Source organism: Gopherus evgoodei, chromosome 21, assembly GCF_007399415.2.
Source record: "Gopherus evgoodei ecotype Sinaloan lineage chromosome 21, rGopEvg1_v1.p, whole genome shotgun sequence".
NCBI lineage: Eukaryota > Metazoa > Chordata > Testudines > Testudinidae > Gopherus > Gopherus evgoodei.
In genome coordinates this window covers 18,163,778-18,235,866 of record NC_044342.1, presented here as the reverse complement: position 1 = coordinate 18,235,866, position 72,089 = coordinate 18,163,778, and the positions used below count along the sequence as shown (strand labels likewise).

Sequence of the window (72,089 nt, the reverse complement as noted above, 5' to 3'; positions counted from 1 at the left end):
GGTTAGATGGACCCTTGGGGCTGACCAGTAGAGCCAGTCCTATGTTCTCATGAAAAGAGATGATGAATAGGAATGTGATAGAGGCCTATACAATCATGAAATGTGTGGAGAAAGTGAATAAGGAAGTGTTATCTATCCCTTCACATAACATACAAACAACGGGTCACCTGTTGAAATTAATAGGCATCAACTTTTCATAGAATCATAGAACATTAGGGTTGGAAGAGACCTCAGGAGGTCATCGAGTCCAATCCCCTGCTCAAAGCAGGACCAATACCCACTAAATCATTCCAGCCAAGACTTTGTCAAGCTGGACCTTAAAAACCTCTAAGGATGGAGATTCCACCACCATTCCAGTGCTTCACCACCCTCCCACTGAAATAGTGTTTACTAATATCCAACCTAGACCCCCCCCACTGCAACTTGAGACCATTTCTCTTTGTTCTGTCATCAGCCATCACTGAGAACATCCAAGTTCCATCCTCTTTGGAAGCCCTCTTCAGGTAAGGCTGCTATCAAATCCCTCCTCATTCTTCTCTTCTGCAGACTAAATAATCCCAGTTCCCTCAGCCACTCTTCATAAGTCATGTGCCCCAGACACCTAATATTTTCATTGCCCTCTGCTGGACTCTCTCCAATTTGTTCACATCTCTTCTGAAGTGGGGGGACCAAAACTGGAAGCAATACTCCAGGTGTGCCCTCACCGATGCCGAATATAGGGGAATAATCACTTCCCTCGATCAGCTGGCAATGTTCCTACTAATGCAGCCCAATATGCCATTAGCCTTCTTGGCAACAAAGGCACACTGCTGACTCATATCCAGCTTCTTGTCCACTGTAACCCCCAGGTCCTTTTCTGCAGAATTGCTGCTTAGCCAGTCGGTCCCCAGCTTGTTCATGGGATTCTTCCATCCTAAGTGCAGAACTCTGCACTTGTCCTTGTTGAACCTCATCAGATTTCTTTTGGCCCAATCCTCCAATTTTTCAAGGTCACTCTGGACCCTATCTCTACCCTCCAGCGTATCTACCTCTCCACCAAGCTTAGTGTTATCTGCAAACTTGCTGAGGATGCAATTAAATCCATCATCCAGATCATTGAGAAAGATGTTGAAGAAATATAAGGAAGTACTTCACACACAACACACAGTCAAGCTGTGGAACTCATTGCCAGAGGATATTGTAAAGGCCAAAATTATAACCAGATTCAGAACAGAATTGAGTTCATAGAGGATAAATCTATCAATGACTACTGGACGCTGGAACTGGACAGCAGGGGATGGATCACTTGATAAATTGCTCTGTTCTGTTCACTCCTTCTGAAACATTTGACACTGGCCAACATTGGAAGGCAGGATAGTGGGTTAGATGGACCATTTATTGGACCTGGTATGACCATTCTTAATATAGTTAAGAGGCTTCTCCAGAGAATGCCATACCCCTAATCTCTGCATGCCCATAAAACACACACTCACAGAAAAAAGAAACACTAGGTAACACTAACCAAATTATATCAATTTGTCATAGACTTTAGACTTTAAGGTTAGAAGGGACAATTATGATAATCTAGTCTGACCTCCTGCACAACGCATGCCACAGAATCTCACCCACCCACTCCTGTAATAAACCCCTAACCTATGTCTGAGCTATTTAAGTCCTCAAATCATAATTTGAAGACTTCAAGGTGCAGATAATCCTCCAGCAAGTGACCCATGCCCCACGCTGCAGAGGAAGGCGAAAACCCCCTAGGGCCTCTGCCAATCTGCCCTGGAGGAAAATTCCTTCCCAACCCCAAATATGGCGATCAGTTAAACCCTGAGCATGTGGGCAAGACTCACCAGCCAGACATCTAGGAAAGAATTCTCTGTAGTAACTCAGATCCCACCCCATCTAACATGCTATTGGGCATATTTACCGCTAATTGTCAAAGATCAATTAATTGCCAAAATTAGGCTCTCCCATTATACCATCCCCTCCATAAGCTTATCAAGCTTAGTCTTGAAGCCAGATATGTCTTTTGTCCCCACTACTCCCCTTGGAAGGCTGTTCCAGAACTTCACTTCTCTGATGGTTAGAAACCTTTGTCTAATTTCAAGTCTAAACTTCCTGATGACCAGTTTATATCTATTAGTTCTTGTGTCCATATTAGTACCGAGCTTAAATAATTCCTCTCCCTTCCTGGTATTTATCCCTCTGATATATTTATAGAGAGCTAAATAAGCCAAGCTCTTGGAGTCTCCTTTCATAAGACTGGTTTTCCATTTTTCAGATCATCCTAGTAGCCCTTCTCTGTACCTGTTCCAGTTTGAATTCATCCTTCTTAAACATGAGAGACCAGAACTGTCTCAGTGGTATCTCGGAAAGAGAGAGAGACAGAGTGAGAGTGATGCGTGATTGAAGTAATAGCCGAGTTCTCAACCACAGCCCTGGGTGGCAACTTACTCTGTGTGAACATGCAGTGTTGTTGTAGCTGTCTCGGCCCTAGGAGATTCAATACTCCAAATGAGTGAGACCAACTTTTCTGGGTGAGAGGTAATAACTCTGTGTGGCTCAAAAACTTATTCTCTCATCAACGGAAGCTGGTCCAATAAAGAATATTACCTCACCCAGCTTGTCTCTGTGTGAGCAGACTGCTACATGTGGGCAGAACTTAATGGGACTCAGTAGAGAGACCCACCCCTGGATACGGGGGAACAGAATCTGGTCCTTTGGCATGGAAAGGATAAAAAAGGATAAAAAGGAATAAAAATATGAATCAACTCACCTGTTTTTTAAATGTGGATCATAAAAATGATGAGATCACTCTGACCTGTGCTTTCATCTTTCTGTTGTCTTAGTCTATTTATCTCTCTACTTCCTGATGTGTCTGTCTGCCTCTGCAAGACAGCATCTTAGGATATCAACTTTTCTTTATTCCAAACACTTAAATCTGACAAGGGAGGTAGGGTTATCCCTGTGAGTGAAGTAAAGAGCTTTTCCTCATCTAACTCCTAGACTAAGAGCTGATTCTTGAGAGCTGTTTAAATGCTGTCCAATTCCCTCAGGACAAGATCACTGAAGTTCACTCTCTGTAACAAGCTACAAGTAACACGGTGCTGGGTCAGTCCTTTAGCAGCAGTTTACCATGTGTAAGAATGAGAGGACAGAAGCTTGGATTGCCAAAGGAGCCTAATGGATTTAGGTATCCAATCTCAGTGACAGTCAATAAAAAAGACACATATTTAGACTTGAATTTTTAAAGCATCCTAGTAGCTAGGCACCCACCAGAAAATCATTTCATCTCCCAAATACTTCTTTAAAGATGCTAACCATAATGTGAAGGGAACAACTAGACTGCAGGAGGTGGCAGGAAAAAAGTAGGTGGTGAGACAAAGGTGGAGTTATATTGTGCAGAACTTGGCAAAACTTTTCAGATAAATACTTTTTTTGAAAAAAAAAAGCAGTTTTGGTTGATCCCATATTATTTGCAAATTTGATGCCCATTCACCAAATATCTGCAAGCAGGGGGTGGGAGGGAGTCTAAATTGACAACCCTAGCACCCACACCCAATACATTTAACCTATCGGCTGGGCTACTTGGATGTTGGAGAAACTCATTAACTTCCCACCTCTGCTTTCTGTGGAGCAGAGATATGTAGATAGGTCTCCCATCTCTCAGGAAATTGCTTTAATCTTTGGGCTATAAGGTAATTTAGGGCATCACTTTCTAAGGCTTTCCTGTTGAAGATGTTGATATCGTATAAATCAGCAGCACATCAGCAGCAGGAGAGACATATCACTATAATGAAAGTGGTGGTCAATGGGGAGACATTCTTGGGATGGCAAGATCCTGGGACAGAGAGAACTGTTGTCAGACCCCGAGTGGTGCAGCCTCACCAGATGATGAGGGGCTATGTGACCTTGGTATCGGTGCCAGGGATGAAGCCCCTCGCCCTGCCTATGGCCCGGATCCCTGTGCAGACACAGGAGGGGTCAGGCTGGCTGGTAGTTGGGGTTCTCCAAGATATCGACTGTGAGGTCCTTTTGGGACAGGATCCAGGCCCTGCTCCAGTACCAGCCAGGATTGTGAATTTGAATCCAGGGAATCAACTGGCTGAGACTGAAGTGGTCAGTGAAATGCTAAGCTCAGGATACCTGCATCTCTGTAACCAGAGCCCTGGAGCTGAGTGGGACAGATAGATGCTCCCCGTCTTCCTGAAAATGGGGGAGGTGGCTCACGCTGGCTCTGATGCTGTGAACCAAGCAAAGGGCTCTTTGCCTGCCTTCACTGGGACAGCAGGGGCAAAGCTGAGCCCAGGAGGATTGGAGACCCCAGCTGAGTGTGGGGAAGCACAGCCAGGGTGGGACAACTGCCAACCAGGGCTGCTTTGTCCAGAGGTGCAAATGGCCCAGGACAAGGGTAAAGCAGCCTTGACACCTGCCTGTCCTAGATGAGCCTTTTCAGAAGGTGGCCCTGGACGGGGTGAGGGACAGATGTAAGGGGAAGTCCTCTCCTGGTGGAGAATCAGTGGTGGAGTATGTACTGACTTTCCAGGAAAGCTCGCTGAGCTCATGGGTCTGGTCAGAGAGAACCTAGCCAGGGCCCAAGGGAGACAGAAGATCTGGTACGACCGCTCAGCCTATGACACCGGGGACCAGGTGAGAGGTCTCATCCTGGTGAGGAAGCATAATCTACAAGCTGCCTGGGACGGGCCCTTCAAGGTCATCAAACAGCTGAATGAGGAGAATGATGTGATGGAACAGTTCAACCAGGCTCACAGCCTCCGAGGGGACCAGGTCAACATGATGAAGCCATACTGTGACAGGGAGAGACTGGTACTGGCTGTGTGTGGCCAGTGGGATAAGGGGGAAGATCTCCTGGTGGGTCTCTACCCTGAGACCAGAGCCAGCCCCTCGCTGGAATCAGCTCCCCTCTCTGACCAGTTAACCCCTTCCCAGCAGGCAGAGATCAGAGAGATGCTGCATTCATACCAACAGATGTTTTCCAACCAGCCTGGGCTCACTAACTGAGCTGTCCATTGGGTGGAGACAGGAACCGGCCCTCCCATCAAGTGTTCCCCATTCAGAGTAACAGGGAACACAGCACAGGCCCTGGAGGGAGAGGTCAGAGACATACTTGCTTTAGGGGTGATCCAGCCATCCACCAGCCCCGGGGTCCTCTCCCATGGTGCTGGTTCCCAGGAAAGATGCGTCGATCCAGTTCTGTGTGCTGTATCAGAAGCTCAATGCCAGCACCATGTTTGGTGCCTGCCCATACCAAGGACCGATGAGATCCTGGGATTTCACCAAAGGCCACTGGCAGGTGCCTTTGCATCCAGATGCCAGGTTGAAACCTGCTTTTGTCACCTCTGTGGGGCTGTACACATTCCTAGTCCTACCTTTCAGCCTCAAGGAGACGCTGGTCACCTGCCAGCGCCAGGGGGATCAGTTACTGAGGGGGAAGGAGAATTTACCCTAACATACATTGATGATATTTGTGTCATTAGCTAGACCTGGGAGGACCGTGTGTCCCAGGTGAAGAGGGGCTGAGTCACCTTCAAGATGCAGGGCTGACTGTAAAAGCTGGGAGGTGCCAGGTGGGGATGGCAGAGGTTGTACCTGGGCCACAAGGTGGGAAGCAGCTGCCTAAAGCCAGAGCCAGCCAAGGTGGGGGCGATGAGAGACCGGCCTGCCCTCAGACTAAGAAACAGGCCCAGGCCTTTATTGGGATGGCGGGGCACTACTGGAGGTTTGTGCCCCACTTTAGCTCTGTGTCAGCTCCCATCGCTGAGCTATGCAGGAAGGGGAAGCCAGACAAGCTCGTGTGGACTGGGCAGTGCCAGAGGGCTCTCTGCACGCTGAAGGAGGATCTGGTCAAGGGCTTGATGCAGGGAAACCCAGACTTTGACAAGACCTTTGTGGTGTTCACTGATGCCCCACACACAGGGCTTGGCACGGTGCCGAGGTAGGCCAATGCAAAGGGGGAGAAACACCACATCATGTATCTAAGCAGGAAGCTGCTGCCCTGGGAGCAGGGCTATGCAGCCATAGAGAAGGAACGTCTGGCCATGGAGTCGGCTCTTAAAAAGCTGTGGCCAGATCTATTTGGGCGGCGCTTCACTGTGTATCTGGACCACTCGCCCTACTCTTGCTGCACCAGATGAGAGGGGCTAATGCTGAGCTCCTGAGGTGGAGTCTGTCCTTCTAGGATTATGAGATGGAAGTGGTCCACGTTAAGTGAAGTGCAAATGTTATAGCTGATACTTTGTCCTGGAGAGGGGGGCTTGAACTTGCCCAGGTCACTGGCTAAAATGACCCCACTCAGTTCGGTCTCAAAGAGGGGAGAGATATGACAAAGTAGGGATTTTACCTTGTTATGTTGTATGTAAGCCTATGCGAGTCTCTCTGTTTTGCATGAATGCTGTGTGTGCCTCAGCTTCCCTGTGTATTGCACCAATGTCTAGGTGGTGGGAATAAGGGGGTGTGGCTTTTGTGGAGGCTGCTCCAGCTGCCTGCATGGATGCTATGACCCTTTGTAACCTGAAACCCAGGAGGAGGATGCAACCAGGTGACTCTTGGCCTGGGAAGTGAGACAAAGGCTGGAGGAGAAGCAATGGGCAGGCAGGGGCCAGGCATCTGGAAGCGAGTCAGTCTCAGCTGGCTTGGGGCTCAGGGGAGGACCAGAGCCCTGGCTCTGGGCTCTCTTTCCCCCAAGATGGACTTGGCTTAAAGTCACTGATTTCTGTCCTAACAAGTTGTGTTCTGCGCTGTGTTTCTTTCGACTAATAAGTCTCCTGTTTTACTGGCTGGCTGAGAGTCATGTCTGACTATGGAGTTGGGGTGATGGGTAATACACCAGTAGCTGATGTAGCTCCAGTTGTTTCTTTCAGGTGCTGTCTTCCAGATAACCTACTGAATGAACAGTAAACGATTTCTGAAATATTGCTGTGTCAGGATTTAGTATAGGTCCCCAGAGCCTGAAGATTATTTTGAATAACATGTGCCTCAGTTAGGATGCAATGTCAAACGATCCAAACTGTGACCGGTACTAACAAGGAATTTGTTACCTCTTTTGTAGTTACTGTATAACTTAATGATTTCTTTACCAATTTGTTTTTTCCTTGCCTGCATTTTGTTTGCTGTCATTAATTTGTTGATTTTTACCTGAGTGTTGGTTAAAAAGTTGAGCAAGTTCATGCACATTGTAAATGTTGTACAGCAAGACAGGCAGGGCTGGCACAACACATTAGGCGACCTAAGAAGTCGTCTAGGGTGCTGACATTTTGGGGGACGGTGACCGAACATCCAGCCACCGCGGTCATCGACAGTATTTTGGGGGCGGGACCTTCTGCTGCCTCTTTTGGGGGCGCCTTTTTGGGGGCAGGACCTTCCGCCGCCTAGGGCATCAAAAAGGCTGCCGCCGCCCCTGAACACAGGACTTACATGATGTCACGGGTTGGGCCCCATGGGATGTCACTTGCGGTGCTGCGACACCACTGAGCCAGACTCTTCTGCCAGCCTGGGCCCCCTTTTTCCTGGACTTGCTGGTTGGTCTAGGCTCTCCAGCCTTTTCCAGCCAAGCACATGGGCAGGGCCATGCCCAGCTGCACAAAGAGACTGAGATCCACTCTGGGAATGCTCATCTTAAGGGGCTTGCCACAGCACCCAGATGTTTACCCCTCCTTGGAGTACAAACCCCAACTTATATGACATTTGCCTCTTCCCTCAATGCAGAAGAGAGTATGCAGTTTTTTGTCCCCCCCCAGTTAGAAATCACATAAACTGGGTTATATTATAAACCATAAATTTATTAATTATAACAGGTATATTTTAAGTAGTTAAAGAGGTAGCAGACATAACAAGGCAGATGACTAAGAAAATAAAACAGAACACGCAAACTAAGCTTCATACACTAAAGAAACTGGTTACATGTGAGTTCTCACCCTAAATGTGATTCTAATAATCTTCTTCATAGGCCAGACACCTTTCCAGCCTGGGCCAAGTTCTTTCCCCCAGTTCAGTCTCAGTTGTTTCTAGCAGTCATCTTTGATGGGGTAGCAGGGAAGAACTGAGGGCCTGGATTACGTCACTCCCCACCCTTTACTAGGATTTGCGTAAGGCAGAAGTCCTTTGTTTCCTAGTTGACCCTCCCACTCTAGCTTCTCCTGGAAAAGTACAGAATTCAAGATGGATTCCAGTATAAGGTGACATAGTCACATGCCTCTGCAAGGCCCCTTTTGCCATTCTTCACAGGTTGACTTACACATCCACAGGAAGACTAAGCTCTTTTAGAATTCACTGTCAGTGCTGATGGTCCATCAGCACTGTCCTGCTTTTCCATTGTTGTACCTGAAGCGTTAGCAGGGGCATCACCCAAAGTAACATAGTTGAAATATAGATACATAGTCAATATTCCTAATTTCAGCTATAGAAATGATACATGCATACAAATAGGATAATCACATTCAGTAAATCATAACTTTTCCAATGATACCTCACAAGCGTTATATTGCATAAAGCACATCTTAGTTATGTCATATTCCTAACACGAGCATATTTTTATAAAGAATATGGAGTATAGTGTCACACATGACATACAGGACAAACTTATAATTAAAAACAAATGGCTCCAGAATTCAATTTATAACTATACAAAATAAAAAGAACCAGGAGTACTTGTGGCATCTTAGAGGCAACAAATTTATTTCAGCATGAGCTTTCGTGAGCTACAGCTCACTTCTTCGGATGCATAGAATGGAGCACACAGACAGGAGATATTTATACATACAGAGAACATGGAAAGGTGGAAGTATGCATACCAACAGGAAGAGTCTAATCAATTGAGATGAGCTATCATCAGCAGGAGAAAAAAAACTTTTGAAGTGATAATTAAGATGACCCATCGAAGGTGTGAGGAGAACTTAACATAGGGAAATAGATTCAATTAGTGTAATTACCCAACCATTAGACTAATGTAATGACCCAATCATTGATTAGACTCTTCCTGTTGGTATGCATACTTCCACCTTTTCATGTTCTCTGTATGTATAAATATCTCCTGTCTGTGTGTTCCATTCTATGCATCCGAAGAAGTGAGCTGTAGCTCACGAAAGCTCATGCTGAAATAAATTTGTTAGTCTCTAAGGTGCCACAAGTACTCCTGTTCTTTTTGCGTATACAGACTAACACGGCTGCTACTCTGAAACCTATACAAAATAAGGAAAACAAAAATAATAATTAAAAAAGGGTTAAGCATTTAAATAAGCAAGTTATTACCTTGTTATTTAAAACTTTTAATAAAAATGGATAACATTTATATTATTATTTCCCAAAATTGTTGTATTAATGCAGTAACTTAAGGCATTTTCCATTACTTTAATTAACTATATTTTAAAACTCTATGTGGTAATAAGGAAGGCCATGTTTCAAATATTAGTCAGTGGTTAGGATTAGAAGCAGAGTCTGCATTTCTGTTACTCAGCAACGATATCTTTAAGAAAGTTAGGAGTAATTTCAGCTGCTGCATTCCTGAAGGGTTAAAATTATTAATTTACTGGATTTATTTAAAGTAAACTTTTTCCTTGTTTTTTCTGTGTTTGATTGTTGTTTTGTTCTATTTTCAATTGCTATATCTTTTGGAGGTTTCTATAAAAACTATAACTTTTAACTTTTAAAACGGAGTGAGTGGAAGTGAGGAGAGGTGGGGCGGGATGGGGGGGGGGAGGTGAAGAGCAACCTAGGAAGGTAGCAAGACCTGAGCCAAAAGAGATTAACTCTAGCAAACTGTGAAAGGATATACAGGAAAACTTTATTGGTATGTAAAAGTATTTGAGAAAGAAAGTTATATTTTTAGCCATGAACAAGGAGTGTTGCTCTGTATGTTAGAGAAGTTGGGACGATCATCTGAGCCTTGATTTCCTTAAGTGTCTTCACTAGCCTGGCATAGTCTCCCTTGATACGTTCCAGCAAGAATCTAGCCGTATCATTTGTTCCCACATGAAGGACAATTACTGGATTCTTTCCCACTTCCGTTAGGATCCTCTTCAGCCTCAGGTCCACATCCCATATCTTAGCACCCAGCAGACAGCACACCCATCTGTCCTCTGGATCAGCTCTGGTTACAGGCCTGTCTATTCTTCTCAGTAAGGAGTCTCCAATCACGTAGACCTGCCTTTTTCTGGTGATGGTGCGATTCTCCAGTCTATCCCCTGTTCCCTCTGGCTGCAAGTTGTCTCAATTCCTATTCACCCTTGCAATCCTCTGCAACACATCCCGTATCCTCCTGGTGGCTCATATTTCGTGTTGCTATCTCCATTGACTCTTCCCCTCTTCTTATAGGACTAGCTGCTCTTCTCTTCTTCCTTGCCCTCACACCTTCCGTGACCAACTGCTGTGCCCCTTCTTCATTTTCCAACTCAGCAAACCTGTTCCTCTCCTCAGAATTCTTTGGTCCTGCTTCCATCTGCAAGTCTGAGCTTTTTTCATTCAGACTCCTCATATCTTTGTTCCATCATCCGCTCGAACCCCCTTCTAAACTCAATCAGAGTTTACACTTGCATCTCCAATCCTCGGATCTTTTCTTCCATCAGCTCTATCAGGTGGCACTTCATGCAGATGAAACTCTTATCAGATACCCCTTCCAGGATCATGTACATACAGCAGCTTCCACATCCAGTGATCTTCATTGTGTCTTCCACTGCTTGGGTCCCTACCACTTCTGCCTCTGTATCTGTCATAGCTGTCTCACTTAAATCCTGTAAATCTGGGAAAACCAAACCAAAACACTACCACCCACCGCAAAACAAACCCCCAACAAGCACCAAAACACTGCTAGAACACTTCACACTCCCTTCACTAACCTGTCTATTCCTCTGCCTGCCTCTTTTCGTCTTCCCCCAAACTCCTCCAACAGAACTCCCACTCAAACTCCCCTGTTTACAGCTCTGTTTGCTGGCTTCTGTGCCACTGCTGTTGTCTATGCTGCTGCCTGCCTGCCTGGCTACTTTTGTAGGACCCACTTCAAGTGCCTGACAAGGAGAAAGGATTTAAACAGGGATCTTTCTCTACCCAGATGGGTGCCCTAACCAACTGGCATATGGGATATCCTAATCCGGGTCTCGCTCATATTCTCCTGTTCAAGGCTCAGTCCCATTGAGTATATAGCACTATGTGGGGAGTAAACCCTTTGACTTCACAGATTATTATTGAATCCCCCCATAGATTTTAATAGGGTAGAATCCAATAAGATACTACAGATATTAAATAAGTTTTCTACAAATTAGGCCCAAAACAAAGAGAACAGAAATTAATAGTTGAAGAGATTCTTTTTATAGAATTGGCTAGATGCCTGGCAGGTATAAATTGTCCATAGCTCCCCTGAAGACAGTGAGCCATGTTAAAGAAAGATACAGAGAGATGAAAGAGTAACATGTGCAAATGACTCCACATCTTGGTGGTCTGAGCACTCAATCCAAGTGCAAGTGACCCAGGCTCCAGTCCCCCAGTTTCTAGTGACTGTTGTATAATTAGGGCCCTGGCCTGCTGGCTTCCAAGGAGCCACACCAATTTAGCCCAGCTGAGGTTTTGTCCCATCATGTCGCTCAGTTACCTGAGCTGAGAATGTTTCAAACACAACTCATCCTTAATTCTGTGCTCTCTGATTTAAAAATAAATAAATAAAATAAGATCATCAACACTACCTGAGAAAGTCAATGTCCCCAACATTCTCCCCAGTGCCCTTTTCACATCCTTTTTTCAGGCTGTAGAGATGGGGTTTAACAGGGGGGTCAAGATGGTGTACTGGACAGAGAACATTTCATCCAGGGCCCCAGAAGAACTGAGCTGGGTTTGTGTGACTGGAAAAAACCTTCAGATACCATAACAACCACAATAAGGTGAGAGCTACAGTGAGAAGACTTTATGCCTGCCCTCTGCAGAGTGTATCCTCATGATTGTGGAGATGATGTGAATGTAGGAGACCAGGGTGAGGAGGAAGGAGCTTGATCCAAATATCACAATAGAAGGAGAAGCACCACTTGATTGTGAAGGTTTCAGCACAGGACACAATTTAATAATGAGGGAGCTCGCAGCTGAAGTGGCTGATTTGATTGGGGTCCACAAAAAATACAAATTGATGAGAAGACTGTGTTAAGAAGGGCATGAGAGAAGCCTATTGCCCATGCACCACTCACCAGCTGAAAACAAATCCTTTTGTTCATTTTCTTCACATAATGCAATGGGTCACAGATGGCAGTGTAGCGGTCATATGCCATGGCTGAGAGAACGAAAACTTCAGCACAGGCTGTGAAGAGGATGAAGAACATTTGGGCAATGCAGCCACTGACCGAAATAGTTTTGTGCTCTGCTAGGAAGTTCATCAGCATTTTAGGCACCGTGACTGAGGAATAGCAGGTATCAACAAAGGATAAATGGAAGAGGAAGAAATACATGGGGGTGTGAAGGTGAAAATCAGCTCTTATCAGCACCATGATCACTACATTCCCAACCAGGGTGATTAGGTAAATAACTAAAAACACCAGGAAGAGGAAAATCTGTATCTGTGGTTCACTGGAAAGTCCGAGGAGAATAAATTCGGTCACTGTGGTTTGATTTTCCATTGATATTAATTCAGGAAAACTGTGACCTGTAAGACAAGAAAATGAAATTAACTGATATTTTAAAGTGAATGAAATTGATTGTGGAGACCATGTGTTCAGAGGTATGAATTAAAAGAGAACGGTATTCTAGCCTGTAATTTTTTTTAATAGACAAAATTTATAGAAAGAGATAGCAATGAGATGTTTGAATTTTGTATGTTTTATGGTGACAAAATGGGCCAGATACAGACAATGATTTAGACCACTAACTACCACTTTAAGTACCTAAATCCCAGAATCTGGCCCCACAATTATTCACACAATCCCCACCCAGATGGGATTATGGGACAGTTTGATGCTAGTCTTGCTTAGTCTCTCCTGTTGACTCTGTTCCACTGTGGTGCAAAAATTAAAGAGGCATTGGAGAAAGGGGACTGGACACTGCATCTGGGGTGAGGTCCCCAACCACCAGGCTATAACGTCATCCACTCTCTTGCTGTTTCTTTCTGGTCTAATAATGTTTTAATCTGTCCCCCTAACATATATAGAGATACAGTTGTTTTCCCTCCAGCTGGGGATCTGGCCTCTTTACTCTAATGGAACTATAGCTGAGTCACACCCACTGGTGTGGCCAATTCTATAAGAAGTACATCTTTCTGTGTCACATGTGATAATTTGTGAAGAGTATTTAGTATTTATAGTATTTTACTGGATTCATCCATATCAAAATACCTGGGATTTCAATAATAATAATAATAATAATAATAATAATAATAATAATAATAATAATAATAAATCATTAATCATTAATCATTAATACCAACAAGAATATCCCAGCCTAGAATTACTGGTTTGTGACCCAGCATGGCATAGACAGACAACCCAACTAAAGTATAGAGTGCTGTTTGGGGTAGCCATGCTGCTGCTGACATGGATGCTTGTTGAGATAAATTGTGGTTATCACATCAGCAAAGAGAAATAATTAATTAACAATTTGTTAGACATGGGCAATCTGAAAATCCATAAATAGTCACAAAAAAGAGCTACAGAAATGTGTGGAACAGTTTGGTGAAGATATAAAGCTACTGGTTGTCTTGGCTAACTGTGCATCAGCATCTGTAAAGATGTCCGGACTGGTACAATCTGATGGCATACAAGTTAATGAAGGAACTTTCCATGATATCTCAGCATGACTTCTACAGATATCTTTGAATCAGGGAACTGTCACAGCTCCAGCATAAGAAATTGAAAGAAAAATTGAGGATAGCATATTACAGATGTATACAAATTACTTTAAGAACAAAACTCAAGTCTAAGAATTTGATCTCAACCATTAATATGTCCATGATGCCAGTAGAACAGTACAATAGTCACAGACCGAAAGGTGTAGTCAAACAGGCCAGACAAAGTAGAAAACAAGTCTGTGTTAACTGCTGTTGCCATGCCAGCAGCCAAAAACATAAAAAAGAAACACAGATAGAAAATGCAGAAGTCTGAAGAACTCTGACTGAAAGGGGACCAGTTATGGAAAACTGGAACAAAGACGACCCCAGCAGTTATTGGCACCCTTGGAGGGATTCCTAAGGTTATGGACAAGCAGGAGTACGGACATGTTTGGACTGCAAGACATCATGGTCAGTGGCTTCCAGCAGACAGCGTTCTTAGGCACTGTGAGAATCTGAAGGAAAGTCAAAGGCGAGTGCGTGAATTTGGGCACCTAAAAGGCAGAAATTCTACAAAGGGTTTAACAAACCTCCTGACTCCACAAACCTCCAGAGTCCATTCAGCCAGAATTTAATGATGATTCACAGGGATACATTTTAGTCAGCAGCTTTCTCCTTTTTAAATGTAAGCAGAGTCAGGATGAGCTCTACCCTGACATCTGGTGGAAAGAATTTCAGAGAGTGTATTTGTATAGGCACACCTACCCCAACGGCAGCCTGGGATGGTTGTTTTGACAATTCTGGGATCCCCAGTTTCTTTGCTGTTGGGGTGGGAGGAGTGGAGTTTGTCACCCTGATTGTGTGAATGGGGAGCTGTGGGACTGCTTTGTGACAGAATTGACTCAACCTCAGTTGGGTGGTACTTGCTAGACAAGGGACATGGGTTCCAAAACTGAGTGAATTGAGAGAGGCTGGGGATAAGTATTTGTGTCTGGTGTAGGTGCCTTGTAGAGCCAGAAGCACCAGTTCCATCCACTTCTCTGTCCACTGTGGAGTGTCAGAGTTGATTTTTTATTCCCTTAAGAAGCTAGATACAGGTTACTGAGCTGAACTCACTTTGGGCTAATGGTGCACTGGGGCTCCCCTACTACGAGTGGCAATTGTTAAGAGTTGGAATCACTAAAGAGCTGGAATGACTTTGCTGAGAGCACTGAGTACTGTGCTAACTAGTGGGGGAGCCTGAAGCTATACAGCAGAACAGAGCAGCTGGCAGAGTGGAATGGAGCAGTTTGTGGGGATGGCTGGAGCAGAACCCCACGGAGAGGCTGGGCAGTTGGCCCTGGACCATGTAAGGTGTCCCTTTCTACCCAGGCTGCGGGGAGGGACCTCTGCAGATAGACTCTCAAACTTTGGGGCTGCACTGACCCAGGACAGAGACTTTTGGATTGTGGGACTTTTGGGACTGTGGGTGATTTGGGGGTTGTTGGACTCAAGAGCCCAGGGAAGAGGACACAGCCCAATTCCTGGGGTGGGTCTTTGCTCATGGTTTGGTCTAGGAACTCTAGTTGAGGTGTTTTCCCAATTTAATTCTTGTTGTTTATCTCATATAATTAAACCTTTTCTGCTACACTGAGACTTTGTGCTTGCGATAGGGGAAGTATTGACTCTTCGACGCACCTAGGGATGTGTGTAAGGTTTTCCCAGGTCTCTGGGTGGGGGCTCGAGCTGGTTTGGCATTGTGTTATTGAAATGGAACCCCTGGATACTGAACCCGGCCCTTGTTGCTGCCAACTCAGAGGGGCAGAAGGGTTACATAAGCTTAAAGATTTTGTATGTTGTGAAAGCTATTTTTTTTAAAAAATACACCTTATATAATACTGAAGGACATTAATAATGATCATAATAAAGGAATGTGCCCAGAAAACACAATCTAGGCACGCTGATGGGAGTTGATGGGAGTCTTATGTGTAAATCACGTACATTTAATTCCTTTTAAAATTTGATGCAATGGGACCTGCAAGTTTGAATATCAGGCTGCTCATACATAAGAGTCTCTTTCCTGCCCTCTTGGAAGTGACTGGCTATTTTGATATTGATTTTAAATGGACATGGGAATGAAGCCAATGTTCTGTCCAATGTCAAATCTATGCTTAATCTTGAATGTCCCCCACAGATAAACTAAATCTTTTCCCCATTATCAGCTCATCAGACAAAGGCCCAAGCAATGAGATCTTGCACTAGAACATGAATGTCAATGAAGGCAGTTTCTATGCAAAGTGAATTCCAAAGCTAAGTGCTTTCTGCAGAAACTGCCCTGCCCCTAACCTTGCTCCCTCTAACACACACACACACACACACACATACACATACCACAAATATAAATTACTGCTAATGTTCTCATTTGTCTCAGTGCTGTCCTGGGAGAGAGGGAGAGTAGCTGGGTTACCAGCCATGGCCTCTGTGCTGTAACTCACTCTGTGAGAGCAGACTGTTGCCTCCAGGCAGAAGTCAATGTGCAATCCTGCAGAGAGATCAACCGCTACATAAGTGGGGCAGATTCTGGTCCTTTGAAATTGAAAGAATAAAAAAAAGATTAAAAAGGAATAAAAATATGAATCAACTCACCTGCCTTTTAAACATGGATCATACATATGGTGAGAACATTCTGACCTGTGATTTTTCTCTTTCTGTTTTCTAGATTATCTACCAATGTATGGATTTGGCTACCTCGTTTGTCTATCTGCATCTGGAATGCAGCATCCCAGGACATCCAACATGTCTATGGATGTGACTCTTGCACATTTTCCCTGGAGCAGTGAAACTCCTCAAGCTGTGTAGGGTTATCTGTGGAAATGGAGCAAAGAGTCTTTCCTCATCTGAGGTTCATGGACTAAAAGCTGATTTCTGAGAATTGTTTAATGCTGTTTTGTTCCCCTGGGACAAGCTCCCTGGAGTTCACTCTCTGTAAGGAGCTCCTGCTAACACTGGGCTGGGTCAGTCCTTAAGCAACGCTCTGTAGTGTATAAGAATGAGAGCAATGGGGCTTGGATTATCACAGGATTTAGGCATCCAATTTCAGCTACTGTCAATAAAAAAGGTGTGGATTTAGGCTTCAGAGCAGCCTAAGGAGCTAGACACCCAAATAGCAAATCACTTCATCTCCCCTACCGTGCTTTGGAGCTCTTAGCTAAATATATATAATTACCACAAGAAGGCAACATGGCCAGCCAGCCTTAAAGTTAACTAAAAAATGGACACAGGTTAAGGAATGGGAAAAATGAATAAATACACTGTATATGTTGATGGTAAATAATAAGCATTGAGACAAAGGAGGAGCTAAATTGTATGTTTTTTTCCCATGAAAAGTTTATTTTTGAAAACAGAAAACCAATGTCTGTAAAACACAAGGTCCACACACCACTAAAGTCCTGTAAAGCCTGCTTCCTCTTACCATGTCATCCCAAAGCTGTGGGACCCTTGCACCCACTGTGATTCTAGAGCTATACCTATCGCCTTGGTGCAACTGTTTCATAGGCTGTATCTGTGTATTGTCTCTGTAGATGTACCCAAAGGGGTCATCACATTCCTATTTCAAGGGCTTAATTGGCCCTGTGTTGACTCTGCACATGGGTAAATGTCACTTTGCACGAACTGGTATATGTTACAACTTACCACGGAGGTTCCTTTATATCATGGTGATTTGTGGTGCTTTAAAGAAAGGCAGATTGTTCCTCTACATTAGGGCTGGGGGACACTGATTACAATAAAGAGATGGGGAAGAATGTAATGCTTAGATTCATAGATTCTGATGCCAGGAAGGACCATTGTGCTAATCTAGTCTGACCCCCTGTATTGCAAAGGCCAGAGAACTTCTCCAGAATAATTCCTAGAACATATCTAGGATGCTGTTCACATTATATATATATATATGTCCCGTGGATGAATATAAGGTTCAAACAAAGCATGTGTGTTTTATCTGGCCAGCCTGATCCAGCACATCCAAAACACACAAGTTGTAATTTTCCAGGCTACCAGCGGGTATGATTTCCAGCAGGGTCTAAGGGAGTTAGGTATGATATTCTAAGATTCTTTGGAATCCCCCTTGAGGTAGTTGAAGGCTACTATCAAATCCCCCCTCAATCTTTTCTTCTGCAGACTAAATAACCCCAGTTCCCTCAGCATCTCCTTGTAAGTCATGTGCTCCAGCCTCCTAATAATTTTCATTGCCCTCTTCTGCACTCTCTCCAATTTGTCCACATCCTTTCTGTGTGGGGGGGGGGGAAGGGGGGGTAAAACTGGACACAATACTCCAGATGTGGCCTCACCAGTGCAGAATATAGGGGAATAATCACTTCCCTCGATCTGCTGGCAATGCTCCTACTAATACAGCCCAATATACCATTGGCCTTCTTGGCAACAAGGGCACAGTGCTGACTCATATCCAGCTTCTTGTCCACTGTAATCCCCAGGTCCCTTTCTGTAGAACTGCTGCTTAGCCAGTCGGTCCCCAGCTTGTAGTGGTGCCTGGGATTCTTCCTTCTTAAGTGCAGGACTCTGCACTTGTCCTTGTTGAACCTCACCAGATTTCTTTTGGCACAATCCTTCAATTTTTCTAGGTCACTCTGGACTCCATTCCTACCCTTCAGCATATCTACCTCTCCCCCCAGCTTAGATACATCAGGCCAAGTTCTCCCACCACTTTCAGAGAGGCAAATCACAGGTGGCTGCATTGAAGTAATTGAGGGGAGATCAGTGCAAAAAAACTGGAATGAATGGATAATCACGTCAGGCATTTGTTCTTCTGGTAACCACACTAGTTAGGGACTGAGTTATGTACACCCTCATATGGGCCTAACCCTGAAAATCCTTACTCGTGTGAATAGGTCTGCTGACACTAGTGGTTTCATTGGTGACAATGAGATCACTGGGGTAAGAAGTACTTTCCTCAGTAACAGCTGACAGAGTGAGCCCTCTGAATAATTCTTAGTCAGGAACTGCTGATTGTGCCAGGTATTCAGCTGCTATAGACTGACATAGCTCTGTTGGTTTACACCAGCTGGGCATTTTATCCCTTTGACCTTGGTGGAGGTGGCCCCACTGTCTGCACAGGAACTATGTGGATTCACACCAGCTGGGGATCTGGCTCCATTGGGAGGTATGCCAATTTGCACCAGCTGGGGATCTGGCCCATTGAGGTAAGGGGACATGTTCCTGATGTAGATCAGAGAAAGCGCGAAATGGGGGGAATCAGGCCTATAGACATGGACAGCTCTAGTTTTTTGAAATAAGAAAGCCTAGCAACTGCTCAAGTGGGATTCTCAAATAGGTTAAGTGTCAATATCACCAGATGGAGAGGGTGAGGCACAGAATCCTAATCCACAGGAAATACCTGGCAGTGTTTTGACAGGAACAAAAAGACTGAAAATCTTCAGATCTTATTAACTGCAGTGAAGTTTCTCTGAAATTATGTCAGTGTAACTGAGGTCATGGAGTGACCCAAACTCCTGGCTCACAGTTCAGTGCCCTGGATACCAAACCATAGTTGCTCATGATCAGTGTACTGGGGAATAGGTCAGAGGGAAGAATTTAGGCTGTGGCTTTCAAAGGATGCCAAGGTAGTTAGTCAGCACCTCTGATGAGATTTGGTTACCTGATCTCTTGCGCTCCTTTGGAAATCCAAGCTTCAGAATAGATAGTTTTGTTTCAAAATTTATGTTTATATTATTTCTGTTATTTTCCACCATATTTCACAACATAAGTTGAAACTATTATTGTATTGTATTTTTCTATTATACTTAAAAAAAACTGATGACAGCCACTGCTCAGTAGAGACTGAAATATCTTTTTTCTAGATCAAAAGGGATCTTGCTTCTGTTTTCATGAGGCACTTTGTCATTTTCACACATTATCGTATTTTCTGATCCGATCTGTCCTAAGTAGCAGCTGCCCTCCAAAATTGTTTGCTTGTTTATGAAAAGGACACAGGGAAGAGAAAAAATAAATGAGAAGAGAAAAGAATATTTTGACTCTTTTATTGTCATAATATGAAGACAATATAATAAGGCATGGCTTTACTGACATGTCATGACATAATGCTAAATTAATATAAGGAAGTAGCCGTAAATTGCAAAACAAAAATTTCAGTTTGAAGGGGAGTTTTGATTTTCCCACCAAAACAAAGCTTTGAAATAACCCTTGTTTAACAATTTCCACTTCAAATGACAATTGGAAAATACTGCTTTCTGTTCTAGTTAGGAACAAAAATTCAAAACGTCAACAGATCCTACAAAATGGAAATTCAGAGTTCGAACAGCTCTATTGCCTCCCAGAAGTCTTGCCATATACCTTAGAAAGATGAGGAGGGTTATGCTGTTCTTTGTGGAACTCCCTACCTACTATAAGAACTTATATACAGAAAAGAAGTTAATGGGCAGCAAGCTTAGGGTAATTTACAGTACATTACCTGTCTCTGCACTAACTCCCATGTGATCTCCTCTTTTCCATGTACTAAAGTGTCCCTTGTCTTCTGTATCTTAATGTACTTTTCAAATACTTTCTGAGTTCTCATGTCGTGTGGACAGCACAGAGGACATTGAATAAACGTTGTTCCTCCATGGGTTCTATCCTGAACCAAATCTGCATGTTACACGGTGTAATGCCTGTATGGGGCAGATGTCTATTGACCATCTAAATGTAATGGTTGATGGCATCAAGAGGGTCTTTTGATCCTGCTTTCATGGATAAAAGTCAAAGATGATTTTCATGGGGAATTTGGTAGCATTTAGAGCAAAATGATCATTTGCTCTAAATGGTTGAGTGAATGGGAACCGTTTAAATATACTCCAAGTAGAAACGCCCAAAATATAGGGCTATTGAGGAGATATAAAAATACATAGGTAACCTTATCTATTTATATAAGTCAAAGCTACCATGTTTTCATGGGATTCAGTATAACTCATTCTAATCAGGGTTTGTGGCCAGTTTCTGAACCAGTTATCCCAATGAAGCCAATGGAATTAGGTATAGGTTTCTAATCTTAGTTACCTCAATGTAAATCCACAGCCTCCTCTCTGAAGTCAAAAGAATCAAGATGGAATCTGATCTCAGTTATCTTATTATAAATTCAGAGTTAGCCCTCTTTAATCAATGAATTTAGACACAAATTCTGAACTCTGCTAAGAGATTTCACTTGTTCTGCTTGAGAAGCAAATGGCTTGGAGATATCAGCTGGAATGAGAGATTTGTCAAGGAGCAATGTAAATGAAGGCTGAGCCATCAGAGTTAGAGGTGAATGATATTGAGCACACAGTTATTAGTATCAAGAGAACAGTTTCTTCATCAGACATCCTAGGAGATTCTTTGATCTTATGGTGTGTTAAAAACAGAATAGGAAAAATAGAGAGCCAATAAATGATGTGGAATAGTTTCAGTGCTACCGGACGGAACTCTAGTCTGAGATTGCGCAACATAATCAGAAATGAACCAGGATTCTAAAATGAGAGAAAAAATTTACAAATTACACCACAAAGGAATAACAGAAAAATCAAAGAAAGAAAAGTTAGCAATGTGTGGATAGACTATTCTAATATATACAACAGGTTCCACAATCATGGCTCACTGAGACACTGAAAATGCCCCATGGCTCATCCAAAGATCATTTTTTTTTCTGCAGCAACTATGTTGAACTGGAGCACTCGACTCTTAGGGGTAAGGGACTCATTGATGAGGTTCAAATTAAAAAAAAATTTGCAAAGGGATTCCTTAGCACCAGTGCTGTTTGTGGTAGCCATGCTGCCACTGGCATGGATACTTGTTGAGATATGATAAGTTGTGGTGATCAGCAAAGAGCAATGACAGTTAAGACTGTTAGACATGGGCAATCTGAAATTCCATGAACAGTCACAAAAAGGCTCTATAGAGATGGATGATGCGTGGAAAAGTTTGGTGAAGATATAAAGCTATGGGTTGGCTTGGTTAACTGTGTATCCACATCTGTAAAGATGGCCAAACTAGTACAATCTGATGACATGCCCTTTAGTGAAGGAATTGTCCATGAAATCTTGGCATTGCCCCTAAAAATATCTTGGAATCAGGGAACAGTCAGCGATGCAACATCAGAAATTGAGAGAAAGAGGGAGAAAAGAATTTTATGGATGTGTAAGAACTACTCTAAGGACAAAACTCAAGTCTTAAGAATTTGATCTCAGCCACTTATGTGTAGGTGATGCCAGTAGTATAGCACATTGCTAGAGCGATCAAGTGGAGTCAAGAGGAGAACAAAAAAAATATGCATCACCAGCAGTTGTCTTTTTTGGATGTCAGAATATTGATTAGCAAGGAAGGCATGGAAAAGATGTACATCCCATGGTGTGATGAGAGAAAAATTCTGCTATCTGTGGAGGAAACAATTGATAATGAAGAATATAACATCAAATTATATGAGACGTCAACCACAATAAAGATCATCTGGTCATGTTAACAAGCAAGTGTGAAAGAACGGAGTCCCCCAAAAGACTCGATTTACAAGAAATCAGTGCATGGACAGTGGTGGAGCAAGATCAGACCTATTAGTGATAAAATATAAAAAAACTCATGACTTGTAGAAGGATCACTCAAAAGAGAATCAGAGAGCTTCATTGTGAGTGGACAGAGGAAATCCTTAAGGCTTAATTATATAAGAAGTAAAAATGACTGACAGAACTTCTCCCTGAAGTGTAGAATGGATTCTAAAAAGGAAGAGATGGTGGAACAATATTGAGTAACTGCTAAAGTCTGTCTAGGAGAGAATATATGAACAGACACAGTGAGGTTGCCAAGTGTCTGCACTTGAGAAACTGTGTTAAGTACGGATTTGTATGAACATTGCACTGTTACAAACATCCAACTGAAAGCACTCTAGAAAAAGAAGAGGGTAAGATTTAATGGGATCTGGCAAATGTCACAGACCAAATGGTCAGTCAAACTGGCCAGACAAGTTTTAGAAAAGAAGGCATAACAAGCCTGTGTACATTGATTTTGTCATGCCAGCAGATAGAAACATAAAAAAGAAATAAGGAGAGACGATGGAGAAGTATGAAGGACTCTGCCTCAAAGGGAGCGGTTATGGAAAACTAGAATAAAGACAATCCCAGCAGTTATTAGAGCACTTGAAGAGATCCCTATGGGTAAGGACACGTTTGGACTGTGAGACATCATGGTCAGTGACTTCCATTAGACAGCACTCTAAGGCACTACGACAATGTGAAAGAAAGTCAAAGGAGAATGAATAAATTTGAGCACCTACAATGCAGGATTTCTGCAGATGATTTAACAAATCTTCTGACTACCCAAACCTACAGAGTCCATTCAGCGAGGATTTACTGATGACTCATGAGGATACATTTTAGTCAGCAGTTATCTCCTTTTAAGCTTAAAGACTTAGTATGTTGTGAAAACAATTTTTTAAAAAAATACACCTTATAGAATATTGAGGGTTATATTAATAATCGTAATAAAGGAATGTGCCCAGAAAACACTCTTTATGCACGCTTACATAATTTTAAAAAGAGGGGTCTGGCTGAATGTCAATGAGACTTTTATGCCTAAATCACGTAAGTTCCTTTGAAAGTCTGACCCAATGGCACATCTGGCTCAGTGTCCTGCAAGTCTGAATATCAGACTGCTCATACATAAGATAATATCTCCTGCACTCTTGGAAGTGAGTGGCTATTTTGACATTGATTTTAAGAGGAACTGGGAATGGAGCCAGTGTTCTGTCCAATGTTAAATGTATGTTTAATCCTAAATATCTCCCAGAAATAAATTAAATCTCTTTTCCCCATTAGCTCATCAGACAAATGCCTAAGCAAAGAGATCGTGCATTAGAACCTGAATGTCAACACATCCAGATTCTGTGTGAAGTGAACTCCAAAGCTAAGTGCTTTCTGCAGAAAATGCCCTGCCCTTAACCTCACCACCCACTAACACACACATCCAGTGGAGAAACCATTTTACCTGACAGCCAGGAACTGTTTCTCACCCTGGACTTGGAGTTAGTACCCCCGAATGCACCCAAGGCTGCCTCCTGGATCCACCAGGTGAAGAAGGGACCTCTGGTGAGCATACCTTTGTAAATATTATATATGGTTTAAAAACAAGTGTGTTTAATGATTAATTTGCCCTGGCATTCGAGGCCAGTACAGCTACAGGAAAAGTTTGTTAACGTGTCTGGGGATGGAATGGAAATCCTCCAGGGTCATCTCCATAAAGCTCTCATGGATGTACTCCCAAAGCCTTTGCTAAAGGTTTCTGGGGAGGGCAGTCTTATTCCGTCCTCCATGGTAGGACACTTTACCATGCCAGGCGAATAGCACATAGTCTGGAATCATTGCATAACACAGCGTATGGTCCCAGTGTTTTGCTGGCATTGAAACAACATCTGTTCTTTATCTCTCTGTGTTATCCTCAGGAGAGTGACATCATCCATGATCATCTTGTTGAAATAGGGTGATTTTATTAAGGGGACATTCAGAGTTGCCCGTTCCTGCTGGGCTGTTTGCCTGTGGCTGAACAGAAATGTTCCCTGCTGTTAGCCACGTGGTGGGGGGAGGGCTGAAGCGATCATCCCAGAGAATCGTGTCTTTGTGTGTTGGGGGGTGGTTAGTTGGGTTTGTGCTGCATATTAACCTGAAAACCGCAGCCCCTCCTTTTAAATTGCCAACCTGTTTTAAATGGCCAACCCAACGGCTGCTTGGTATGAGAAATGAGGGTGCTGCTGTTTGAAACCATTCTCGCATATGAAAGTTAAAGAAGCCAAAAGACTGTGCCTTACCATGGCTGCCTGCAAGCTGAATTCTGTTGCCTGGCCCTGCATGTGTGATCTCTCACTCTAAACTGGCATACCCTCAATAAGAGGTAAAATGCACCCTTGTATCAAAAGCACGTGCCATGTAATATTAACAGCAAGGTTTACCATGAAAGAGTCTACCCATTGTTCTCTAAAATGTGTCTTTTTATCTGCCACTCTCCCTTTTTTTCCCCTCCACCAGCTGCAAATGTTTCAATGCTCACACTATCTTCTCCTTCCCAGAGGCTAGCGAAGATTGGAAGGCGAAAAAAATGCACTTGCGATGAAACGTTCTCTTAGCTTATGCAGTCCTCCTACACTGAAAGAGAACAGCAGAATGCGTGGAGGCAGACAATGTCAGAGTCCAGGAAAGCACAATATGAATGCGAGGACAGGTGGCAGGCTGAAGATGATAGGTGGCATCAGCTTGCTGACAGAAGGCAAGAGGCAATGGTGAGGCTACTGGAAGAACAAACTGATATGCTCTGGCGTATGGCTGAGGTTCAGGAAAGGCTGCATGAGCACAGACTGCTGCTACAGCTTCTGTGTAACCAACCGCCCTCCTCCCCAGGTTCTATAGCCGCCTCACCCAGACGCCCAAGAACATGGTGGGGGGCCTCTGGGCACCCAACCACTCCACCTCAGAGGACTGCCCTAGCAACAGAAAGCTGGCATTCAATAAGTTTTAAAGTGCAGTGTGGCCTTGTCCTTTCCTCATCCCTCGCCCCACCCAGGCTACCTTGGCAGTTATTCCCCTATTTGTGTGATGAATTATTAAAGAATGCATGAATGTGAAGAAACAATGACTTTATTGCCTCTGCAAGTGGTGATTGAAGAGGGGGAGGGAAGGGTGGTTAGCTTACAGGGAAATAGAGTGAACCAAGGGGTGGGTCATCAAGGAGAAACAAACAGAACTTTCACACTGTAGCCTGGCCAGTCATGAAACTGGTTTTCAAAGCTTCTCTGATGTGCATCGCGCCCTTCTGTACTCTGCTAACTGCTCTGGTGTCTGGCTGCATGTAATCAGCGGCTAGGCAATTTACCTCAATCTCCCACCCCGTCATAAACATCTCCCCCTTACTCTCACAGATATTGTGGAGAGCACAGCAAGCAGTAATAATAATGGGAATATTGGTTTCGCTGAGGTCTATCTGAGTCAGTAAACCGCATCAGCGCACTTTTAAACATCCAAATGCACATTCTACCACTATTCTGCACTTGCTCAGCCTATAGTTGAACAGCTCCTGACTACTGTCCAGGCTGCCTGTGTACGGTTTCATAAGCCCTGGCATTAAGGGGTAGTCTGGGTCCCCAAGGATAACTATAGGCATTTCAACATCCCCAATGATTATTTTCTGGTCTGGGAAGAAAGTCCCTTGCTGTAGCTTTTGAAACAGACCAGAGTTCCTGAAGATGTGAGTGTCATGTACTTTTCCCGGCCATCCCACGTTGATGTTGGTGAAACATCCCTTGTGATCCACCAGTGCTTGCAGCACCACTGAAAAATAACCCTTTTGGTTTAGATACTCACTGCTATGGTGCTCCAGTACCAAGATAGGGATTTGGGTTCTGTCTATTGCCCCACCACAGTTAGGGAATTCCATTGCAGCAAAGTATCCACTATGACCTGCACATTTCCCAGAGTCACTACCCTTGATATCAGCAGCTCTTTGATTGCATTGGCTACTTGGATCACAGCTGCCCCCCAGTAGATTTGCCCACTCTAAATTGATGCCTGACTGACTGGTAGCTGTCTGGTGTTGCAAGCTTCCACAGGACTATCACCACTCGATTCACAGCTGTGAGGGCTGTTCTCATCTTGGTATTCTTGCACTTCAGGGCAGGGGAAAGCAAGTCACAAAGGTCCATGAAAGTGTCCTTACGCATATGAAAGTTTCGCAGCCACCGGGAATCATCCCAGACCTGCAACACTATGAGGTCCCACCAGTCTGTGCTTGTTTCCCAGGCCCAGAATTGGCATTCCACAGCATGAACTTGCCCCATTAACACTATGATGTCCACATTGTTGGTGTCTGTACTTTGAGAGAAGTCTTTGTCCATGTCCTCATCACTCTTGTCACTGTGCTGCCATTGCTGCCTCACCTGGTTTTGCTTTTGCAGGTTCTGGTTCTGCATATACTCCAGGATAATGTGCTTGGTGTTTACAGTGCTCATAATTGCCACAGTGTTCTGAGAGGGTTCCATGCTTGCCATGCTATGGCATCTGCCCTGAAAAAAGGCACAAAACAATTGTCTGCTGTTGCTCTGATGGAGGGAGGGGTGACTGATAACATGGCTTACAGGGCATTAAAATCAACAAAGGGGGTGGGCTTGCATCAAGGAGAAACACACAGCTTTCACACAGAATGGCTCCCTCAAGTATTGAACTCAAAGCCCCGACTTTAGTAGGCCAAAACTCAAACCATTGAGGTATCCCTCCCCCCACTATTCATGGAAGGAGGGAGAGTGGAGCAAATGAATACAAAATAAATCTGGTCTCTTTCTTGTTTTGATCTACTCCATCTCTCTTATACATCTTAGGCTGACAGCAGACGATGCAGTATGACTGCTAGCCATCGTCATCTCCTGGGTGCTTACCAGAAGATGGTGCAGTATGACTGCTAGCCGTCATCTCCTGGGTGCTTACCAGAAGACAGTGCAGTACAACTGCAGGCAGGACTGAATCTCCATGAGACAAAACTTAAAAAGAGAATGACCTGAAGTCACTCCCATTTATGTCCAGGCACCCCTGACAGACCTTACCGAAGTCTGCCAGGAGCAGCCATGTCTGCCCAGGTGCCCCTGAACAACCTCACCAAGGTCGGCTAAAAGAGCACCCAGGAGATGATGATGGCAGCTACCAGTTGTAAAGCACCGTCTGCTGCCAAAAGGCAATGAGCTGCTGGTGTGTAGCAATGCAGTATCATGTCTGCCAGCACCCAGGAGGCGTACGGTGATGGTGAGCTGAGTGGGCTCCATGGGTAACCCAGGAAAAAAGGCTCGAAATGATCGTCTGCCGTTGCTTTCACGGAGGGAGAGCGGGCCTGATAACATGTACCTAGAACCACTCGCGACACTGTTTTTGACCCATCAGGCACAGGGATCTCAACCCAGAATTCCAGTGGGCGGTGGAGACAGTGGGAACTGTGGGACAGCTACCACAGTGTAATGCTCTGGAATTTGATGTTAGCCTCGGTACTGTGGACGCACTCCGCTGAGTTAATGGTCTTAAATGAGGATACACACAATCAACCGTATAAAATCGATTTCTAAAACATTGACTTCTATCAATTTGACCGAATTCCGTAGTGTAGACATACCAAATATAAAGATATGGGGCAGAATGCAGTTCTTTGATTCATAGATTGGGACATTAGAAAGGACCACTGTGATCATCTAGTCTGACCTCCAGCATGTCATAAACAACACAACTTCCCAAAAATAATTCCTAGAGCAGATCTAGGATGCATCCCATATTGTACATTTCTTGTGGATGAACATAAGGTTCAAGAAATAAACATATTTCATCTGGTCAGCTTGGTCCAGCACATCCCTGTAAAGGCGCACGGCCGGAACTCGACCCTCCCTGAGGAGGAGGGGAGCCACACCGGCCTCGATACACGTCGTCTGTGTCAGCCCCTTTCTTCAGGGCTGAGCGACGCCGCACAGTCGCTCGGGGCCTCGGCCTTCTGCTATAGGGCAGGGTAACAAACACAAAGTTATAGAGGCTCAGACCCTCTTGGCTCAGGGCTGAGCAACAATAGTTCAGGCAGCTCGAGCCCTTTGGGCAGGCCCGAGCAGTGGCACAGTTAAAGGGGCCCAGGCCCTTGGTTCGGGTGGGGCACCAAACACACAGTTACAAAGGCTCAGACCCTCGTGGCTCAGGGTTGAGCAGTCAGTCACTAGACTTGATGGCCTCCTTAGGCTGGGGAGAGGGGGATTCTGCCACCCGGGTACAGGTGGCAGGGGGAACGCAGGCCCACCCACTCCACTGTGTTCCAGCCTGGGGCCCTAGTAGTGGCTATCATTGCTAATGGTCAGTGGGGTTCCTGACCGCAACACACTGACATGGGTTCAGGTACACTTGCAGCCTGACTGGGGTCGGCTGCCCCCGGGATACTTTCAATCTCCCCCTCTGGGTCTACCTGTTCTGTGGCGTCAGCCCCTGGGAAGTCCAGTAGCATGGGCCCCTCCCGGCTGGGGCTGGGTGGTAGATCTGGTAGTACCTCTGGGAAGTCCAGCCAGGGTTGCTTCGGGGGTTCCTCGGGGTAACAGCAGGGACGGGGCGACTCTGGCAGTCCCTCCTCGTAGTGGGCGCGGGGAAGCTCCAGCAGCTCCTCGTCGTAGCGGGCGCGGGGAAGCTCCAGCAGCTCCTCGTCGTAGCAGGCGCGGGGAAGCTCCAGCAGCTCCTCGTCGTAGCGGGCGCGGGGAAGCTCCGGCAGCTCCTCGTCGTAGCGGGCGCGGGGAAGCTCCAGCCAGTCAGGGCAACTGCCCTGGGCCTCAGCAGCCTCCCAGTCACGAGCACCTTCTGTCAGGTCTGCTCCCGATGGTGGCTGGGCTCCAACTGAGCGCCGCCGGCCGGCTTTTATACTTCCGGGTCGCCTCCTGACCCTCTGAGGGGTGGATCCAGTGCCCTGTGGCCCCGCCCCTTCCGGCCCCTGGCGGGGCTCGACCCTCCCTGAGGAGGAGGGGAGCCACACCGCCTTGCTACAATCCCAAACTCCCAGCTTGTGATTTTCAAGGCTTTCTCAAAGTGTGATTTTCAGAAGGGCCTAAAGGAGTTAGGTGCTCAACTCTCACCTGATTCCTGTAGGCTTCTTTGTGAATGCAGCCTAATGGATTCAGATGCCTGGTTCCATCAATGGGATTTGGACATCTTTGAAAATCTCAACCACACAATTTGCTCAGGAAAATTGCAGTTGAGATTTTCAAATGGGAATGAAGGAAGTTAGGTGTCCAAATCCTACAGAGAGTCATGGGCGCTAGGCATCTAGCAACCTTAGGCTCTGTGTAGCTGCGAGATCTGGAATTTTAAGTCATCACTAGATACATCAGGCCAAATTTTCCCATCGTGTTCACTGAGGTAAATGGGGATTGGTTCCATTAAATCACTGGAGATCTGTGCAAAGAAAATGGCATGAGTGAATAATCAGGTCAGTCATTTGTCCTTTTAACCACACAAGTTAGGGGCTGCATCCTGCAAATACTCAAATGGGCCTAACCCTGAAGATCCTTACTTGTGGGAATAGGCCTGTTGATGCCAGGGCTTTCACTGGGGTAAGAAATAGTTTCATGACTAACTGCTGGCAGAGTCAGCCCACAGAATAGTCAGAATAGTCAGAAAAAAAACTCTTTGTCCAACATATTCAGCTGGTGTAAACTGACATAGCTTCACTAATTTACACCAGATGGTGATCTGGTCCCACTGATCTTAATGGAGCTATGGCTGATTAAAACCATCTGAGCAACTGGCCCATTGAGTTCAACAGAAATAAATTAGTTTACATCAGCTGCAGATCTCACCCTTTTGACCTCAGTGGGGCTATGCTAGTTTACATCAGGTTGGGGAAATGATCTATTGAATCCAATGGAGTTAGTTCACACCAGCTGGGGATCTGGCACCACTGATTTCTTTGGAACTATGTTGATGTCCACCAGCTGGGGATCTGGCCCCACTGATGTCAAGGTCGTTATTCCTGATTTAGACCAGAAAAGGGGGAATCAGGCCCATAGACACAGATATCAATTTTTTCAAATAATAATGCCTGATACTGTCTGAATAGGGATCTCAGATAGCTTAAGTGTCAGTAAGTCCAGATGGGTAGGGTGAGTGTCATGGGGCCCATCACTCACCACTGGGCTGGTGCCTCCTCCTGGTCAACTCCTGGGATTAGCTCGAGGCTGATGCTTTCTCTCTGTGATTTGCACACTATCACTCTGTCTCTGCATCTTCCTGCAGCCCCTCTCACAGCCTCAGGAGCTGCAGCGCCCTCTTCTTAGCTTGGCTTTCTGGCTGTGTCATCATCTGTGTTTCCTCCTTCCAGCGGTTAGTATCGTAGTCCAATAATCATGCCACTTCTCCAGTAGTGAGTGGGGGAACCCGGACCCACCCATTACTCTGGGTGTTGACCCAGGGACCCTGTCAATGGCAGCCTCATGCTGTTCTCATTGGAACTGCTCACTACTTTTCCCTGGGCCTGTTCCATGTAGCCTCTTTGCCTATTTCACCCTTATCTCACAGCCTCCAAGCTCTGCAGTGCTAGTGGCCTTCCACCTGCTGGGAGCCCAGTGTTCACTAAATGAGCTCCAGGCAGCTACTCACCCTCCTCTGCCTTTCAGCTCCTCTCATCTGAGCTAGCTAGCTGGTCCTGGATTGGTTACTCTCTGCAACTCCTGCCAGATTGGTTGCACCTCACTCAGCCTCCCTGGGCTGCTCAACGGACTCACCTCTACTGCTAGCTATTTAGGTTAACTCTTTCTACACCTGAGTGGGCCCACTACCCCATTGCAGTGAGGCACAGAATCTTAACTCACAGCAAATAGTTGGCAATGCTGTGATGAGAACCAAAAGACTGAAAATCTTCTGATCGCATTCACTCTGGTGTCCACCTACTACATGCAGTGGATTTCCTCTGGAATTACATCAGTGTAACTAAGTAAGGCAACATGCTATCTACAGTTTTAAAAAAATATAAAACAAAGCAGAAAATCTCTGGAGTCACTAGGCCAGACTGTAATTGTCTTACTCACATGAGTAGCATCATTGACTTACATTTGATGTATATGCATTGGCTTGGTGGAAATTTGATGGATAATATCAATGTTTTCTCTTAAGCATTTCTCTTTTTTTTAGATTGATTTAAATTTTCACAATTTTGCAAATTATGGGGAAGCAAACAATTATTTAATGACAATAGACATTGAGATTCAATATGTTAAGCTTCATAAACATTAAAGCAAAAAAATTTTCAACCTCTCCTATCCAAAATATGCACATTAAATATCCTTAAATCAACAAAATGCACCTTTTTTATTGTTCATTTGGTAGACCATGTGAAAGTAGAATGAATTATATTGTGAAAATAGAAAGGATTAATAAGAAATGTTGTCTGTATCTTTAAGCAAGATGTTGGGAATGTTGCAACCAGGTGTCAGGAATACAGACATTAACATAAAACAATTGCCCGTTAAGGGCAATTTGTGAGCATTAGTCTTAGATCGATAACAGTTAGTAAGGAATTAGGATATGCATGCTGTGCCCCGGTGATTTTACTGTTTTGGTATCTTTGTCCCTTTGTCTAATTCCCGCTCTTTTATCTGTATAAATAAGACTGTTTGAGCCTTGCATGGGCGCTCACATATTCTGAATGTTATTGGCAGAGCGCTGTGCTAATAAAACAGAGTGGTCTGACAAATTGTGAGTCCTGATTCTAACTTTGACAATTTGGAGGTTCCACCGAGATGGCAAACCGTCTTCACTGGGGCTGTGTGATTCCTGACTGTTTTTGTAGGATGACCGTGGCAGCCGGCACCTGGGCGTTTGGCCCAAGCGGTCCCCCACTAAAGCGGAAAGGCGCACAGCCACAGTGAGGTCTATGCCATCGAACCTGTTGGTTCTCACTCTGTTCTGGTAGGGATCCCGGGATCTGACATCAGGAATCTGGTCAGGTAATTATTTCTGTGTTTTGTCCGGACTGAGGACTGTCCTGTCTCTGTGTCTATCTGTCCTCTTGTGGAGTGTTTGAGTCTGGGTGCCGTCTCTGTCTGGGGATCGGCCGACCAAGGGGTTCCTGTCCCCGCGGTCTGAGTGAGTGAAATCTGCACAATTGCAGCCGCACCACACCTTGGGTAAAACCCTTAGTGTGAAAGCAAGGGCAATTGAGGCAGTAGCCTGTGGGCTCCTTTTGTGTGTTGCAGCAGGCATCGCTCTGACGAACCTGAATTTCCTTCTTGTGTGATTGGTGTGTGAAAGTCCTCCTGTACTGGTAACCAGACGTCTAAGTCGGGACAGTTCCCTAAATGAATGCCGGCTCATTTTATGTATTTAGGATGGGTCCAGACTCCTGTAAAAAGGGTCCAGACTCCTGTAAATTTCTGGGAAAATGGTCTAGGCTAACTCAGGGGGGATCCCAAAACTCAGTGGCCACTATTAAAATCTTGGAACAAAGACTGAGTAGACGTCTTAAAAGACAAACTAGGCCAACCTAAAACTAAATTGGCTAAAGGAGAGGTTAATTGTTTCATGCAGTGGTGGGAAGAGGCAAATCACAGGTGGACAAAAATCAAACTGGCCTCTCTCACTTATTCAAATAATAAGTTAAAAGCTTTATTAAAAGCCTCCTCCCCACCACTAGATAGGGCGCTCCCCCTTTATCCTGTTCTCCAAACCCCGGATCGATCCAAACCCCATTCATACTCCCATCTCATTGTAAAAGGACAAAAAGTCCCTTGTTCTGTTCCCTTTGTTGTCTGCCCTCAGAAACTGATTCTTTATAGTGTCCCACTACCAATTCAGCAAGGCTGGGGGCGGGGGGAGCTCAACTAGCCCCCACCCTTCCTGGTCCCTTTCCTTGAACATTTTCTTTCAAAATTGTGAAATGACCACAATATCACTCACAAATGGTTAAAAAAAAAAAAAAAAAGCAGGATCGGGCCCAGACAAGCAGGCAAGCAACAGATAAAGAAACAGGTTGAAAGCCCTAAGGGAATAGTGTCAGGAGTAAGAAAAGTAGTAAGTGCAGGCATGAACCCCTGGAACAATACTTAAAATGGTGAAATCTGAGGTGATAAAGGTGTCATTTTGGGACATAAACAAGTGATTTAAGGAAAGAGTAAAAGTTAACTCTATAGAGGCTGGAGAGAATTAAGCAGTTAAATTTTGTGGAAAATGTTAAAAAGGACCATGTTAAAGAGAGAGAATTCTTGGTTTCTTTGCAGCCATTGTGAAGGGAAAATGGGCCCTTTTCCAGAAGAGTGCCTGTAAATAATCCATATATATATACAGCTATGCAAAAACAAAGCAGTGTAAAAAAAAATGTTAAGGAAAAGAAAATGTGTATGTATCTATTTGTCTGTGAAAATATGTAAAGTTCTAAGAATCTAAACCAACACATCTGGTTTGTAAAACTACTGTTTTGTAGGTGTAAGATAAATTGATTTTGTTTTTGTTTTTAATGCCACTAAAATTCATTTGACTCTTTAATTCAAAGTTGCAAAACTGACAGACCTTTTTTGCAAGACACAGGTAATTAGTGTTGTTTGGCTTTGGGATTTAGCATTTAACCCTTAAGGGGTAACTTGATTCTTTACAAAAATTAAAATGTTTTTAAATAAAGACCAAGTCATGGCTGCAATAGGGCAGTCAGAATCAGGAGAATAGGTAGAGATTCTGGAGTCTTTTTGTTTGTTTGGTTTGTTTTTTTTGTAACAATAGCAGATAAGAGCTGTAATGACAGAATAAGAAATTAACAGTGACCCTCTGAAGCAACAGCAGAGGTGAGGTGCACAAAACAAAAAGAAGCAATGTTAAAAACACTGAGCCTTAAAATGACTCTGTGTAATCAGACTGTTACTTTAATAAAAGTACATGAAAACTCTAAAAACAAAACAAACAGTTATACCTTATGTAAAAATTAATATGGCTAATGTTTTTGAAAAGTTATAGTATAGAAAGAATGTGCATTTTCCGTAGGACATGTGCAGCGTATATTGTAGAAAGGGATGTAAAACAAAAAAAATGCAAATGAAACATGCTGCTGAATTAAAATCCTATTAGGGCTCCAAAAAGAGCCGCAATAAGTTGTGTTTTCTTTTTCAGATCCCTGTGTGTCTCTGAGCTCTGCTGATGGCTTTGAATCCAAAAGCCTAGCCTGTGTTGATGCAAATTACCTAACTGATAAAGAAAGGTGAGAACTGCCAGCACAAACGAAGCTGCAAATAAAGAACATACCTGGTCAGCAAACAAACTGCCTACATAAAAGGCATGGTATAACAAGATACCTTTAATAGATTTGATGCTAATGTTACTGTTAATATTAAACATTAAAATAACTTTAATGTTAGTGAGTACCCCTGTAACAACTTGTAGTGTGTATGATTTTTGGAAAAATCCTTTAAAGTAATATGGTAATGATGCTTCTCAGCTATTACCTGTGAATAAACTTAAAGCTTAACACAGCAGGAAAAACATTACAAACTTGGTCTGCTATATAAGAGGCAAAACTTGAGGTACACCACCTCATGAATTTAATAACTAAACAGTGGAATAATTTTTGCATAACCCTTAAAATGTAGAAGCCATTAAAACCTGGCCTGCCTATAAAAAAACAAAACAAAACAAAAAAAAAACAGGAAAATATGGGGTAATTCCTCTGTTTTGCCTGCAGTCAGGAAGGGTATTTGTAAAAGAATGGAATCTTTAAGCAATAATCAATGCCACCCCAAAAGGGGTAGAAAACTGTTCTTTTTGTCTTTCAGATAATCCAAAGTACTGTATAATGGACTATGTGTATGTGTTAATTCTTGGGGAAAAGTGTTTAAAAAGTGTTAGCAACCCACCAGAAGACAAATGTAAATGTAATGTAAGTACTGTGTTTACCAATAATCACATTTACTATTTGCCACAACAACAACACCAAAAGAGTCTCAGCTTACTGTAAGCACTGATTTAGCTGAGTTCTCTATCAATCTTGGCATTGAATGGCAAACAGTTACCAATCATCTGTTAAAAGGTAAAAAGGTAACATAGTTCCTAAAATAAATAAATAAATAAATAAAATAAAAACAAAAATTTGGAAAACTGGACTATTCATATTATACACGCAAATGGGGACATGTTAAGAATTGCCACTGCAGAAAAGCATAACAGCTTACCATTGGTATAACATATTTTCTGGATGGTCTCCCACAACTACTGGCATACTAATGTTACTACCCTTAATTGTTTTTGGTTTTAAATTGTATGTGTTTAATTGAAATGTTTAAAATGTGCTGGTGGATAAAACAAATGTATGTAAAGCTAAAGCCACAGGCCCAAATCACCTCCCAGTATTTTCTATTACGTGGACTAAATAAGAAGTGACACTGGCGATTAATAATCTTAGTGTCAAAAGGGGGATATGTAGGAGCAGGATTTTATAATGTCCCATAAGAACTAAAGTATAATTTGATTTCATCCTGCTAGCCATTTTTTTTAAATAGCAGAAAGAACTGACCCCCTGGGACTATAAGATTCTGTTTTCCCATATGCATTACAAATTGGGCCCTCTCTAACTCTTTGTTTTAAGATTTAGGTAGTAAGAGACAGGATTCTCTATTGTGTCTGTGTAAAGTAAATTAGAGAAACATTGAAGGCCTGGGTCTCAATGTAAATTGTCTTAGTTATCAATTGTAAAACTTAGCAAGGTTTAATTTGCAATGCTTTTTTTTGTTTTATATAAAATACTACTGTTTGTATTCTCAATCTGTTTGTGTGAATGAGGAATGTATGCATCAGGAAAAGACAAGGTGTGAAGGCCATTGTTACAGCCAGAGTCAAGGGACTGCTGTTAAACTGTCTGGCATCTCAGGCCATGTCTACATCTAAAATTTTGCAGCGCTGGTTGTTACAGCTGTATTAGTACAGCTGTATAGGGCCAGCGCTGCAGAGTGGCCACACTTAGAGCAACCAGCGCTGCAAGTGGTGTTAGATGTGGCCACACTGCAGCGCTGTTGGGAGGCTTCAAGGGGAGTTCGGAGAACGCGAGAGCAAACCGGGAAAGGAGACCAGCTTTGCCGCGGTTTGCTCTCGCGTTCCCCGAACCACCCTGCAAACCGCAGGGAAGGAGACCTGCTTGCTCGGGGTTCCGGGAACGAGAGAGCAAACCGGGAAAGGAGACCAGCTTCGCTGCGGTTTGCTCTCGCGTTCCCCGAACCACCCTGCAAACCGCAGGGAAGGAGAACTGCTTCCTCGGGGAACGCGAGAGCAAACCGCGGCGAAGCTGGTCTCCTTTCCCGGTTTGCTCTCGCGTTCCCCGAACCACCCTGCAAACCGCAGGGAAGGAGACCTGCTTGCTCGGGGTTCCAGGAACGCGAGAGCAAGCCGGGGAAGGAGACCAGCTTGATTACCAGAGGCTTCCTCCTTCCACGGAGGTCAAGAAAAGCGCTGGTAAGTGTCTACATTGGATTACCAGCGCTGGATCACCAGCGCTGGATCCTCTACACCCGAGACAAAACGGGAGTACAGCCAGCGCTGCAAACAGGGAGTTGCAGCGCTGGTGATGCCCTGCAGATGTGTACACCTTCAAGTTGCAGCGCTGTAACTCCCTCACCAGCGCTGCAACTTTCTGATGTAGACAAGCCCTCAGAGTGGATACATGCTTCGCAGTGTAAGAATGCACCACCCCCAGTGAACCAACCACCACCTCAGGACCATGCAGAGTCAATTTTTTTGACTCCAGAAGAAGACGTAGAGGAACAGCCTGCAATAACTTACAATCTACGCTCTCGTAAGGGTTGCCAGAAGCAGATGACTACATAAAGCAAGGCCCAAGAAGAAGCAGTAGTGAGCTTAGCGCCTGCTGCCTGGTGGACATAAAACTGTGACTGCAGTTCCCTCATTTGAGGTTGTCAGAACCAGAAGGGCCCTGCCTCCAACATGCGCCTCTGGTGGTGCCTGTTCTTCGGCTGCTGGTATCTTAAGGTCTGGGGAGTCCACAATGACAATTATTTTATCCAGCAGCAAGTGTGGATAGCTCAGACCCTTATTATTTCTAAATGCTGGGTCTGCAGCCACATCCCAGCCCACTCTCAAACTGGTGTTCCTGTCCTGGCTATCCCACTCAATTCCCCAGACCTCACTGGAGGACCGTGTCCGTTTAACACAATATGGAACAGTCATGACACCTGGAAGAGGCTATTGGCAGTTCCTTTATCCCACTTGGGGGAGCAATACACCAGGCAAAAAAAAAAAGGCTCCTAAGTAGTTAAATAATGGCAAATAAAACCAGAGAAAGTTTAAGAGCCCTGGCCAAAGAAACAGGGGCGATCGGACAGGTGGCCCTCCAGAACCGTCAGGCATTGGACATAGTGCTGGCGGCCAAAGGAGGGACCTGTGCTCTCACTGGAAAACAATGTTGTATGTTTATACAATACCAATGAGGTAATAGATCGCTATAGCCACTTAGAACAAATCGCATATCTTCCTCATGAAGAGCTGAGTTCTTTATGGAAGTGGCTAAGTAACCTGTTCAAATTCTCTGGGATAGGAAACTGGTTGTTTCAGGGAGCCCTAACTATCCTGTTCAGAATCTTAGTCATTTTTGTATGCTTTCAGTTAATCTCCTGTTGTATCCAGAATTGTGTCACCCAGATGGCTGCCCCAAAACAGAGTGCTAATATGATGATTTTGAATATCACTGATGAACAAAGAGATAAGGAACGGTTAATTTGTGGAACCCAGTAATTGTTGGTCATGGCGTGCGCTTGACCAAAAGGAGGGATTGTGAAAGTAGAATGAATTATATTGTGAAAATAGAAAGGATTAAAGAAATGTTGTCTGTATCTTTAAGCAAAGATGTTGGAATGTTGCAACCAGGTGTCAGGAATACAGACATTAACATAAAACAATTGCACCGTTTAAGGGCAATTGGTGAAGCATTAGTCTTAGATCGATAACAGTTAGTAAGGAAATAGGATATGCATGCTGTGCCCCAGGTGAATTTTACTGTTTTGGTATCTTTGTCCCTTTGTCTAATTCCCGCTCTTTTATCTGTATAAATAAGACTGTTTGAGCCTTGCATGGGCGCTCACATATTCTGAATGTTATTGGCAGAGCGCTGTGCTAATAAAACAGAGTGGTCTGACAAATTGTGAGTCCTGATTCTAACTTTGACAACCATTTGTAACAAACCTAATTCAAAAGTCTAAACCACTGCATTTTGACTCTCATAAGTGGTCAAGCAGCATTTTTCTTACTTTGAATATCTATCATTTCTATGGTTATCAATGGAAATATGTTTTCATCAGTTTGTGTGTGTATAGTGAGCTCCATATTTACCAATGTTTAGGGATAAAATCGAAACCTTCCAAGCCTACATCTGCAGTATTGAAAATGTGAGGATTACCAACATCTAGCTCCAATAAGTTTTATTGTTGTTTAGGTTGCAATTCTGAAAATCACTTAAGAGAGCTGGGCTCACAAATCCCATGAGAATGAGAGTTTTATGCCTAACTCCCTTAGGCTCATTTGAAAGTGCCAATCTGATTTTAGCACCTAAATACCTTTAAGGAGTTGGGCCGTAGACCCTTGTCAAAGGATATAAGAGAGCGAGAGAGAGAGGTCAGATCATGTAAAAGTTTGTTAAACCACATCAGGATTACATCAGTGTGACAAAGTATTGTCACAGCTTTGCAGTCATGTCTAATCTTCAAGTTTTCAGACAGTCTGATCAAGGTTTTCTGGAATGTAAGCAAAGTGCTGCCAGTGCATGAGGAGATTAGCCAAAAGTGTCTGAGTGCTAAATGTCACAAGCAACTATCTGGGTAAAATAGAGAAATATCTCCTATCAGACTACTTTACACACAAACAATGAGGACATGACCTCATTGTAAATACAGCCTGTAATGAGGCGGTGTTACCGCTTCCGAGCCAGAAGGGGAGAAACCACTCTCTGTACCTAAGTGGGCAGAGCTAGGCCTGCCTCACCCCTCCAACCAGGACAGGAAGCATAAAAGACAGGGCCTCACATTCAGTTGGTGCTGGGACACCAAGATAGGCAGTTGGATCCTGCTCTCTCCTGGGTGCTGACCCTGCTGCTGAACCCAGCGACACCCTGCCCTCCAGGGAACTTGCTTCTGCCATGGACCCGCTGGGACTGCTATAGGCCACCTACCCAGAAGAGCTGAAGGACGCCCGCTGACCCAGGTACACCCTGAGAGGAGGAGGTGACCCAGGAATAACCAGCCTTAGTCTGGCTACAGCTCTGCCTGAGGCATGGTCAGTATGTTGCAGTTGGGAACCCCGCTGACCCAGGAGTGGACTGCTTCGCCACAGTTAGGACCCTGGGTCGGGGTCCAGTGGAGTAGGGTGAGCCCAGATCCCACTTGCCACTCCACTGTGGAGGTGGCAGCCTCCCCTTGCTGGGTCCAGTGGTCTGTGTCCGTGGGCCGTCCGCTGGAGCTAGGACACCCGACACCTAAAGTTTGCTCAGGCTCTGCAATAAGGGTCCTGAACTAATTGACTACGGGGTTTACTCTGTCTCTGCAACCAGAGGCCAGAGCTGATTGACTACTGGGTTTGCTCTGTATCTGTATCAAAAGGTCAGGGCCAATTGACCAGGGTGTTTGCACAATTCTTGCTTAAAGGTCACATGGGCTATAGACTCTTGACTGTTCAGCCCCCGCCTCAGGGCGAGGGCATATGGGACCCTGTGAGAGCCTGTTTCTGCCTACAGGCAGAGGCTAGTTGCCTATCAGAGAATTCAATCCTGTTAGGCTAGTCAGGATACTAACACCGAAATGCTCATTCCTGCCAAATACTAGGCCAAGCTCCCGATGGCGTAGTGAGGTGGTGTGGCCTCCCTCCAACCTGGAGGGGGAACGAGGGCCACCACCCGACGATACGTCCCCTTTCTGTCATTCCATCAGCGTAAAGAAGTCTTCAAGAGCTTGAAAAATTAGTACACCTTTACCCCGATAGAACGCTGTCCTCGGGAGCCAAAAAACCTTACCGCGTTATGCTGAAACTTCGTTATATTGAACTTGTTTTGATCCACCGGAGTGCGCAGCTCCCTCATCCCCGGAGTGCTGCTTTACCATGTTATAGCTGAATTCGTGATATATCAGGTCATGTTATATCGGGGTACAGGTGTATTATACCTACTTTAAAGCCCATTTATACTGCCAAAAGGGTCCAGAGTTGCTTTATTGTGAATGAGAAGCAGGCCCATGTAATATAGTTTCCAAACACTGGGCCAAACTCTGTATTAATTATTATTATTAGTAGTAGTATATATTAGGATAACCAGACAATTGTATTTGATAGTGTTATGTTTTGATGTTTCACTTGATTCACTTGTTTCACTTTCTGCCTGCCTAAATTAATGATATCCAGGTCATTGAACAATTGTGTCATATCCTACTGAAAGCCTTTATCATGACTTCTTTGACATCTTTGTTTCTTAGAGTGTAAATGAAAGGGTTAAGCAATGGTGTCACAATAGTATTGAAGACAGAGACAATTTTGTTCATGTCCAGTGAGCTCTGTTTAGAAGACTTGATGTACAGAAAGATGGAGCAGCTGTACAACATAACCACAATGGTGAGATGGGCAGAACAAGAGGAAAAGGCCTTTTCCTGGCCTTGGGCAGATGGGATTCTCATGATGGTGGAGATGATGTAAATGTAGGAGCCAAGGGTGACTGCACAGGACCTCAGAACAACAATAAAGAAAAGAGCAATGTACACCATTTCAACCAGGTGTATGTCTGTGCAGGACAGCGCTATCCAAGAACCTATGTCACAGAAGAAATGGTTGATGACTGTAGGGCCACAGAAAGACAACCTGGTGATCAGAAACATTGGCACAGAAATAGTTAGGAAACCACCTACCCATGAGCCCAGGGCCAACTGAGTGGACAAGGTGTTGTTCATGATGGAGTGATAACGCAATGGGTGGCATATGGCCAAATAGCAATCATAGACCATGACTGCCACGAGTAGAAATTCAGTGCAGCCTAGGGAGAAAACAAAGTACATCTGCAGGAGGCAGCTGGGGAAGCAGATAGTTTTGCTTTGTGACATGAGATTGGCAAGAATTTTGGGAATGTAGACTGTGGTGACCCAGATCTCCAGGAAGGAGAGATTGCAGAGGAAGTAATACATAGGGGTGCGGAGACAACGGTGGGTCCACACTAAGGATATGATGGCGGTGTTTCCTGTGAATGTCAGGAGGTATATTAAAAAGAATATCATGAAGAGTGAGATCTGCAAATACCGAGAGCCGGGGAACCTAAGCAGAATAAATTCCTTCACATTGGTTTGATTTCCCTTCACCAGTGGGGACAGGTGGTGTACCTGCCAAAATACAAGAAACTATAAAGGGAAGACAAATAAATAATAGGTGATATTGTTAGAGCCATATCATTGTTGATAGACAATAACGTGAGCAATCACATATATATTAGGATGCTGAACAGAACTTGTATGGTGTAGTGCACATTTATAGAATCATAGAAGATCAGGGTTGGAAGAGACCTCAGGAGGTCATCTAGTCCAACTCTCTGCTCAAAGCTCTCAATGGGAGCCCAGAGCCCTCAGCATATTGTCGGCTCAGAGCATTAGACAGAGATGGGCACCCATTTGAATCCCAGACCTGGAAACAGAACCTGATTCCCTGTTCCGTTGTCCGAGCTATTCAAACACACTCCTCACCCAGAGCCTGAAACGGCACCCAAGAGTCCTATAGTTCCTATATTTTCAAAAACGACTCTGATTTTGGGTGCCTCTGTTTTGGGACATCTGCTCTGAGACATCTTAAAGGGGTCTGCCTCTAGTGTGCAACTTGGTTCCCAACTCTAACACCGAAAAGGACAATCCGATGTTGCTGTTCATGATACCCTCATATTTGACTTATGTCTCCTTTGACCAATGGTAACTGTGATGGGACCACAGATTGGCAGACTCCACTCACCTCTAATTTTGGTCATAATTTATATTAATAAATAGTTCATGAAGGATTAGTAATTGAAGTTTTCATAAATGCTTAAAGCAATTTGTACTGAGTCCACTAGTCATAATATGTTGCTTATAAATCTGATTTACAGCTTGTCATAAACAGATAGTTAAGGGTTAATGTCTCTTTTACCTGTAAAGGGTTAACAAGTTCAGTGAACCTGGCTGACACCTGACCAGAGGACCAATTGGAGGACAAGATACTTTCAAATCTTGGTGGAGGGAAGTCTTTGTTTGTGCTTTTTGGGTTGTTCTTTGTTCTCTCTTGGGATTAAGAGGAGCCAGACATGCAACCAGGTTTCTCCAATCTTTCTGAAACAGTCTCTCATGTTCTAACTAGTAAGTACTAGACAGAAGGCGAATTAGTCTTTATATTTGTTTTCTTGATTTGCAAATGTGTATTTTGCTGGAAGGATATTTTACCTCTGTTTGCTGTAACTTATACTTAGGCTAGGGGGGAGGGAGTCCCTTTGGTCTATGTAAAGCTGAGACCCTGTAAACATTTTCCATCTTGATTTTACAGAGATAATTTTTACTTTTTTCTGTCTTTAATTAAAAGCTTTTCTTTTTAAGAACCTGACTGATTTTTTTTATTCTTGTGTAAGACCCAAGGGGACTGGGTCTGAACTCACCAGGGATTGGTGGGGGAAAGGAGGAGGGGAGGAAGGTGAAATTGAGTCATTTTGCAGTCCTCAATTATATGAGTCATGGTTTGTGGCTGTCTACAATAACATAATGCTTCTGAAATTCTGCTGCAGCACCAATTCCAGGTCCGGTATGAAATCGTTTCAGAAGGCTTCATTGTCTTTGTGGTAAATCAAACCCTGGTTGACATTGAGTGTGGTCTGAGACAAGATACTTGTTTGTCACTTTCTCTGTGGACCATGAAGCTTGCCATATGTCCTCTTTCATAAATCCCTCATCCAGAAAATGTATCCACAAGGGGCAATGTGAGGGCAGATGACCATGTGGTGGACTAAACAAGTAGTTAATTAACAGTATGTGGTATAACATATATATAATCTATTAATCATTTGTAGGAAGGCTGGACAGATTTTTTAAAATAATTTCAGCACATAATATCAATGTTTATTTTTAAGCATTTTTTCCTAATTTTAGCTATTTACATTTTCACAGTTGTGTCAAATTATGAGAAGGGGGACAGACAATGGGTGGGTCAGTCAATAATTATTTAATGCCTGTAAATGTTGAGTTTCACATATTTAAAACTTTATGACCCTTAAAACACAAACTGTCAACTTCACATGTCAAAATACACAAAGTAAATAGCCTTAAATTAAACTCTAATAAGTTCTCAGGTAGCATTTTCTTTACTATTCTTTCCTGTACATTTAGACTCATAGACTCATAGACTAATAGGTCAGAAGGGACCAATCTGATCATCTAGTCTGACCTCCTGCACAAGGCAAGATTATTATCAATGGAAATATTTTATCAGTTTGTGTGTGTAAGGTAAAATTGGCGTTTATTCACATTCAGCAATAAAAATCTAATCTTGCGAAGCCGATTTATAAAGCATTTATAAATGGTACCCTAATATAAAGTTTGACCCCATTTTCTTCACTTAATGACCCTTCTGCAAACTTTACTGTCTTCAGGATATTTTCACGAGTGTAACTGATGTAAACTTAGTAAATAATTATGTTGATGATACAGAAGGTAGAAGGGAATCCATGTCCTTCTTTCTGAGCCGTACTGACTGCAGAACTATTTCTTTTCTTTTCGGCAATTTTTTTCTCTCTCTAAAGTGATCAGATCTGATTCAGAGTAAATAGCGGGGAAGATGGTTTTATTTTGGAAAGTGGAGAGGCTGCATTATTTGCAAAACTGACATCATTCTGCAAGACAGAAAGATGGTGAAACTGATCAGAAACTGACTATAAGCACTTGTGAAATTGTCTAATCTGTTTTTATACTGGCGTGTGGGACAAATGCAGAAACATGGGCTGGCATTCTCAAAGAAGCTTGAGGGAATTAGGCACCTCAAACCACTGTGTGTCAATGGAATTTATGCACCAGACTCCTTTAGAATCCAATGAAAATTCTAACCTAAACCCTTCCCTCCCACCCCCACAAACAATGAAAAGAAAATCAGGCTGAAAAATTTGTTCCATTTAAGGAACAAATATTAACTTGAATGTTAGTAATAATAATAAAAACAACACATTTTCATTTCAATTAAACTGATGTAAATGTTAAGTATTCTGGGAAGGTGTGACAGAGTAGGGAGCGGGGTGGATTGACCTGGGAATATCGTTTAGTTTTACTGAGACTGTCTGAATGGGGAGTCGGAGAGCAGGGGATGACTTTAGGTGAGGGACGGTACCTGAGCCTGTAATCTGAGCGAGGAAGGGAGGTGGGGCGAGTCGTCACCTTTGCCCAGGAAACTGGACAAAGGGAGAGGGGGAGAGAAGGAGGGGGAGACAGTCTGCTGGAGTGTTTTTTGTTTTCAGTTTTGGGCTGGCTGGGAAGAGGCAGGGAACCCCAAGTCTGGGGTCTAAGATCCTTGCCCCACAGAAGGACCTGGCTGAAGGGTCCTGGTTGTACCTAAAAGCCCTGCTTGGGACTGTGTTCCTGTCATCTAATAAACCTTCTGTTTTACTGGCTGGCTGAGAGTCACGGTGAATTGCAGGAAGTGCGGGGTGCAAGGCCCTGACTCCCTCAAACTCTGTGACAGAATGTACTTGAAGAATTTTCAAAACATACTCACTGTGTTTGTAGCAAACCTGTGGATGTATCCTGAATTGAACAAACAAACAAACATTTGATATCACATCATATGCAGAAGAAAGTGATCTTTTAGCACCGTCAGAAAACCAAAACCAGTCAATCTGCTTCTCTAACACACACTTCTTTTGAAACTTGTCAAAAATTCAAGCACTCAGCCTGCCCTATTGGAGTCAAACATCCAATATCTTAGTAGATTGTAGGCACATCACATTGTAATTGAAAACCGAACTATCTATATCTTATATGCTTAGGTTTTCCTGTATGCTCTATCCAGGCAAAATAACAGTGTTCGACTCAGGAAGGCTGATTTCATCTGCTCAGAGGCAGCCTTGGGACATGATTTACAAAGAAATTCACAGACTTTCTCCTGAACTTTGGGGTGGATTGCTTGTGAGGTCATTAAATAAATAACTCAAGGGCCAGGTCTCAGAGTAGCTGGCTGTAATTCCCACATGTCTGTATGGGTGTTGTGAACTCACATATTTTCCTACATAGAGTTCCCCTGTACTAAATTCTGAGCAACGTCTTCATGCTCTTGCCTCATGTCAAACCTCCATCCATTATTCTTATATCTTGTTCCCAAAAGAGTGGGCTGAATAACAGAGCACAGTGGGACAGCCAAAGAATAGCAATAATACTTAGCTCTTACACTGGGCTTTAAATCGGTAGATCTCAAAGCATTTTACCAAGGAAGGCAGGATTCCGATTTCACTTATGGGGAAATTGAAGCACAGAAATGGGACCAATTACATTGGAATGAGTGAGAGGGGAATCAGCCCCACTGACTGCAGTGGAGTTGCTCAGGAGCAATTTCTATAGGGGTGAGTGAGGAGACAATCAGACCCACTGAATTCAGCAATTCATAGATATTAAAGCCAGATTGTACCGTTATGATCTAACCTCCTGTGTCACCCCAGTCAGGGAATTTCACCCCATGATTCCTACAAGCCTCTAACTTCAGTTTGAACAAGAGCATCTCTTTTAGAAGAGACATCCAGTCCTCACTTAAAGACTTCAAGTGATGGAGAACTTACCACACCCATTATAAGTTGTTCCAGTGGTTAGTTACTTGCATGGTGCAAAATGTGCTTCTAATTTCCAGGCTGAATTGGATCTCATACTGTTTTTGTTCACTAGATTAAGGACATCTCTACTATTAGAAATCTTTTCCTTTGGCAGGTACGTAGCACTAGATTTTCAAAGGTATTTAGGCATCTAGTGACATTCTCAAAAGTGCAGAGGCAAGTTAGGTTCCTACTCCCACTTGACTCAATGGCAGTGAGGTGATTTTTTAAATCTACACTAGCTGCATCTTTAGGCACCTAAATCCTTGACAAAGCTGACCATTATAAACCATGTTCAAGCCACCTCTTTGGTAAACTAATAGATTAAACTTCTTCTTTTACACTAAGACATAAGAACATAAGAACGGCCATACTGGGTTAGACCCATGGTCCCTCTAGCCCAGTATCCTGTCTTCTGACAGTGACCAATGCCAGATCCTTCAGAAGGAGTGAAAAGAACAGGGCAATTATTGAGTGATCCATCTGCTGTAGTTGAATCCCAGCTTCTGGCAATCAGAGACTTAGGGACACTCAGAGCATGGGGATCTGTCCTTGACCATCTTGGTTAATAGCCATCAATGGATCTATCCTCTAATTGGGGAAGGGATAGCTCAGTGGTTTGAGCATTGGCCTACTAAACCCAGGGTTGCAAATTCAATCCTTGAGGGGGGTCATTTAGGGAACTGGAGTAAAAATCTGTTTGGGGATTGGTCCTGCTTTGAGCAGGGGGTTGGACTAGATGACATCATGAGGTCCCTTCCAACCCTGAGATTCTATGATATAAGTGAAAACAGAACTAGTGGAACCAGAGGCCCATCTGGTGCCATCCAGGAGAGCTATCATGATGTAAACCAGTGAAGGGTCTGGCCAATGTATAACATTACAGAACACGCCTGTAACAGGGAGAAGCAAGCTGTGCTATGTCAAGCATATGAGGGAGAAAATGTGCCTTGTAGAGACGTCTGAGACACTGGGGAAAATGTTCACATGTGCCTGAAGGCCAGATGTTTAAAGGTAGTTAGGCAGCCCACTGAAATCCATAGGAATTAGGTGACTAACGTGCCTAAGTATTCCTGTAAATCCCTTGAGACATCTGGCTGCGTTTTCAGATGCCTAATCACCTTTGTTGCTTTTGAATATTTTAACCACAAGGCCTACCAGAGTGAAACAGAGAATCTTGTGTTGCAAGTTCACCCAGATTTATGCTACAGAGATGTAGCCCTTTAAGACTAGAGACTGCTGGGAGTTGCAGGCTCTGGACAGGGCACATGATGTAGATCTGGTCAGCTGACAAAGGATAGTGTGACTATCACCCTGAAGACTATAGAAGGGAAGACCCTGAGTCCAGTCCTTCCATGGGACATAGCAGAAGGCTGATAGAGTAGCTGTGAAGAGGTAATTACTTTTTGCCCACACAAAACATTGTAATATTAGAAAATGTGGCTTAGTTGAAATCAAAGTTTTCCAGCGGAAAATGTCAATTTTTACAAAATATCTCAATTTTCTGTTGGAAAATGAAAAGTATATATTTAATTAAGTTGGACATTAAAAATATTTCCAAAGATCAAACTGAAACAAAACATTTCATTTTTAAATAAGGGTTTGATTTTTTAAAATTGACATATTTAAAATTGACAGAAAAGGGCAACTAAAATGATTAGGGGTTTGGAGAGGGTCCCATATGAGGAAAGATTAAAGAGGCTAGGACTCTTCAGCCTGGAAAAGAGGAGATTAAGAGGGGATATGATAGAGGTATATAAAATCATGAGTGATGTTGAGAAAGTGGATAAGGAAAAGTTATTTACTTATTCCCATAATACAAGAACTAGGGGTCACCAAATGAAATTAATAGGTAGCAGGTTTAAAACAAATAAAAGGAAGTTCTTCTTCACACAGAGCACAGTCAACTTGTGGAACTCCTTACCTGAGGAGGTTGTGAAGGCTGGGACTATAACAATGTTTAAAAGGGAACTGGATAAATTCATGGTGGCTAAGTCCATAAATGGCTATTAGCCAGGAAGGGTAAAAAATGGTGTCCCTAGCCTCTGTTCATCAGAGGATGGAGATGGATGGCAGGAGAGAGATCACTTGATCATTGCCTGTTAGCTTCACTCCCTCTGGGGCAACTGGCATTGGCCACTGTCGGTAGACAGATACTGAGCTAGATGGACCTTTGGTCTGACCCAGTATGGCTGTTCTTATGTTCTCATATTGACTTAAATTAAGACCGAGAAGGGATGAGAGGGGAAACAGAGATAAAGGAAGAGGGCAAGTGACTTGCTCAAGGTCCATACTGTAGGTCAGTGGCGGTATCAGGAACAGGACCCAGGTGTTGAGTCCTGGCCTCGTGCTCTAGTCAGAAGCCCACAATTCCTGCCACTGCACAACATCTGGCTGGGCAGAAAATCGTAAGGGGGTTGCACTTATAGTTGCATTAATGATTTGGTTGCTGTGTCCCTAGAGGTATCTCTACACAACTCGTGGAAATGAGCCTCCAAGCTCAGGTCGACAGTCTTGGTCTTGCGCTACTGCATTAAAAATAGGTGTGTAGATGTTGCGGCCTGAACTGGAGTTTGGGCTCTGGTGTGTACAGAAGAGGGGGTGGGCTTCAGAGCTCCAGCCCTAGCTGAACAAGTGTGCTGTTATTTTTATCACAGTAGCATTAGCCCTGGGAGCCTCAGTCTGTGGACCCGGGCTCTGAGTCTTGCTGCCGCAGCCTGTGTAGACATACCTCAGGAGCACCAGTCATAGACTGAGACCCTGTTCTAATAGGCATTGTACAAACACAGAACAAAGTGATGGTCCCTGCTCCAGAGCATTGCAATATAAGTCACTCTGTGGCTAGACCTCTGATGACTTTATTAATGCTGATTCTTGTAGCTAGACATGCCACAACCCAAGGGATTTGATGGCAGCTCAGTGACTAATTGCCTTAATCTCAACCACACCCCCTTTTGATTGGTGTGTACATTTTGTGCTGCCCCTCTTCACGGGGTGAATTTCAGCTTGAGTGGAAGACTCGCCACAGTATCTGAACACATTCAAGACATTAGTGTACTATCGGAGCAACTTACTTAGGATTGTGGTGGATTCTCCATCACTGACAGTTTTTAAATCGAGTGGTTTTTTTTTTTGTTTCTAAAAGCTCTGCTCTAGGAATTATTTTGGGGCAGTTCTCAGGCCCGTGTTATTGAGGAATTTAGACGGACAGGACCTTCTGGCTTTGGAATCTATGAATTTATGGGAGAAGACCATGAAAAGACAGCTAATTTGAACAGGTGGGAGTTTGAAGTCACCTGAGCAATTCAGGGCACCCATTTCCCATTAATGGAAACTGGACATCTATATGCCACAAAACCTCTTAACAGGTCCTATGTGGCACTGCAGTGATGCCTAGGCTTTGGGCGGGCCCACTGGATGGGGGTGAATTTCACCCAGTGGGGAATAGACAAGACTTGGGTGTAATTAATAGAAATACGATTCCTTGAGGATGAAGATCCGGGACAGCCTGCTGTCAGAGACAAGATACTGGAATTGATGGACCCTGGTCTGGTCCAATCTGGTGATTCTAAGGCACTTGTACTGGTTCTCTAGATCCCAGCCTGCACTATCAAATGGCACCACCCAGGGACTGGACTGGAGTAAACAGAGATGCGGGCTGGTATTTTAAAAGGAGGCCTAAGGGAATTAGGTGCACAACTCCCTCTGAAGTAAAATGGCATTTGAGTGCAAACTCCATTAGACTTCTTTGAAAATCCCACGTGGAGCAAACCTGTTGGCTCAGTTCAGGCATTGTGCTTACCTCCAGTGCAACAGTCATACTCCCTCCAGAACAGGACAGGAGGGGTAATATCCCAAGTTAGGAGGGGATCTGCAAGTTGCATGGAAGCAGCTTCAGCAGCCTGAGAGCTGGCTGCAGAGGGAAGGCCGCGTAGCAGAACCCTTAGAGTTGGGGCTGAAGGGTCTGAGAGCTGCTGCTGCTGGGAGCTGGTTTGAGAACCCTGGTTTAACATAATCAGTATTTTTCAGATACTTGAGTGGCCCAAAATTAGGGTGAAAATTGGTAAAAAAAATAGCAGGGCCTTTGTATATGATAGTGCTACTATGTGTGTGCATGCATATTGTGTGTGGGGGCCTTTCTGTGAACCACCTTATGTGGAATATACTTGTGTGTGCATGCTTTGTGTATTTCTGCATTGTGTGTGTATCTCTGGGTGTCTCCTTCTGCCTGCACGTGTAATTGTGTGTGCATGCTGGGAAATGAATTCTTTGTGTGAGTTGTAATTTTCTGTGGAACAGACGGCTGAAGGCAGACCCTCAGCTGGTGTAAGTGAAAGTAGCTCCACTGTGGACAACTGAGTTAGGTGGTGAAAACGAGTGTGAGGATCTAGCCTGATGTTCCAAATGTCTCTCTGATTGCTGCCCTGTACCACTGATGTCCAGGCACAATGGTACTCCACAGAGCTGCCCCTTCAACTGACTGAGACATCCATGGGGAACATCATGGGAGACAGGAGAGATTCCAGAAAACTGGAAAAAGGCAAATAAAGTGCCCATCTATAAAAAGGGAAATAAAAATAACCCAAGAAACTACAGACCAGTTAGTTTAACTTCTGTGACAGGGAAGATAATGGAACAAGTAATTAAGGAAATCATCTGCAAACACTTGGAAGGTAGTAAGGTGATAGGGAATAGCCAGCATGGATTTGTAAAGACCAAATCATGTAAACCAATCTGATAGCTTTCTTTGATAGGATAAGGAGTCTTGTGGATAAGAGAGAAGGGGTGGATGTGTCAAATATCAGAGGGGTAGCCGTGTTAGTCTGGATCTGTAAAAGCAGCAAAGAATCCTGTGGCACCTTATAGACTAACAGACGTTTTGGAGCATGAGCTTTCGTGGGTGAATACCCACTTCCTCAGATGCATGTAGTGGAAATTTCCAGGGGCAGGTATATATATGCTAGCAAGCAAGCTAGAGATAACGAGGTCAGTGGATGTGGTATACCTAGACTTTAGTAAGGCATTTGATATGGTCTCACAAGATATTCTTATCAATAAGCAAGGGAAATACAACTTAGATGGGGCTACTGTAAGGTGGGGTTCCTAACTGACTGGATAACCATACTCAGAGAGTAGTTATTAATGGTTCCCAATCCTGCTGGAATGGTATAACAATTGGAGTTCCATAAGGGTCTGTTTTGGGACTGGCTCTATTCAATATCTTCATTAAGGATTTAGATGTTGGCATAGAAAGTACTCTTGTTAAGTTTTCAGATGATACCAAACTGGGAGGGATTGCAACTGCTTTGGAGGACAGGGTCATAATTCAAAATGATCTGGACAAATTGGAGAAAGGGTCTGAGGTAAACAGGATGAAGTTTAATAAAGACAAATGCAAAGTGCTCCGCTTAGGAAGGAACAATCAGTTTCACACATACAGAATGGGAAGAGACTGTCTGGGAAGGAGTATGTCAGAAAGGGATCTGGGGTTTATAGTGGACCACAAGCTAAATATGAGTCAACAGTGTGATGCTGTTGCAAAAAAAGCAAACATGATTCTGGGATGCATTAACAGGTGTGTTGTGAGCAAGACACGAGAAGTCATTCTTCTGCTCTACTCTGTGCTGCTTAGAAAGAGAAGACTCAGTTTAGTTCTTTTATTGCACGATGCACACACAGTTATTAGGGTCTGATGGAACAAGGTAAAACCTGAGAAGGAACTGGTGGAAAACATCTCCTGAGAGTGGAAGGAATTCTCCTGCTAGCAGTTTGGCTGTAAATGTACAGGTTGTGTTTTCCCATAAGAGGCCAATGCTAGGCATCCAAATCCTATGGGCAGTGAATCGGAGTTCAGCACCTAACATCCTTTGGTCCCATTGTCAATTACAACAGGACGTGGTGGAGAAGACAGGGCACTGGACTGGACTCTGGAGAGATGGTTTCCTGCCATGAGCCTGCTTAGTGACTCTGGGCAGGTAACGTCACCTTGTTATGCCTGAGTTTTCCCAGCTATAATGTGAGGAAAAGGGTGTGGAGCTGGGGCTAAAATCACAAAGCTCCCACTTTAGGCACCTGAAGCCCAGAGTCCAGCCCCCGGGGTTTTCACACCCAGCTCAGCTCCTGGCAAACCCTGCAGGCACCCAAGTGTTAGCAGTAAATGGCCTGTAGGTGCTCCTGGACATGCCCTCTGCAGCCCCACACCAGGCATCCGGATGCCAAGGCCTCAGAGCGCCGCACAAACCTGGGGAAGGTGGGTGTTCCCCTGCCTGACTCTCCATCAGGGCCCCGTCCACAGGCCAGGTACCCAGATGCTTTGGAAAATAGCACTGGGACCCCAAGTATCGGGAAACAACTGGCCCTAAATTGTTGCTGAAAAGTGGGCAAATACGAGTTCTGTGCTGGTGTCCTGTGGCCAAGGCCAGAGGGTTTCCTTTGGCTTTTCTCTTCTTTTGGAAAGCAGCCTGGAGATGAAATACATATTAGGAAACAAACATTAATGGTACAATTGCCTAACACTGCTATTCCAGGCGGATGTTGCAAGCCTATGTTTTTATAATGTAGATATCATACAATTGTGTATATGAGTGCATATGCATATGTGTGTGCGTGCAAATGTGAGTGTGTGTGCGCGTACATATGTATATGTGCTTGCATTTGCGTATGTGTGCATGTGGGTGTGGATATACATGTGTGTGTGTGTCCATGCTTGCATGAGTGTCTGTGTGCATGCATATGTTTGTCTGGATAAGTGTGCATATGCATAAGCGTTTGAGTGTGTGTGTGTGTGTGTGTGTGAGCATGTGTGGATGTATGTGTGCATGTATATTTGTGTGTGTTTTCATGTTTGTGCATATATGTATGTGTATATATGTTTGTGTATGCGTATGTGTGTGTGAGTGTATGTGTGTATGTGTTTGCATGTGTGTGTGTGCGTGTGTGTGTACAAGTCTCCCATTCTACACAGAATAGATGCCCAGTGTTCCAGCTGAGTCCATTTGGCCTGCACCCTCTCACTGAGCACAATCGCCCCCATTGTCTGAACTTTGAGCAGTCACAAGTTCAAATCTCCCACCAGCCCAGTAGTACCCACCTGTGGAATCTGACAAGACTGGGGTCCCAGGTTTCAAGAGGTCTCTTCATCTCCACTTTCTCCCAGGGCTGTAAGAGCAGTGGTTCTCAGCCTGAGGTATGCGTACCCTGGGTACACAGAGATCTTCACAGGGATACATCAACTCATCTAGAGGTTTGCCTAGATTTACAACAGGCAATATAAAAAGCACAAGCAAAGTCTGTACAAACTAAAATTTCGTAAGACAATGACTTGTATATACTGCTCTAGACTATACACTGAAACATAAGAACAATATTTGTATTCTAATTTATTTATTTCATAACTATCTGATAAACATGAGAAACTCAGCAGTTTTTCAGTACTAGTGCGCTGTAATAGTTTTGTATTTTTATCTCTGATTTTGTAAGTAAATAGATTTTAAGTGAGGTGAAACTTGGGGATACACAGACAAATCAGACTCCTGAAAGGGGTACAGTAGTCTGGAAAGGTTGAGGGACACTGTGTAAGAGCAGGACATGAAGCCCAGCGGAGCTCAGGGAAACACAACCTGACACTACATCAGACTTCACTTCAGGCCCTACCTGTGGTTGGGAACATATAAGCAATCAGCAGAGTTCCATAATAAATGCTCACCACAATGAGGTGGGAGGAGCAGGTGGAAAAGGACTTTTGCCTCCCAGTGGTGGACAGGATTCTCAGAATGGTGGTAATGATGCAGACATAGGACATCAAGGTAAGAAGGAATGGGACCAGTAAGAAAATCAAGCTGAGTGGGAAAGCCAATGTTTCCATCAGGTGAGAGTCATTGCAGGACAGTTTTATAAGGGGGATTAAGTCGCAAAAGAAATGGTCAATAACATTAGGGCCACAGAAAGTTAAGTGAGATATTGACAAAGTTGTTATGCTATTACCTAGGAAGCCACCTATCCAAAAGCCATATGCAAGCTGGAGGCAGACCCTGCCACTCATACGGGCTGCATAGTGCAGTGGGTTGCACATCGCTAAATACTGATCATAAGACATCACTGAGAGGAGAAGGCATTCTGTTGCAAACAGAGAACCAAAGAAATAATATTGTATGACACACCCATTGAATGAAATAGTCCTGTCCCTAGTCAGAAGACCAACCAGCATCCTGGGCAGGATTGTGAGGTGTAGCAGGTCTGCAAGCAGGACAAGTTCCCCAGGAAGAAGTACATGGGGGTGTGAAGGTGCTGATCAGTCACAACCAGTGCAACGATGAGGATGTTACCTGCCATGGTTGTGATGTAGATCACTAGAAACAGCAGGAAGAGAAGAGTTTGTTGATTAGGAAAATCCCCAAATCCCAGGAGGATGAATTCTGTGATGGACGTTTGGTTCATTTCCTCTGGGTTCACTATGCGTTCCAACTAGGGGAAAGAAACAAAAATTTACAATGGAATCTGTAGAAGATACATTTTCATCATGCTTTAGCATCAATTTAGTTTCATAAATATTCCATAAGGCCCCTCATCCTGTAGGATCAGTGAAGAACCAAGATTCTGGAGGCAAATTTCCTATTTAGATCTTTTTTATTCCATTATCACCCCCCTCTGGTCAGTGAAGAGAGCGATGCAGACAAAAACCACACACACTGTTGTGCATATTGATGTCAAAATTGGCAAAGCCATTTTGAATTAGTCATTTTTAACTTCGACAGGTGGTCCCCATGGCTCACCAGGGTGAACTGTAACTTCTTGCACTGCAAACATATTATCAGTTCAGCTAATGGCTAGCAGGCTCTCGTGGACTCAGCCAAGAGAGGGGACAGTGACCAACACACTGTCATAGCAGGCTATGTTAGTCTCCATGAGACAAGGTCCAGCCCTTTACTGATTTTATTTTTTTCCCCTTTTTTCACATTCATCTTGGACCACTCCAGAGAGAGAGACATGTCACTGAGCTGTTGCATCACAAACTGATGCCAAATTTACACTTCACTCCCCTTATAGTTTCCTCTGCTAGCACCACAACCACCATGGTGTTTCAGTTACTTTTTCTCTGAAACACTCGCCAACTGAATCTCGTTTTATTTTTGTCTGCAAGTGACTCGTTCCTCAGTCCTGCTGTGATTATTCTTCCGCTCCCTGCTGATGTTGTCTGCCACTATGATTAACTACATGCTCTGGGTGAAGGGGGATTATGAACTCGCATGGGACCCACAACTCAATGTGCTTGCTCTTCAACTGTCTGCTTCCATGAGTCACAACTGAGAATACCAAATTCAGAACTAATTCCTGAGAAATAGGGCAGACACAGCCCAAAACTGGTGATAATTCTCCCACAAGATATACCAAACCAGCAACAAAATAAAGTTCTGTCTCACCACACTGGCTAATAAGAAGTCAGAAAAGCAGTCTCCTTAGGCATTCCAGTCCTTCTATCACCACCAAAATACTAGACTTATGGAGGAGGGGGTATTTAAAGCAATTGCATCAAACAAAAGTTTTTGTCTGATCCCAAAGGACCAGCTGCACACCCAGGTCAATATATAACTCAGATCTTACCCAATAATCATGCCATGGCCAATCCTTTAGTATTTAGTTAACCAGCACCATGCCCCACTGGAGTTCTGCTATCTGTTATGTAACAACAGAGATGGAACCAGTGACATGACTCCATTTAGCCTAAAAGGGCAAGTTTAATTTTCAGCTGTTCAGGTGTGACTGTACCTTTAGTCTGTGAGGGCATACTGGCTGTCACACATTCAGGTTAACGGGCTTCAGTGTTCCTTTGCAGTTGACTTTTTAATGTTCATAAACTTGTTATGATCTGAGGTAGTTTAAAGCATAACACAGGTTTTTAGGTTTGCAAATCTGTGACCCTCTGCCTCTTTGAGATTATTTATTAATTATTATTATTATTTATTTTATTTTGCTTGTCATAATGTGGGAGGGTATCTTTGCTGCCCTCTGCTCATGAGGTTATGTATGTGTCTTGTAGCATCTTCTTCATGCCAGTTGAAAGGCTTTATTTTCAGTAGGTGTGGACTGATTCTTTTCTCTTAAAAGGCATGTAATTTTTTCAGGTTCACACTGATGAACACAGAAAACAATTGGGGCTGTTAAACTTTCTTCAAATTCCATAGACAATTAAGTTCTATATTTTCCAGTATAGTGCTGAAATGGGTTTGTATATACACACATCAACATGCTTAACTACTCACTTTCCCCCAAAACATGGGAGTTGTGTGAGGAGCCATATCAGCGTGTATGACATATTAAAAGGCAAATTTTAAGTAGAACTGTATTCTAAACTGCATTATGGTATTGTATCAAAATATTGCATTTCAATGGGAGATTCACCTTCCTTTATAGGAACAGAACAGACTCCTGAAACTCTTACCATAAAAGTGGTCCACAGACATTGTCTTCAATGGGATTGAACAAATGATTAAGGGTTTACAGGATTAGGTTCCAAATATGTAAATTGTTCTAATGAAACTGACAAGGCCTGAGCTGTCAGATCAGAAGAATCTTCATTCAAATAAAGGTGGGCAGATGTTTGATAAGTCTTAGCTCCATTGCTAAGATGAGGAAATTTTTTTAGCACAATTCTTGGCAGATGCCTGAGGCAGCTGGTTTAAGGTCATCAGTGTCCAGCATTCTAATCTACACTTATAGTTCTCTCACCTGCAAAGCTGGAAAATGAGGCATTTGTTTTCTTTGTTTTGCTGCTCTAGTTCCAGTTAACAAATGCATGTTAGACTAGTTTGGCTGCAAAGAATAATTCTATGTACATGGGACAACACCTGATTCCTTTCAGGCTGTGGAACTGGGCTGACATCAGTATCCAAACATCCTCTGGTCAGAGCAAGCAGAGGCATTCATCTAATGATTTGGACTTGATGTGATTCAGTATGAATGCCATGGATAACCAAGACCAGTGGAGAAATAGAATAAAAAACACTGTTTAAACACACACACACACACACACACACACACACACACACACACACACACACACCCCCCTCTTGAGGACTCCTTACCAATTTAACAGTATAATACATATGCCAACAAATTTAAATAAAGCCTTTGTTTAAGTTTGTTAGCATATGTATTGTGCTGTTAAAGCCATATAAAGAATGAATGCCCTCTCTAGCCATGTTCTGCCCTGCTGCACGTAGGAGGAGGGGGGGCCTAGCCCCAAGTCTTTCCAGTACCCCGTACCCACTAAAAATTTCTTACCGGTACTGCATTCTGGAGAGTACCACCCTAACTGAAATACTAGACACAACCATTTTCTGTCATCATGTCTGAACTACAGTTCTCCTTTTCAACTACCAATTTTGGCATCCACAAGGCATTAGATGCATCAGAGCTTACTAAGAAATCACAGGACATATTCAAAGCATCTATGGGTTTATCCAGTATGCTGCTTTGCTGTGTATAGCCAGGAATCCAGCCTTCCTTTGACTGGAACTAACTAACTGTTCACTTAAAGAATCAACATGGAGACATTCATGTCTCAACAATGTTGTCTTCCCAACAAGCTGGTCAAGCATAGCCACCTGCTTTTAGGGCTGTTTAAATTCTCTTAGAGTTTTTGCTGCATCTAAAGCCTTCCTTAAGTTACCCACACTGGATCTTTCTAGAGCTGTGTTGGGTAAAATCTGTTTCTGACCTGTATTATGTAATGTCCGTCTTGGATTTGTAAAAGGACAGCTAAGCCTCCATCTTGGATACCCTTCTCCTCAGACGATTTAGTGCCCTTTCAGCTTTTTTCAAATCAAGGAGGGGAAAGGTCAGGATAGTTAGAGTCATATCACAGCCATAATCTGCCTAGCAACTGCAGGTGATTTAGTGAGTGGCAGGCCTGCCATTCAGGGCTGCCAGTCTGAGTAGCAGCCAGAGACCCACACAGTTCAGCTAGCTGCTAGGAGCCTCAGAGGGACCAGGATTCATAGGACTTTGGATTCATGGTCTCTATTAACATACTTGCACTCAACTGCTGCAGACCATTAGTGAGCACATACTTGCACTGGACTACGAGATCAAGCAGAGACTGCATGGGCAAGCACTGAAGACCTACCTGAGGGAGAAGACCTGCCTGGAGGACCTGTCCAGAAGGAGAAAAATACCCAGTTCCTGAGTTCCTGTTTGGTGTCCAGCACCCCTGATTTTTACCAGTATCCCTGTTGGTATCCTGAGTTTTTGTCATTGTGTCCCTGTCTTCATGATATGGTATTGTAATACCCATTGTGGTTTTCCTCTATTTTACATCCATAGGTTCAGGGTGTTTAAGGGCTCTGAGCTTCATGCTCTAGTAACTGTTAACAACTGAGTGCCTCTTCCTTATGTTGTTTATTCTCTGAAGGTGTCCTTGTCGAGTTTACTGACTAGTGGCATAATAAATATGTGTCTGTTACATCTTATTCTGCCTGTGTCTTACTAAATCACCCGAGGATAGATGTGGGAGGGGGTGGGATCTGCAGACAGCCCATCTTCTGATCTGTGTAAACCATAGTTAAAATATTTTGGGCTAACACTGGGTCAGTGGTGTCATAAACAGATAGTTAAGGGTTAATGTCTTTTTTACCTGTAAAGGGTTAACAAACAGGGAACCAAACAGCTGACCAGGGGACCAATCAGGAGACAAGATACTTTCAAATCTCGGTAGAGGGAAGCCTTTGTTTGTGTTTTTTGGATTTGGCTTTGTTCTCTCTGGGATCTGAGAGTGACTGGACGTACTACAAGCTCTAATTTTCTATTCAAGTAGTAAGTGCAAGTAGAAAGGCGGTTTAGTCTTTTTAATTGGTTTTCTTTATTTGCAAACGTGTATCTGGCTGGTAGAGGTCTAATGTGTATTTGGCTGGAAGTATTTTAAATTGTATTTCTGCTGGAGGAGGCTTTTTCTCCAGTTTCTAGAAGCTGACAGACCCTGTAATATTCCATCTTGAATTTACAGTGATTTTCTTTATTCTTTTATTAAAAGTTTTGCTTTTAAGACCTGTCTGATTTTTTCCCCTTGTTGAGGCTCAAGGGAATTGAATCTGTACTTAACAGGGAGGGAGAAGGGTGGAATCCCTTTGTTTAGATTCATGGAGCTTGAATCTGTATATCTCTCCAGGAGCCCAGGGAGGGAACACCTGGAGGGGAGGAGAAGGGGAGGGAAATGGTTTATTCCCCTGTGTTGTAAGACTCAAGGAATTTGGGTCTTGGGGTCCCCAGGGAAGGTTTTGGGGGGACCAGAGTGTATCAGGCACTGGAATTCCTGATTGGTGGCAGCTTATCAGATCTAAGCAGGTAATTAAGCTTAGAGGAATTCATGCTAGTACCCCAACTTTTGGACTCTAAGGTTCAGATTGGGGAAAGATACTATGATATGGTGTTAGCGGTAGGATAAGAATCCAAAAGCCAGTGAGTTAAAAGCAAAAGCCAGTAAGATTATTATTTTTCTTTTTTCTCTGCTAGCTGCTTATAAGTAGAGAAAAGGGGGTTTTTAAAAGCAAGTCTGCAGGGTTTTTTTTCCTCTCTTCCTTCTGAATACACTGAAGGCAGAGAGATTAAGGTTTAACAAGGGTCTTTTGTTAAACAAAAGGACTCCAGCTGTGAGTCAGAGACCAGCAAAACACATCTGCAAATCAAAGGGTTTCTTTTTTTTGTACTCTATCTCGAATAGCTACTTAGAAAAGTTAAAAAAGACTCTGTTGCTAAGCAACCCTAAGCAGGCAGCAGAGGAACAGCATTTCAGGCAGTAAACAGAAGAGGGCACACCAGCACAAGAAAGCAGGAACAATGAGCACCAGTGCAGCAACAAGCAAACTAAAAATAGCTAAACTAAAAGCAATAAACAAACACAACGAACATAAAAGACGAATGGAACTAATTCAGGCAGAAATGGCCAGGGAAGAGGCTGCCCACAGGAGAGACATGGAGAAGCAACAAAAAGAGATAGAAAAGCAGCAAAACCAGCTGGAACTAAAAGAAAAAGAGATGGAGCTCCAGAGGGAAGCCCACCAGCAGGCCATGGAATTAGAACAGGCTAAGCAACAGAACACAGCCAATCCTAACAACACTTCACCAGTTGTTGTTCCACATCCCAAAAAATTTCCCACCTACAAGGCAGGTGATAACACTGAAGCCTTCTTAGAAAATTCTGAAAGGACCTTCCATGGATACAGCATCTCTGAAGACCAGTACTTGATAGAGCTGAGGCCACAACTCAGTGGACCCTTAGCAGAGGTGGCGGCTGAAATGCCTAAGGAGAACATGAATGATTACAAACTTTTTCAAACCAAGGCCAGATACAGAATGGGGATAACACCTGAGCATGCCCGTCGGCAGTTCAGAGCCCTAAAATGGAAACCAGATGTGTCATTCCCCTGACACACCTACCACATTGCAAAGAATTATGAGGCCTGGATATCAGGAACAAATGTTAACAATATGGACGAGCTGCATCTCCTGATACAAATGGAGCAGTTCTTAGATGGTGTTCCTGAGGAAATAGAGAGGTACATCCTAGATGGGAAACCCAAAACGGTAACCGAGGCAGGGGAGATTGGAGCCAAATGGATGGAAGTGAAAGAAAAGAAAAAAGCCACTGTCAAGGGGAGCGAATACCCCAGGGGGCACACCGACAATAAACCCTATAACCGAGGGCAACCCAAGACCCCACCTACAACCCAAGGAAAGCCCCAGACTACCTATTAGCCCACCTCACCAGTCTCCAGTAACCCACCTCGGCCCAGTGACCAGTCAGCTGGACGATCCTTTAAATGTAATGAACTGGGACACATAAAGGGCAACTGCCCCAAGAACCCCAGCCGAGTGCAGTTCATTACACCACCATCACACCAACGATCCCCAGGCCCAGATGCCTCTCAAATACCCTCGGAGTGAAGGGAAATTTTGAGAGTGGGCGGAAAGAAGGTTATCGCGTGGAGAGACACGGGGGCACAAGTGTCAGCTATCCACCAAACCTTAGTGGACCCCAAATTCATCAACCCAGAGGCCCAAGTGACAATTTACCCCTTCATGTCACAAGCTGTACACTTGCCTACAGCTGAACTGCCTGTCCAGTACAAAGGCTGGTCAGGAATGTGGACTTTTGCAGTCTATGACAATTATTCCATCCCCATGCTGCTGGGGGAAGACTTGGCCAACCAGGTGAAGCGGGCCAAGAGAGTGGGAATGGTTACATGCAGCCAAACCAGGCAAGCTTTCAGACCCATTCCTGCTCCTGAGCCGTCCACAGAGGCCCCATCTGTGTTACCAGAGACCCAGTCAGAGGTAGTGGACCTGGATCCCCTGCCAACGACTGAAACAGCCACAGTGACTCCAGTCTCAGACCCGGAACTGGAAAAGCAACGAGCACCAGTGCCAGCAATTGCAAACCAATCTTCAACCCGAAAGCCAGAGGGCGCCGGCGAGCCTAAACTGGCAGAAGCAGCAGACAACCACATCCAAGAGGCTCAGCCAGAGCCTGAAATACCACCTGGTACACCAGCGGAGAGCAGTTCATCAGCAACGAAAACAAACCCATCACCTACATCGCTTCCAGAGGGACCAAGCCCAAGTCCACATCTAAGAAAGAACTGGTGTCTCCAGCTTCAAGGGAACAGTTCCAGACTGAGCAGGAAGCAGATGACAGCCTTCAGAATGCGTGGGCGGCAGCAAGGAGCACCCCACCGCATATCAGCTCTTCTAATCGATCCTGTTTTGTTGTAGAACAAGGACTTTTATACAAGCAGACTCTTTCTGGTGGACACCAGGAAGAATGGCATCCACAAAAACAGTTGGTGGTTCCAACTAAGTACTGGGAAAAGGTCTTAAGCTTAGCCCATGATCATCCTAGTGGCCACGCTGGGGTAAACAGAACCAAAGACAGGTTGGGGAAGTCCTTCCACTGGGAGGGGATGGGCAAGAACGTTGCCAAGTATGTCCGGTCTTGTGAGGTGTGCCGAAGAGTGGGGAAGCCCCAAGACCAGGTCAAGGCCCCTCTCCAAAACCATTCCCCATAATTGACGTCCCATTTCAGCAATTAGCTGTGGATATCCTGGGTCCTTTCCCAAAAAAGACCCCCAGAGGAAAGCAGTACATACTGACTTTCGTGGACTTTGCTACCCAATGGCCGGAAGCAGTAGATCTAGGCAACACCAGGGCTAAAGCTGTGTGCCAGGCCCTAACAGACATTTTTGCCAGGGTAGGTTGGCCCTCTGACATCCTTACAGATTCAGGATCTAATTTCCTGGCAGGAACCATGAAAGAACTGTGGAAAACTCATGGGATGAATCACTTGGTTGCCACCACTTACCACCATCAAACCAATGGCCTGGTCGAAAGGTTTAATGGAACTTTGAGGGCCATGATATGTAAATTCGTAAATGAACACTCCAGTGACTGGGACCTAGTGTTGCAGCAGTTGCTTTTTGCCTACAGGGCTGTACCACATCCCAGTTTAGGGTTTTCACCGTTTGAACTTGTGTATGGCCACGAGGTTAAAGGGCCATTACAGTTGGTAAAACAGCAATGGGAGGGGTTTACGCCTTCTCCAGGAACTAACATTCTAGACTTTGTAAGCAACCTACAAAACACCCTCTGACACTCTTTAGCCCATGCTAAAGAAAACCTGAAGGATTCTCAGGAAGAGCAAAAGGCCTGGTATGATAAACATACCAGGGAGCGTTCCTTCAAGGTAGGAGACCAGGCTATTTTCTTGAAGGCGCAACAGGCCCATAAGATGGAAGCATCATGGGAAGGGCCATTCACGGTCCAAGAGTGCCTGGGAGCTGTTAACTACCTCATAGCATTTCCCAATTCCTCCCTAAAGCCCAGAGTTTACCATGTTAATTCTCTCAAGCCCTTTTATTCCAGAGACTTACAGGTTTGCCAGTTTGCAGCCCAGGGAGGAGATGACGCTGCATGGCCTAAAGGTGTCTACTACGAAGGAAAAAGTGATGGTGGCGTGGAAAAGGTGAACCTCTCCACCACCTTGCAACGTCTGCAGTGGCAACAAATCAAGGAGCTGTGCACTAGCTTCACCCCATTGTTCTCAGCCACCCCAGGACGGACTGAACGGGCATACCACTCCATTGACACAGGTAATGCTCACCCAATTAGAACCCCACCCTACCGAGTGTCTACTCATGCCCAAGCTGCTATAGAACAGGAGATCCAAAACATGCTAAAGATGGGTATAATCCGCTCCTCTACCAGTGCATGGGCATCTCCAGTGGTTCTGGTACCCAAACCAGATGGGGAAATACACTTTTGCATGGACTACCATAAGCGAAATGCTGTAACTCGTCCCAACAACTATCCAATGCCACGCACCGATGAGTTATTGGAGAAATTGGGACATGCCCAGTTCATCTCTATAGTAGACTTAACCAAGGTGTACTGGCAAGTACCGCTAGATCAACCCGCCAAAGAAAGGTCAGCATTCATCACCCATGCAGGGGTGTATGAATTTAATATGCTTCCTTTCGGGCTGCGAAATGCACCTGCCATCTTCCAAAGACTTGTAGATGGTCTCCTAGCAGGATTGGGAGAATATGCAGTTGCCTACCTCGATTATGTGGCCATTTTTTCTGATTCATGGCCCGAACACCTAGAACACTTGGGAAAAGTCTGTGAGCGCATCACGCAGGCAGGACTAACTGTTAAGGCTAAAAAGTGTCAAATAGGCCAAAACAGAGTGACTTACCTGGGACACCAAGTGAGTCAAGGAACCATAAACCCCCTACAGACCAAGGTGGATGCTATCCAAAAGTGGCCTGTCCCAAGGTCAAAGAAACAGGTCCAATCCTTCTTAGGCTTGGCCAGGTATTATGGGTGATTTGTACCACACTACAGCCAAATCGCTGCCCCACTAACAGACCTGACCAAAAAGACCCAGCCGAATGCAGCTAAGTGGACTGATAAGTGTCAGAAGGCCTTTACCCAGCTTAAGGCGACACTTATGTCTGACCCTGTGCTAAGGGCCCCAGACTTCGACAAACCATTCCTAGTAACAACAGATGCATCTGAGCGTGGTGTGGGAGCAGTGTTAATGCAGGAAGGACCAGATCATAACTTCCATCCTGTCATGTTTCTCAGCAAGAAACTGTCTGAGAGGGAAAGTCACTGGTTAATCAGTGAAAAAGAATGCTACGCCATTGTGTATGCCCTGGAAAAGCTACGCCCATACGTTTGGGGACGATGGTTCCAGCTACAAACCGACCATGCTGCGCTAAAATGGCTTCATACTGCCAAGGGAAACAACAAAAAACTTATTCAATGGAGTTTAGTTCTCCAAGTTTTTGATTTTGAAATTCAACACATTTCAGGAGCTTCTAACAAAGTAGCTGATGCACTCTCTCGTGAAAGTTTCCCAGAATCAACTGGTTAGAAATTGTCCTTAAAATGTGAGAAGTCTTGTAGTTTACATATTTAGTAGTGTATGTAAAGGTGCATGTGTTTTATTAATCTGTTTATTCTAAAGTCCTAGGAAGAAATCACCGCCAGGGTGGTCCCACATTGTCTGAGATTTGGGGGGGCATGTCATAAACAGATAGTTAAGGGTTAATGTCTCTTTTACCTGTAAAGGCTTAAGAAGCTCAGTGAACCTGGCTGACACCTGACCAGAGGACCAATGGGGGGACAAAATACTTTCAAATCTTGGTGGAGGGAAGTCTTTGTTTGTGCTGTTTGTTTTGTTTTTCGTTCGCTCTTGGGGCTAAGTGGGACCAGATGTGCAACCAGATCGTTCTCCAATCTTTCTAAAACAGTCTCTCATGTTCAAAATAGTAAGTACTAGCTAGAAAAGGCGAATTAGTCTTATGTTTAACAGCACAATACATATGCTAACAAATTTAAACAAAGCCTTTGTTTAAGTTTGCTAGCCTATGTTTTGTTCTGTTAAAACGATATGAAGAATGAATGGCCTCCCTAGCCATGTTCTCCTCCTCTGGAGGGGGTGGGGGCTGGCCCCAAGAATTTCTGGTGCCCCATACCTGCTAAAAATCTCTTGCTGGTAATGCATTCTGGAGAGTACCACCCTAGCTAAAATACTGGACACAACCATTTTCTGTCATCATGTCTGAACTACAGTTCTGCTTCTCAACTACCAATTTTGGCATCCACAAGGCATTAGATGCATCAGAGCTTACTAAGAAATCACAGGACATATTCAAAGCATCAGTGGGTTTATCCAGAATGCTGCTTTGCTGTGTATAGCCAGGAATCCAGCCTTCCCTTTGAACCTGAGACACTAACTGTTCACTTAAAGAATCAACCTGGAGAAATTCATGTCTCAACAACACTGTCTTCCCAACAGGCTGGTCAAGCATCGCCACTTGCTTTTTAGGGCTGTTTAAATTCCCTTAGAGTTTTCTTTCCATCTAAAACCTTCTTTAAGTTATCCACACTGGATCTTTGAAAAGCTGGGTCAGCGGATCCATACACATCTGAAAGACTCTGGCAGTTAGGAACTGAAAATATCTCAATCAAAACACTTTCACACTCCTCCTTGCAAAAACTACCATGAGGATTCTTCTCCTGACAAGCTTCTCTAAGCAACAATCCATCAGTTACAGAAATTCTGCCCTTACCCTCTTCATCTAGCGCTTGCTCTAAAGGAACATTTTCCTGAGAAACAACAGATTCTTTCAGAGTTTCACTTAAATCCAAAATCACCTCTGGCACATTAGGAGGATTTCCACACAATTCCCTTTTATGCAAGCAGCTAGACTCCATAGTTAAAAGATTAGAGGCACTTTCTTTCCCTTTGCAGCTTTCCTCACTGGCAACATGCAGGTTACCAGGCTCAATACACACAGGTTTAGGGACCATTCCCTCCTTGTTACAAGTTTCCACACTGTCAGTGGGTAACAGAGTTAAATCACCTTCATGCTCTCCTTGTGCCCTGGTCATGCTATCAACTTGATGAAACAGAGTTGTCATAACCTTACTCAGCAACCCACTAGCAACAGGCAAAATAGAAGCACCAGAATTGCCCGGCCTCTGTTCAGTACTGAAGATGGAAAGTCCTCAGCAATGTTCTCATTCTTATCACTGAGAGTTTTCATCACCAAAGCACTTTACAACATAAACCCCGTTAATTCTGTTTATGGCTGGGGAAAACACTTGGCATCATAGAAAAGGAAATGATGCCTCTGTGCAAATGATGGATATGATAACTTTTTCTTCCCTGTCCTGAATGATCTATTTTTAACGAAGATGAGGTGAAAGGTTTGCTTACCTTAAAGTTGGCACAGAAGAAGCTGGAATCTGTAACTTGACCTCTTCACTTAGTGTTTCAGAGAGCAGATCTGTCTCTGATCCGCACTCTCTTCACCTATGTTAGTTATCTCAAGGTATGTCTTCCCTGCACACTACTGGCAGAGGCACTACATCGCAGATCAGAGCAGTAACGAGACCTGCGTGTTCCTACCTGGACACCCTAGTTGTGCTGAGACCCTTATTTGCTTTGCTTTGTATCTCTCACAGAAAATAAATGTCCCTTCTGAGTCATTGTTTACTGCGCAAACACAACAGGTGAATTTTTCCTCGAGTCTTTGCTAACGGGCATATTAAATTACCATGAAGGAAAACTGAATACCATGTTTTGTTTAGGTTTTTGTGATAGAGGGTATGTAAATAGACTATTACTTCTTCCGGCCACTCAGGGAATGGAACAGAGAAGGAAAAGCTTCAGAACTAAAAAGTCTTTATTATATGAAGTCCGAGACACAGACCAGGGCCCCACTCTGCTCAGTTCTATATAAACATCGAACAAAGAGGTGGTCCCTGCCTCAGGCCTCTCTCCCTCTGTCCTGTTGAAAGTGCGGGTGAAATACTTAGATATTCATTGGGCCAAAGAGACAGACTGAGAATTGCGCTCTAGCTCATTGGTTGGGGCACTCACATAGGAGCTAGGAAATCCAAGCTCCAGTCCCCTTGCTGCAATGAATAGTTAGATATTTCATACGCCTCCTCCATGTCCCGTCTGTGCCCTAGAGCTGTCCTGTGCCCTGGCGCCTGAGAGCACTGCCAAGGCAGAGTAAGTGCATGTGGTTATGTTGGGCCACGGCATTGCTCAAGAAGCGCAGAGTTCTGGTAGCATTAGCATGTACTTTTACTCTGCACCTCCTCATTAGGAAGAAAGTCCAGGGTGCCATGAGATGGTGGGGTTGGGAGCCCACACCGGTGAAGTTTGCACCTTCCCCTTCTTTTGTCCTTTGGTCAGCCAGTGTGGCAATGGCCAACTTTCTTCCAAAGACTCTTTCTACAAGAACCCCAAAGGGATCGATGGAGCAATAGCCCATCCCCTCATTATCTTGTCATCAATTAGCTCTAATTTCCCACACACCAGTTTTGGTTCATTGACTTGCGCTCTCACGCTGTTCTTGTTTACCAGGTACGACAGTAACACCGTCCTTGAGTTCTGGCAAAAGGACTTTTTGTTTGGACTAATTTAGTCTTTTTTCTCTTCTTTGCATCTTTTTTCCATCCCCATTTGTTGTTCTTGGTCACCATGACGCTGTATGAACTTTCATTCACTTTTCCCAGTTGAGGTCGCACAGAGGGTAAGTTTGTAGGCAAATCATCACAGTTCCTTTGTGAATCCAGCCCTTGGTGGGACTTTTAAAAGCACTGAAGTTGCAAACACTCTTTGAAATCAGTGAGTTTGAGGAGCCTTGGTGCTTTGGAAAAACCCACTGGGCACCTAAATACCTCTAAAAATCAGTCTATAAGTGCCCTTGAGATAATTTAAAAAGCTATCACAAGTAACCTCATAACTAAAGCGCAGTCCAGCATAACTCACCACCAGCGTCCCTGAAAGTCCCACTCTCTCCCCTCTTTCCATCAGTGTTAGAAAGATGAACCAGTTGTGTTAGTCCAATGGATTCAATATTTTAGCAGTAACAGGCATAATGAACAGATCTACCCCAGATGCTAGTCCAGCAAACCACTCAGACACCTTGAACTGTAGTGATTTCAGTGGGAATACCCTGGTGTTTACAATTAAGCATGTGCTTAAATGCTTTGCTGTCTGGGGGCTGGAGCACTCAGTGCTATGTAGGATCCAGTCTGCTCATACTGAGCAAGTGCAGGATCCCCCATCAGGTCCAGGTCCCTGGCACCAACACTTTGGACCAATTCTCATCCAATTCCCTTAGAAAGGTTTGAAAATGTCAGCAGAGTTAGCTGATCTTACATTTTCTCCAACCAGCCCCCTGTTGCCTTCAATAGAAAGCACACATGTACCCAGTCCCCATCCAATGAGCTCACTCAATTAGTTCAGGTAGCATTTTAAAAAGGGTGTAAGTGATTTAGAAGCTTAAGTCCTATTTCAAAAGTTTCGCACTTACTGAGGTTATGTAACATACATCTCATCGAAAGGCAACGATGTGATGGTTGGATCACAGAAACCCCCTTGGGGCTGCCAACTGATATGCCAAAACTACTTCTGCCCCTGCCTTTCCTGCCAGCTTGGGACTCCAGAACCCAGCCTGGTTGTGCCAGACAAGCTAGCTAGCTACAAACACAGACCCAGGTTTGAACCACATCCCACAAGCTTAAGGCTTAACTGAAAGCATCTTAAGAAGTGTTCCTGTCTTTAACACTCAGATGCCCAACTCCCAATGGGGTCCAAACCACAAATAAAGCCATTTTACCCTGTATATTATAAAGCTTATACAGGGTAAACTCATATCTTGAGCCAGCTGAAGACAAAATGGAGGGGTCTCCCATGGGTTTAAATAGACTTTCTCTTGTGGATGGAGAGTCTCCATTAGACTTTCTCAAAATGGAGTTTTGGAGTCACCTGGGCAAGTCACATGTCCATGCATAACTGAGTTCCTTACCAACCAAGCCACATCCCTGGGAAAGCTCAGATGTGGATTGGCATCTCCAAGTTCATTTTTAGCTTAAGGGCTTCTTGAATGAGCACGTACTGAGAATAGTCTTTTCTCAGGAAGCTGACCAACGGCTTCACTTAAGATTAAACAAGTACATAGCCAATATTCATAATTTTAAATACAAAATGATACATGCATACAAATACAATTAATATATACAGTAGATCATAACTTTTACAGAGCTATGTTACATGGCATATGTAGTATAAAACACATTCCCGTTATGTCATATGTACTGTGATAGACCCAGGCCAGTTGGGTACAACAAAGTAGTAGAAGACACATATACTGGCCACTGGATAAGCAGTTCTCTATTCCCTGACTGACCAGAGCAGGGACTGCTCCAGGCTAATGAAAACACCTGACTCCAATTAACCTGCAAAGAGTCAAGTGAGGCCATTAAGGTAATGTGAACACTTGACTAATTAAGGCCCATTTGATACTATAAAAGGACTCACTCCAGTCAGGCTGAGGAGAGCCAGGGAGCCAGAGGAGAGGAAGTGCAGCTGAATGGCTGGTTAGTGAAGACACCCTCAAGTCATCGGTAAGGGAGCCCTAAGGTAAGGGTGAAGAAGAGAGAAATGAGAGAGCTGTGGGGAAGTGGCCCAGGGAAATGTAGCAACTCTGGTAGTGAAAGTCGGCTGCCAACAGCTGCTACCACTAGGGTCCCTGGGCCGGAACCTGGGGTAGAGGGTGGCTGGGCTGGAACCTCGGGTAGCGGGTGGGGGTGGGGGTGGGCCCGCCCTGCCCTGCCCTGCCCTGCCCTGCCCTGCCCTGCCACTACAGAAACACCTCCTGTGGGAGTTCTCTCACTAACCTCCTTGCTGGTGTATGATGAAAAAGGCTCAGTAGATTGTAACCCTGGCCCTAGAGAGAGAAGGGCTACGTGGAGGGTTGCCGTGAGCCCCTGAGGCTAGCATAAACCACCTAGAAGCACGGGACCCATGGGGACAAGGTCGGAGCTCTACCACAATACATTCATAAGCATATTCCCATAAAGCATTATAGGGTGCAACATCACAAACGGGACTTAGCCTCATATGTCACTTTTGAAGTTTGCTTAAGTGTTTTTGAAAATGTTACCCTTAGCTCAATGCCTGCTGATCAGTCATTTCTGAAATGAGGATGTGCAGCCTGCTGCTCAGGTAAAATGCAGGTGCAACAGGGTGCTTTACACATTTAGGTTGGGATCTTCAAAGAGGAAGTAATTTACACAATAAAGACCCAATTCCCATGACATTGCTATGAGAATTTGGCACCTAACTCCCACAGGATTCTTGGGAAGGCCCATACCATGGCAGCATGGAAGTCAGAGACTTGCGATTATAAAGTACAAATAATTTCTTCCTATTCCCAGAAAAGTTTCAGGGTCACAAGTATCTTCAGTGCCACAGCACATAATACAAATTATGTTATATTGTTCCAGACCTGTAGGTCTCTAATTGATCTTTTAGCATCTGAGAACCAAAGAATAGCACTGATTCTATCCCATAAAAGACATCGTTCTACATTCAAACTAGCCAAATCATGGGCCAGTTCAGGTGCAGTCAATACAATCATTTCAGGTAGGTGTATTGCAGTATATTCTACAACTTGACTCTAACACTGTCCTTTTTCAGCATGAAGTTTTTGACCTACTGTCACTTCTTCCCCTGAAGGGAAGGTTTATTCTAGCATTTACAGAAGGATACAAATATCCACTTATTTATGAATGAAAAACCAACTAGGAAATTGTTATAATTCCCAGTTCTCTATTACCATAATTTGCCCCCTAATCATGCAGTAAGGTCTCATTCCAATTTATCCTCAGAGTGAAAAATTTTATGTCAAAACTTTGTTGTTCTTAATGTCCAAAGGTTGAACATTTGTGGCTTGCATAATTGTATTTTGAAAAAAAGGGGGTTGTTTGTTTAATTGATGTCTGGCAAAAACATTGCTGTCCTGCTTGGGTGACTGCTGCTTGGGGGGCTGGAGTAGCTGGGGAGTGGTGGCCCAGGGTTGTAGTAGTGGGGCAGGGAGAAAGGGCTCAGAGCTCTGAGTGGATAGGGGAGGCAGAAGGGGTCAGGTCTTCTCACACTGAGGGTTAGATTTTGAATTCTAAGTTGATTGACTCTTCATCACTGTATGGAATATTAACCCTGTAATTTGAGTTAAAATAATTGTTTTATTTGCTCATTCCCTGTGATTAGCAGCCATGTAGAGATCTTTAGAAATGATACATAAAAGATTGGCCACATTAACCTTTGCTTCCCCCAATACCCAATACACTGTATAGCCGCCCCTTTCCCAGCCTTCTTCCTCTGCTATCCCTAGTGCCCCCATGCTAGAGTAGAGCTGCCCCTTTCCCATTCCTCACCCTCTCCTGTCCCCAGTGACCCTTTGCCCCAGGTACATTCTTGCATGTGCAGCAGGCAGTGTACAAACACAGGAGGTACAGAATTACACTGTTGGAAACAAACCAACCAACCCTGAACACCATTCTGGGATGTATTAGCAGGAGTGTTGTAAGCAAGATGTGAGACACACTTCTTTCACTGTATGCCACACATATTGAGCCTGATCTGGAGTACAGTGTCCAGTTCAGGAAAGAGGGGGACAAATTGGTTAAAGTCCAGAGAAGAGCAGCAAAATGATTAAAGGCCTAGAAAACAGGACTTACGAGGGAAGACTGAAAAAATTGGGTTTGTTTAGTCTGGAGAAGAGAAGACTGAGAGGGGATATGATAACAGTTTTCAAGTACATAAAAAGTTGTTACAAGAAAGAGGGTGAAAAGTTGTTCTCCTTAACCCACGGTTTCTCAAACAGGGGTCACTGCCTGTGTAGGGAAGGCCCCTGATGGGCTGGGTCGGTGTGTTTACCTGCCCCGTCTGCAGGTCTAGACGATCTCGGATCCCAGTGGCAGGGCCGGCTCTAGATTTTTTACCACCCCAAGCAAAAAAAATTTTGGCTGCCCCCCATCTCAGCCCTTGGCTCCCCTTCGTACCCCCTTGCTGCCCCAGCCCTGGGCTCCCCCCCACACCCTGTGCTGCCCCAGCACTGGGCTTCCCCCTTTCCCCCCCAACAAT

General features: G+C 44.1%; 1 protein-coding gene across 1 annotated transcript; it reads right to left on the bottom strand.

Moving 5' to 3' along the window:
- Positions 1–40,667: 40,667 nt before the first annotated feature.
- LOC115638175 (olfactory receptor 6F1-like) lies at positions 40,668–67,102 on the bottom strand. The gene is made up of 3 exons (XM_030539742.1): positions 67,029–67,102; positions 44,617–44,677; positions 40,668–41,612 (listed from the first exon to the last, which is right to left on the bottom strand). The coding sequence occupies exons 1-3, from the start codon at positions 67,100–67,102 to the stop codon at positions 40,668–40,670; spliced, it is 1,080 nt and encodes a 359-aa protein (XP_030395602.1).
- Between the last annotated feature and the right edge of the window lie 4,987 nt (positions 67,103–72,089).

Bases quoted from the DNA above. Each gene is read 5' to 3' on its own strand.
- LOC115638175 (XM_030539742.1), bottom strand. From the start codon at position 67,102: ATGGAGGAGGCGTATGAAATATCTAACTATTCATTGCAGCAAGGGGAC. The intron at 44,678-67,028 runs GTGAGTGCCCCA...CCCTTTGTCCAG, and splicing joins TTGGATTTCCTAGCTCCTAT to TTTCCTGGGCAAAGGTGACG. The intron at 41,613-44,616 runs GTACCGTCCCTC...GTATTTTGGCAG, and splicing joins CGCTCAGATTACAGGCTCAG to GTACACCACCTGTCCCCACT.